The sequence below is a fragment of the Passer domesticus genome, chromosome 2 (assembly GCF_036417665.1).
Source record: "Passer domesticus isolate bPasDom1 chromosome 2, bPasDom1.hap1, whole genome shotgun sequence".
Taxonomy (NCBI): Eukaryota; Metazoa; Chordata; class Aves; order Passeriformes; family Passeridae; genus Passer; species Passer domesticus.
This window is the reverse complement of record NC_087475.1, coordinates 84,650,236-84,722,324: the sequence shown is the minus strand read 5'-3', so window position 1 is coordinate 84,722,324 and position 72,089 is coordinate 84,650,236. Positions and strand designations below refer to the sequence as shown.

General features: G+C 37.5%; 2 long non-coding RNA genes across 2 annotated transcripts; both read left to right on the top strand.

Annotated features, from left to right (window-relative positions):
• Positions 1-23,128: 23,128 nt before the first annotated feature.
• LOC135294447 (uncharacterized) lies at positions 23,129-50,135 on the top strand. The gene is made up of 3 exons (XR_010356553.1): positions 23,129-23,255; positions 49,423-49,490; positions 49,622-50,135. It is a non-coding gene; the product is annotated as an uncharacterized LOC135294447 (long non-coding RNA).
• A 768-nt stretch (positions 50,136-50,903) lies between these two features.
• Positions 50,904-67,580, top strand: LOC135294448 (uncharacterized). Its single transcript, XR_010356554.1, has 3 exons — positions 50,904-51,336; positions 58,180-58,283; positions 67,521-67,580. It is a non-coding gene; the product is annotated as an uncharacterized LOC135294448 (long non-coding RNA).
• The last annotated feature ends 4,509 nt before the right edge of the window (positions 67,581-72,089 follow it).

The following is a 72,089-nucleotide window of genomic DNA, read 5'->3' as shown; positions in this document are numbered from 1 at the left end:
TTGACTTCTGGAAGACCCATGCTCCTTCTTATGTGGCAGCTGGATAGCAGATAAGAAGTCACAGAGTATCTGTGGGGTAACTGACGCCTGTGTTTAGACAACTGAGTCCTACTCTGGATTTCCCCTTTGGGAAGCTGGATTGCTCTTAAATTTCAGCTGATTGCATTTACAGGTAGGAGTCTGATTACTGAGTTGAATGACACCTCTGAGGTGTTTGCTGGAGTGGAATCAGCAGCTCTCAAAGTCAAAGAGCAAGCTAAGGAAAAAACCTCCCTTGATTTTCTTCTCCTTATGTTTCTTTCCACCTTCAGCAGGACAAGAGTATCCATTTAACAAATTCAAATTTCCAGAGTTACAAGCAAAGCTATATAATCAGTTCAGGAGAATTATTTCATCACAATTACATGCTGTGCAGCCATTTGTGAAAGTGTAAAGTCAGCTTAAAGGAGGGAAATTGATATGTCACCATCTATTGATAGAGGTTCTAATAGAAAGCAAAGGACAAAAGTCAGATTTATGTAAATGCTACTGTTATCATTCCTGTTAAAAAGTGAAACTGGCACAGCTCTATTTCTTTGTACAGGACAAAATACTCACATCGCATATGCAATAGAAAGAAATCCAGTTTAGGAATGACAAAAAAATTACAATTTCAGAAAGAATATATGTGGATTATTCAATTAATGCAATTTAGAAATTGACAGAACAATATATAAAACTGATAATTTCTAGGTATCTCAGTCAATCAAAGCAATTACATTCCAGATTATCCTTTTTGTTAATTTCTTCACTGATGCAATGATTTGCACTTTGTGATTTTCCCAAGTGATTTTCACTTTGTCTCTCTGGGTTCCTTTGACTTCTTTTGTCACCTTGAAGAGCATATTTCTTTCTAAGTAGTCCAGTGAAGCCAAGAGGAATGAATTGCAATGTTAATGGTACACACAACATAACTTTGTCTATAATAAATGTGTATGCCATTAGTGTGCAATTCCTTTTAGCACAGGACCCTGGAAACATTTTTTTCAGAGAAGTGAAATTCACTCCAGTATGGAACAGCAGGAAAAGGTGCAAAAGTCACGTCAGTTACTACTTCATGACACTCACTTTCTCTGTTAGTCTTGCATACCAAGCAAATATTCTTTTCTATTTGAAGCATGAGAGGCATGAACAACAGCTATTAAAACTTCAGCACATTTGTCTGTTAATTTAATGTAAAGCTGCCTTGAGGAAAATGGGTATTCTAGCTCTCTTCTACCCAATCTTATGGCAAGAAAAACTATAATGTTATTCTAAGCAGATGTTTGCCTAAATCATTCTTTAAATGATGCAGATTTTGCTACTTTTATTGACATTCCTTAGCTGGTCTACCATAAATGTTTTCCTAATGCCCAACTGAAATCGCTCTTGCTGAATATTAAGCTTGTTCTTGTCTTGGATGACAGAATAGGGAATACAGTTATTAAACATGAAAATGTCATTACAAAGCTTGAAGGAACTGTAAATGGTTTGGAACCCAGAGAACAATTTACTAATTTCTATTTTGCATTTTATCTAAAAATGGTTGTTATGTCTGCCTGCAGTCGCTCTTTTCCTGAATTGTATTCCACATATTTCCATATTTCTTCATTTTTAAAATGTCTGATCATGCTCTGTACTCCTGCGAGATGGCACACATCTTTCTTGAGGCTGAAGTGCCTCAAGCTCCAAGTTCAAGAGCTTAGTATTATCGAGTAGAGAACAAGAAATAATTATGTATGTCTAAATATAGGTATACTCTTAATGCAATGCATAAATTATTTCAAATTCAGATACACTGTAGGAGAAGATACCTTTCTCCAAAACTGCTGTCTAAACAGTGGTCCGCTTCTTTATTCTGTTCCATTAAAAATATCTACCTAAAAATTTACAATTCTCTTATAAAACAAATAAATTTATTGTCTTTTATGTTATCCACATTGTAAGAAAAAACCTGAAGTGAAAAAAAAAGTCCCTCAGAAACCAGATGACATTCTAGCCCAGTATTTTCAACCACTTTTACCCATTTCCCTTAGTAGTTAAATCTCTGCCTTGTTGCTCTACCTCACTGCTCTGAATAGTTCATATTCATTCTATCTATAAGTCTTGATTTTCCATTGCTGCTTGATCTGACAGTCATTATCTGCTTGCAGTCCATCAGCAGCTGACACAGAGGATGACAAAACTCTTCAATAAAATCCAAAAAGTAATTCTTTCATGTGCAGGCAATAAATATTCTTGACAGCTATTAGATTTATTTGGATCAAGGAATAAAATAAAAAGCCAGTTTCAAATATTTTTAACTACTGTAATTAACACTTGCCCTTCACATAAATCTGATATAGACATACTGGTTATAAGCTGGAATTTATACAAGCTGAGTAATATAACTCATAATCACTAAAAATGAGATTTATAAAAGTTTTTCACAACTGCTGTTGAATATCTGGCATTCATTTTTTCAGGAGCATTTCAAGTGTCCTTTTAAAAGCTAAGCAAAGGTTGTCTTGATATGTCCATTTAATTAGAAGCTGAAAAATGTGATCCTTATGCTGTTGTCAGGAGCATACTGCATGCAGGGATTGAAATTCATTTGATTGGCTCCTCAATGTGTAGCTGCACTTCAAGCAACAATTCTGGAGCACAGATAATTGGTGCCCTGCAGACTTCCCCACTGAAAATCAATTGAATTTCCATTATGTTTCAATTGTCTTGCAGTGGGAAACCTACAGGGTTTCATTGGCTGGTGTTTTTTTTATTATTACCTTCCACACTAGAGAATAAAAGTTTTTAATGCTTTTTCCTACATAAACTACTAGCAACACAAGAAAGTTATCAATTCAAACAATCTGCTCTGCATGAAACTCCCTTCCCAAAAGGGCAAGTAATCTTCTGTGTTGTACTGATTTTCTCATACTTCCAAGCCTTGCCTCAGTCACCATGGTCTGCAGATATTTCTGCAATGTATTCTTCACATAGTACTTCATGTGGAAATTAAAAGGACATGTGCAAGCTGTAGATTGAGATGTGGAAATGCAAACTGAGCTCTGGGTGAGAGCCCAAACAAGAAGCCATGAACTGCTAACCTTTGGTATAATAAAGGACAAATAGATGGGTGCCAGCCAGGGGAAGGAACGCTGAGAGACACAGCAGGAGCAGAGCAGGGAACTGCTGATCTTTTGGATAACAACAGAGATGAAGATACGTGACTCCAGCAAGGTGGATGAGCAATGGAAAGGGAGGGCAGGAACAGAGGACTGAGGAGGAAGAGTGAAAGTGGGTAGACAGTGAGGGGAACCTTTGTTGGGGGCCCCTCCTTGGGGCCACCAGCTTGAGCTGTTTCTGTGTTACTGCATTGTGAATAAATGGCTTTTGGAATAAGATATCAGAGACCCTGCCATGGGAAATCCAGGGCTGAGCCAGTCAGGAAACTAGTGTGAATGTGAGTGGGGTTGTGAGTGTGAGTGTGAGTGGGGGTGTGAGTGGAGGTATGGGGGGAGTCAAGCAGGGACCCATCAGGTCACTGGAGCCACTGCTGTGAGGGGGCTTCAGTCCCAGCAGTGACAGTCCCTGGAGCTGGCAGTGCCACTGCCACAGCCTGTCAGTGGTCAGACCAGGAAGTTTCCTTAACAAAACAGAATGCAGGCCAGACTGAAGGAAGGGCTTGTTGTCACCACTTTGTATTTTATTTACAGCAACTGCTTTCACCTTATTAGGTTGCAAAAGACATGACATCCGTATAGACTTCCCACTCTTCTTCAACTCAAAATGGCCAGCACTGAAGAAAATTCTTATAGTCATCCAAAGAAAGTTGGATGAATGTACTTCTGTGTAATCGAACACAGCTTTACCAAGAAAAAGTACCTATCCATGGTCTTTCTTATTTTACTGACAGCCTTCAGAAACAAAGCAGAGTGATATTTAACTGTCTGGTCAGAACAAACATAGATGGCATTTGGGAAATAAAGGAGTAAAGGAAAAACTAGCGCTTTATTAGATCAAATCAATTGAAGGAGAATGTTCCTAAAATGGAGGACTGTGTTATTAACAGCAGTCTCCCATGCCTTATTCTGATATTGTTATGTGACTTCAGAAAAGTCAGGGGAAAGGCAAGCATTATTTTAAGCCTCTATCAGGTTGTTACAAGAATAAAAGATTTCTTGAGTGAGAAAAAATGGTGAATGATCTTAAAATCAAAGTTCCAGCAAGTGGTCTATCAACATTTTACTGTATAAAGGTACATCATTTGTGGCTCTGAAAACTTAACATTTTCAAATTATATTTTGAATGCATTCTTCCTCTGTAATGCTGAAGAGTTAGATCAAACACTTGCTTCCATGAACTTCTTATGTGTGCCAAATTCCTAATTTAATTCACAAAGTATAACCAATGACTTACTAATGGATGTTACATTAATATAGCTATAGAAACAACATTACATTAATTAAAACTTTGTAAACGCTGTAATTAAGATATTCAGTGACAGCTGCCTTTCCTGTCCCTTAGCTTCACCCAGAATCTCTCAGCACTACTTATTTTGGAATCAGCAGCTGCATGGATGCAGGAAAAGCCATCTGTTGGTATTTTTTAAATGTTAACTGAGAGGTTCCAAACAATTGCTTCTAATACTTAAAAAAAAAAAAAATTATTTATTTTAAAATTGTGTCTGACTTTGGCAGGAATTATGTCATTAGCTCTTAAAAAGGAATGCGTCTATGATGTCCTGTCTGACTCTACCAACACAGATTCAGAACAATACCTTTGCCTTACCTGCATAGGTAAAGCACTTCAAGGTTTTACCCCAGCCATATTTGAAAAGCTGTATTATCCAGAGGGATACTATCATCTACAAAATGTCTACAAAGTCATTCTTTGGATACTTGTTCTTGTTCACTATCAAATCAAGTGATTTTTTTCTCCTCACATTTGGAATTTCAATGGTTGCAACAGAGATCATTTTGATATCAGTCTATGTGACCCTTCTTTCTCTTCTGTAACCTTAGTATCTGCTAAACCAGGCTGCCCTTCACATATAGAAAATTCAGAAAGATACCAAAACTCCTCCATATTAAACTATTTGCTTTCATATTCTAATTTCTTACTTATGTCAATGGACTCTGGATCTTGCTTGTCAGCACAGCCAATTTACCCCCTCTTCCCCTAATCTAGCATTCCTACTCTGTTAATTTAATCTCACAATATGAAGCCATTTCCTTGTGAATAACATTTCTCCCTCTTTGATGTTTACATCCTCCAAACAATCTGTTGCTGTTATCAGACCTGAAGGAATAATGAATTCAGTGAATTACACATTTTTTCCCTATGTCAGCAAGCAGATGGTATAATTCTCAAACTCATTCATCATTTGAAATTATATTGGAAGAGCTTTCAGTTTGCCTGCGTGGGAGCTAGAGGAGTGACAGACATGCTGCACATCCACATTACCAGCTAAGTTAACTCCATGGTTTACTCCCGTGTCCCAGTTCCCCAGTCACCAACACTACAAAAACATTCATTTTCTCCTAAAATCTTTGGTAGCATAAACTTACTCTACCCTAAGAAGAAACAGCATAACACCGTGATAGTTTATTTCAAGAACAATTTGCAGCAGTCAACAAGAATAAAGTAGCATCAGGTCTGATTTCCTAGACCCACTACAAAAGCAGGTTTTGTCTGCAAACATTTTTAAGTAGTTTGAAGTCCCATCCCAACCTTTCAAACATCTACTCTCTACTATGTAAAAACCACAATGTTCTGATGGTCTGAAACTCAGTTGTGTTATTGTTTTAGATACTGCAATTAAAAAACAATGCCAAAAATTGTAATTTTAGTCTAGGGCCATAGGGAACTCATGAAGAAATCTTCCGAGAAGGTTCATAGTTGAGTTGTACAAGGCATATATGGCAACACTACTGCTAAATTTAAACAGCATGAACAGAGTGGACACAATAGCTCTACAACACTTCACCATGTGCAAAAGCATTTAATATTGTAGATGTAGCCAGTAAGCCTGGAACATAAGAATTTTACACTCTTCCAAGGAAATGTTCTGTTTAATTCAATGGTGTAGTACCTCAGGTGAAACAAGAGCAACTTACCTGCTTTTCCACTGACAGACACAGGTTGGGGAAGAACGGGGAGAGTATGTAGAGATGTATGTGATATTTTAGAGTTTTACTATTACAGAAGCAGAAGTACTCTACTTTCTGAGGTGACTTCTCATTCAAAGTTATGCACAGGACAAAAGATACAATGGAGCTTTTAAAGAATTTCATTAATAAAATATAAATATAAAATAAAATATAAATAAAGCATAAATAAATCACTATGAAATATAGCAGTTACTTCGCATGTCTAAGCATATCTGAAATTGCTTGTAAATCTGATGCAATAATGTTTATAGTAACCTATCATTTCTAGTAGTCTGGGGCAGTCTAAGACAAGATTTTTTTTTTTTCAGAGCTGAATAGATAGAATGAAACCCATGAATTGTGTAGCAGAGGTTTTCCCTAAAAAGCCTGGAGAGATTAGTTCATCACAGAACAGGACATGAATAAGCCAGTCACAGAGTAAGGAAACACTTAAACTTTTGTTATAAAAAAAATATACCTCAAATCCAAAGTCAATTTGAGAGATGCATTATTTGGGACTAACCATCCTGAATCCTTTCCCCAAATAGGGTATCTAAGCTCTTTTCCTTGGACAAGCAGAGAAAGATTTCATTCATTTATTTGAAACTGCTCTTTATGCTCTATTTCATTGTTTAGAACAAGTCCTTTTCAAGTGCAAAACCAAATTATTTTATTTCACTGAGGAGTTTGATCCTATTTCTCAAGCAGCTAACTGCCTAGTTTCATACCAGGTAGGAGATCAACATTGCATCAATATTTCCTTCTCCAGTGACTTTTTAGTACTAAATACAAAAACTTTCATTAAAGAACTACATTGAGGTATAAACAATTATACAGGCTTGCAGAATTATGTTAATTCTCTCAAGCTTAGTGAACTAAGCTCCTATAAATCATGGAGGCTGACACTGCTTCTCTCACACGTGCACTTATGGTGAGACTAATCTTACTTCTATACCTGAGCTGGCTATACATAATTAAGGGCAATTTTTAAACAAAGTTTTCAGATGTTGTAATTAAGGGTCAGTAGAGGACCTATGAAGACATAGTTCTGCTCATAAGCAAATTGACTGAATTCTTCTGCATTCCATTAACATAGAATGTATCCATAACATTGTGATTCAGCTACATAGCAATGCAAAAGTGTTTTCATTTTTTCAGTGACTTCTTTGAAAGTTAGAGATTTCAAAATTATTTTAAAATAAATTTAGGAAGAAATTCTGTAATCTCTGGTAGGTATGTTATATTAGCAGAGTTACAAATACTGATAAATGTGTCTTCATCAAATTACTTGACTTTGGATTAAAACTACAAAATTAATAAATTAAAAAATATAAACAATCTCAAGTAAAATTTATGTCAAGTAGTCAGCATTGTTTCCATCTAAACAAGCTATCAAATGAAGATAAAAAACACACCACAATCATTATGAACCTCCATTTATATCTCATTTATTTATGCTTAAAAATGGAGTCTTTAACCATGAATAAATTGTTTTTAAACTTTCATTTTTGAGAATTTCTTCCCTCTTAGATTGTAAATATCTGAAAAAGAAAAAAATTCATTAATAAAAAATGGGAGTTTTCTTGTCAATAATAGAAAGAAGAGAGAAAATTAAAGAGAAAATTAAGTACTCAATGAATTAAGGACTTCAGAAAAGTCTCGGCATAAATGTGAACCCACTAATATTTCCACTAGCACAATCAGAGTATTAGATGTCCACTTGTTTGAATATTTTGTTGCTGTAGTCTGGAACTTTAAAAACATTTGTAGCAGTAGAATAATTGTAGAAAATGTCTTTCTACACTTCTACTAAAACCTTCTAAGGAGGTCTTGCACACTCCCTACATGAGTAGGGAACATTTTCATGAGAAGGTTTTTCAGGCTTTATATTTTCACACATATTAATGACACTTTCAGAGGACTAAAAATCCTCACCCCATTTCATTGCAGAAACTGATATATATGGAAGTAAACCTGAAGATAATTTTCACTTCGAATTCTCTCCATCTTTCTTCCTCAAAGGAAACTTGAGGACGTCAGAACTGATGAAAGAGATTAAATGGGTTTAGTCTTACTTTGCAGAGCAACTGTTAGAGATTCCAGATTGTACTGTTGATATTAAACACATTCTAATGAAAAAAGAAGGTGACAGAATCCTGTCCTTGAGGGATTAATAGATAATTTGAGAATAATTATCCTTCCTATTCACAAGGTTGAAGGAAAAAAAAGCACCTTTTAATCAAATAAGGAGAGCTTGATTAGATATTTGACAGTGTTCTCTATTGGTTTAGGCTAGATAGTGCCACAAAGAATCTGTAATAGTATAAGATTGCAAAGTAAAACATACCCAAGATCAATATAACCCAGAATTCTGATTTTTATTCTAGTCAGAAGCAGATAGTAATAAAAAGATTCAAGAAATTACAAACAGATAGATGTGGGCGGGGGGTGGGGAAGCAGTCACTGCACACAGCTGCACCCTGTTCCTGCAGCACAGCAGGTTCCATACTTTGAGATTCCATCTGACACTGGGGCACCCACAGTGAGTTTGAGGATGACAGTAAGCTGAGTAGTACAGTTGATAACAATAGAGGAAGGGATGCCATCCAGGAGGATCCTGACAGGCTTGAAGAGCAGATTGGTGCTGTGGGTACACTCAGTCCCATTGTTTGTGCTTTTGACGTAGCTCATAAACAGTATTTTTCTCTCTATACACCTTTAAGGAACTCCACTCCTTACCGGTATCCACTTGGGAACTGAGCATTGACTGTATCTATTAGGATGCAGACTTCTAGCAAATTCCTCAATCTTCTAACCATCCATCCACCAAACACACATTTCCAATTTAGTGGATGAAACGTGAGAGATCACTCCAAAAGACCTGTAGTAACCCGGGTGGATGACTTCTGTAGCTCTTCCCTTGTCCACAGACACAGTTACTACATTAGAAGGGCACTAAATTAGTGAGGAATAACCTGCCTTTGATGGAGCTGTGCTGGCTGTCTCCAGTCACCTCCTTGTCCTCCACATGGTTTGATGTAATTTCCAGGAGAATCTGTTCCATGATCTTACTGGGCACAGAGGTGAAGCTGACAGGTCAGTAGCTCCCAGGGTCCTTCTTTTTGTCTTTTTAGAAAATGTTTCCCTTTTTCTGCTCTATGGAGACTTTGCCTGACTGCCATGACTTTTGAAACATGATGGAAAGTAACTTGGCAGCAACATTCATCATTTCCCACATGAACCTGTGGTGCATCTCATTATGTACCCATTATGTACCATGGACTTGTTTATTGCTCAGGTTTCTCTGTTGATCTTAAACCTAATCTTCAATGGCCTGCAATAAACACCAACCTCAAGTTTTCATCTGCTGGTTTGGCAGCTAATTTTTACCTATAACTCCTGATGTGTTCATCCCTTGTTTTTAAAGACAATTCTGTGTAGTCGATCAATCTATTTTTTTTTTAATAAATAGCAACCCTTCTGGCCTCACCTCTGCCTTTCTTGCTTGTCCCTTCTAAATAGTTTATATCCACCAATATCACCACTCCAGTAGCCTAATTCATCCCACCACATACCAGTAATAGTGATTAGATCACATATTTCTAGCTGGAGAGTGGCTTTCAACTTCTATTTTTTCCCCATGCTGTGTGCATTGACCCAGAGGCACTTCAGCCAGGCAATTAAAAACTTTTTAGAGGAACATACCCTAATTATTTTGAGACTTTTCACAGGCATTTACCTGTTGATTTCTAAAACATAGACAGCCCTTAGTTCTTCTCTATTGCTCAAAATCCTATCCCCTTCTTGTAATTCTGGTTTAAATTTCTCTTTAAAAGTGAGGTCAGCCTTTTGTGAAAGACTCCCCAATCCACGCTATGGGTGAATCCCATCAGATCTCAACAGACCTGGCTTCTTAAAGGTAGATCCTTGATTGCTGTAGAAATCAAAATCTTGAGTATATGACCAGTGATACAGCCAGGTATTCATCTGTTGACCACCTTCTTCACAAATTTTCCCCTCTGACTGGGAGAATAGAGAACTGCCTGTGCTCCAGATTGTTTTAAGACTGCTCTGACAGACTTACCATATAATCTCTTTTCATTGCTCTAAATTGTTTCATCACAGTATCACTGAACCCTATGTGGAACAGTAAGAACAGGTGATAATCTGTAGGTTTCACCAGGCTTGGCAGCCTCTTGGTGTAACCCTGAATGCAAGCTCCTAGTAGGCTGCAAATTTCTCAGGAGAAATTGTCTGTATAACAAATGGGAGTTTAGTTGCCTCTCAGTAGGGAGTCTCCAATTACACTGATAATTTACATCCTTTTCTGGTGACACTCGTTCTAATGCAGGTGGGTGTTGGGATCAAATTGCATGGTTGATTTCTCGTGTGTCCTATTTGTTTCTTACATGCTCTTCATTCTTTATTCCCAGATCACTGTAATTGTTACATAGGGTCACTCCAGGAGAAAGATGAAGGTTCTTCTGTCTTAAGCAAAGACAAGGACCCAGTTCACTTCATCTCACAATTTACTTGCATCAGTCATCTTAAGGTTGAGTTTAAACTTCACTATTTTTTCAGATGTTCTTTAGTAATGTTTCATGAGATTTTTTTGTGAAACTAATGCTCCGAGAAAATGTTTAGTCTTTTTTGCATCAGCCTTTACAACAGAAACTGTTGCACTAGAAACTTTCATCAGCCCTACTTAATCTAGTTTAAATAATTGATATAGAAATGTTTTGTACAGCTGTGCTATATTGAATCAGACCCTAACTTGCTATGCATTTTTTTCACTCTGGAACCATAATTGGTGATATTTATAATGAAATCAGAAGACTTGCTTGATACATTCACTGGTTTTGTATTCATTGACTTCCTCTGTGTATTTCCATCCTTCTGAAACTTAGTCATAAATTAGAGGCACTGAGAAAAAAAACAGTGTACATTTTGATAATTTCTTGAAGTTTCTCAAGAAAAAACATTATGTGCATTTGGGTCAAAAGCTTTGGAGAAACTTCAGCTGGATTTGTCTCAGGTTAAAGAAAATCAAACTGTTTGAGTTTTCCACAGTAAATAAAAGATCCATCTGAATAGTAAAAATGTTGGCTAGTGTTACTGTTAACATTTCATTTAATGGAATGGTTAGCAAAATCCAAAGGATTTGAAGTTCAAAACTCTCACAGCTCCAGGCATCTCTAAATTCTATGAATATATAAATTGCACTTTAAGCTAGATACTTTTTCTTAAAGCAGGGAATTAATAGTAAATAGGGAGCCATGTAAGATGCAAGATGCACTAGAGGAGGAGAGGGAGCTGCTCTTGCTTGTTTTAATTCAAGGTAGTACTGCCTTGACTCTAAATCACTACCAACTTTTTTAAGCGGAAATATTATATACAGCTACTTCTCTTCCTCCTTTGACTGAAACTAAGATTAGGTAGTGCTCAAAAGACAAAGTGTTTGTCCAAAGAATTGGATCACCAACAAAATGTGGGAGAGGGAGCTCCATCTGTCATCTTGCTGTACAGCTTACAGAGCTCATTTCTCACCTTCAGACACTGCAACCTAGGAATGTTTAAATCTCTTGATCTTCATTTCTTTAGAGCTCAATTACCATCCCTAAAGATGTGTTAAGTCTGATCTTAAATATACATTGGAATAAATGCATAATGATTGTGAGGTCTTTGAACACTATGATAATAAGTTCCATAAAAATATGAAGTCTACAGAAGTACCTCTGCTATTTTTTCTCCTTACATTCTCCTGAACTTCATTGATAAATATTAATGCTATTTTAATACTTAAATATCTTCCACTGGGTGTTCATTACACTCTCTACATTGGCACCTAAGCTTCCCTCAAGAAATTGTAATAGATTTCTGAAAGCCTCCCTGGCACATCATCTCAGACCAAGCAAACTATCACTTATAACCCATCTTACTGATTCTTTCTTTGTTTTAGTAATACCCACAATATGCCATACAGAATACAAGTCATTATTATGTGGATCATTCAATTAGAGCTATGTAATTTTCTGAATGTTGTCTTATAAACACTGCATAGCTCAACAGGAAGAAGCAGAAAACCAGAATTATTTCTTCTATGCATTCACAATAAATTGATTACATATTCCTTAGAATTTATTAATAGTAAAGATTTCCAGCACTGTTCTGCCACTTGGCATTTCTTAGGATCTTCCAGTCTATGGAATGACCTGAAAAAATATTTATTTTCTTATCAATTGATTCATTTTTTTACAACTTTAAAAATTCTCGCCTCTATTTCATAAACATAATTAGAAATGCTAGACCCTGTTTTTGCAGTTTAATGTGTCTGTACATAAAAAACTTTTCAATCTTTGTGGATGAAAAATCTTTTATTTGTGTCCATATTATTAGAAAGATTTATTTATTATTATTTATTATTATTTATTATTTTTTATTTATTTATTTTCTATTTATTTATAGAAAGAAGTGTTTATTTCTTAATAATTAAGTAATAATGATAGCCCAGCTGTTCAAGGATCAGCCAAAATGTTCATGGAGCATTAATTTTACAATACAAAAACACCTACTGTAATTACTATTTCTTCTTGAACATTTCTAAATCTCTTTACTCATTCTAATACCTGTTAACACAGCAAGTCTAGTATAATTAAAAATAAGAGCTAAAGATTATATATATCAGAAATATATATAATTGCACATTTATATTTCATATATTACAATACAATCTATTCTGTAAACTGTGAAAGACTCCTGCACCATTTCTAGCCACCAGCCAGGCAACTTCCTGCATGTCTATACTATATCCATAGAGATGAATAGCACAGGAACAACTTGGGCTTCACCTTTGTATACAAAATTATCTTTTCAATTCGAGCACCAGGACAGGATGTTTTGGAGACTATTTTTTGATTTCTAAGCTTGTTTCAGTCACTGTGTCAGCCACAGATGTTTTGGTCCAGATTATGCTAAACTGTGTGTTTACCATTAAAGAGTCTCAATAATTTTTCTTAGATTAGTTTATTAATGTAGACACACCAGAAGAATATTTTAATGTCTTCATAACTACTCTGTGAAATTGAAAACTTCAAGAAGATGAAACAGAATTGAAATTATTAATCAGTCTTAATAATTAGCTCAGAGCATATTTACAAACAAATTTCATCTCTGAATTGTTTAACTCCACTGGATTGTCTTAGAAAGGGCAGAAAACTTAATTCTAGAGCAGAAGGAACTACCCAGGAGACATACCTGTTGTGCATCATCAGTACTGGCTCTATGTGAAAGGCAGACAGCAAGGCATAGATGCTTTCTTCCCCAGCTTACTGACAGATACCTCACAGACCCACTTGTCTTAAGGCAAGACAGCACTCCTAATAAAATACACAAATATGTGAAAATTCAATGGCCTTGGAGATGTATTCAGTGATCTTGATAGTACAGAAAAAAAGGTAAAAGCACAGACTCAGGTCCAAGATAAGAAGCTATGATCACAGGAAATATGGCCAGGATTTGTTGAATTAATACAAAGTACAGGAAAAAAAAAAAGAAGGTAAAAGCATGGACTCAGGTCCAAGATAAGAAGCTGTGATCACAGGAAATAATGCCAGGATTTGTTGAATTATTACAAAGTGCAAGAAGCGCACTGGTACACAGTCTCAGACAATTAACAGCCATTAACAGACAATCTGGAAACAGAGGAAAATATTCCTGTACTGATAACTGGTCATCACATACTGGTTTTGAAGATCTCAGGAGTCAGCAGTGAATTGCAGCAAAATTATGCTGATTTGCATCAGATTAGTTTCTGCAATGAATTCACTACAGGGAGTGGACAACAAACAGAGTCACATAGTTTGGAGATTTTTGTGCCCCCACACCTGCTTGTATTACCTGATATCCAGTAGAGCTGCTAAATAAAATCTGCTTAGCTGAACCAATAATAAGATTTGTTAATACAATTTTTATTTGATTCACTAAAGTGTGTAACTTTCTAATTGAATTAGGAATTTCAGCAAAATATGCTGAAGTAAAAACATCTCTGATTAGAAATTGGTGGGTTTAAATTTTCAGCTAAAGTAAAAACACAGCAGTGTCTGGAAGGTGAGGACTGACATTTTCCAACTCATGGTCAAAATGATAGAACTTTTCACAAAAACACTGCAGTGCCGTCATCAGTGGTAACCTTAATGAAGCTAAAGAATCAGACAAACTTCATGCTAACAAGATGGTGAAGGATCTAGAGGGGAAGGCATATGAGGAACTGCTGAGGGCCGGAGATCGAGAACTCATTGTCTGCAGCTTCTTCACAAGGCTAGGCAGAGAAACAGACACCAATCTCTTGTCTCTGGTGACCACTGACAGGACCCAAGGGAATGGCCTGAAATTGTGTCAGGGACGTTTAGGTTGGATATTGTGAAAAGGTTCTTCACCCAGATGGTGGGCACTGGAACAGGTTGCTGTCAGAAGTGGTCACAACACAAAGCCTGGCAGAGTTTTAGAAGGAACTCTCTCAAATAGTTCAATTTGGACAATTATGTCAGACACATGATGTGACTGTTGTAGTTCTGTGCAGGCCAGGAGCTGAATGTTGGTGATTCTTGTGAGGCCTTCCAACTCTGTATAGTCTGTCTATGATCCTTTGAACATCTGATACTACATGTAATACAGAGAAAAACATGATACTGCAGACAATACATATACACATCATCTAGAGATTTCCTCTGTTCTGCTGGGAAGGAATTCATTATATCCATATGCACTTAAATAATGCACTGTCATAAGAGTGGCATAGGCTTTGACACAGCCATTCCAATCTGGTTGGCTTGTCCCATATCACACATTACTTTTGCTGCAAATGATCTGAAGGAAACCAATACATGCAGCACTGAGCTGAGGCAGGACTAATCATTATCAAAAGGTTTTAAGTGCAGCTGAAAGCAGAGATCATTGGATATCTTATGTGGAAACAGCTCAGAGGATATACCCGAATTAAAGTCTGGATCTTCAGGCTTGAGAATGTTTTTTTTCTTTTATTGCTACTTGTACAAAATGTCATTTAAAGGAGATACAAACAGAAATCAATGTTGATAAAGAATATACAAGTGAATGCGAGCTTGAACAAAATACACATAATCCTAGAGTAGAGCTGAGTGCATCCAGAGAATTATGTGACTAACTGAGCCTGCTCAAAGACAGAATCATACGTATCTGTTTATCTAGACACACTGGTGACAGATGCCTGAATAAACACAGAAGAACAGAGGCTGGGATTCCATTAGTAGCTCATTTGGACTCTAGAACTAAAGCAGCCTGGCCTGTTGCAGTTCTGCACATCAGAGAATTTAAAAATATAAATTTTCTATCTTGCAGAAGGGCCAAGGAAAAAAATCAGAGAGCAGGTGGATTGAAAATATGAAATCATCTGATGTTTGTCGCTGTCCTCAGAACAGGGAGTAAAATACTCGGATTTAGCTTTCCGGGCAGATTTGTCATGAAGGATGGTAATCCATGGTTTCTAGCACCTCTGGTATCATAAATTTGCACATAGTATAATGTGTAACAGCTGTCAGGGTGCTCACCACTCAGCCTTCCTCTCCTCACTACAGAGACATTCTTCCCATGCATTCCAAAATGCTGAAATTACATCTATTCTTAGGTCTCATTCTGAGAACTGTAATTAGTTTATTTTCTAATACATTAATATAGCATAAGGAAGGAGTTATTTCTTTACATCTGAATATAGCCATATAGAGCCATTTCTGTGTGGATTTCATTTATTTATGTGACTCTTATGGGCTAAACAGTCTCAATTCAGGATGTTATTCTCTTAATTGAATTATTTTTTGCAAAATATTTAATTATTGATTCTGGTATTGAGGAAAAGAAAACACAAGCATTTAAAGAAATATTTAAAACATTTTTCTTCCTCAAACTCAGCTTAAGCCAAATTCTTATCCTTCCAAAGTCTCAACTTCCCTTAATAGAGGTATTAAATTAGTAACAAGAAGAAAAGTACATGAACATCACATTCAGTTCAAGAAAGGAATTGTTCACACTTCAGCAGATTGAGCTGATCTTACTTCAAACAGATGATGTTGTTCTGTAAACCAAAATGGAAGAAAACTTATTGAATGCAGGCTGAAAGCCCACCACAGAAAAGGTAAAATGACCACAGAATTATATCTACTTGAAACAGTTTAACCAAATAATTGTACTCCATCACTTTTAAAAGTCTGAAAATGAACTTTTTTACAATGTCTAATGAATATACTAATAGAGTAGAGGGGAACACAATAGGGAAAGTTAGATTTCTCCAGGATTAATAATCTGGAGCAAAATATTTATTATCCATGTTTACCAGTTAATCTATTCAAGATGTTATTGAATGGGTGTGTGAAAGAACAAAGAGCAAATAAGTCACTAAAAACAGTCACTAGTGGACAAAAGTTTAAATTAACAAAATTCAATAAAACACCTTCTCTTCCTCCAGTGCTTTTATAAAGGCAAAGTTCCACATAAGTACAGTGATAGATCCACAAATTATATTAAAGATAGTTGGAGTCTCCATATACTCTGTAAGAACATTTTAAAACACTTGAACTTTAGAAGATGAAGTGTCTTTTCTATACTTCTAGTGAGAAAAACATTATTTTTAACATTTTATTTTAACTCTATCTGAAAGCAATAAGCAAGAAAGAAAAGTAATTCAAGGAATTACTTTAAGATCAAATACAAAATTAAAAACACTTTAATGGTCAAATCAAATTCTTCTGTAAATAACATAACTAGGAGCAGAGCAGAAAGAGAAGAGATAGAACAACACCAAAGGAATCTTTCAAGATTTGACATAAATAAGTGATATATTTCACAGAACTTCCATCTAATGTCACAATCCCCAAGTTTTTATTTTCTGACTGCCCTTAGAAGATAAAAATGTTTTTGTTTCTTTGTTTTTACAGTCTTCTGCACAGCCCAAGTCCATTCAGGACAAGATATGAGTTCAATTTTATATGCACTTTCTTCCCTCTATACTAGCACATCCAAAATAATGCAGCAAGCTTTTCATGGTTTTCAGATGACAGAGATATATCTGATCAAGAATCCATTCTTAACTGGCTGCTTTTTCAGCAGACAACCCCTATCCATGGCTACATCTTCATACCTGCTTTCTCTACAGTGGGACACCTAATTCTGTAGCTATTCACTTTTCACGTGTATGTTGGCTTTTTCAGATCTGTGCTTACAATAAAAAGAAAAGAGATTTGATGCATTTCCTTGAGCTTAAAAGCTCAACATTCTAGTATTCCAACTCGGAGTGTCTCAGTAAATTGTGCCTACTTTCGTCTCAATGGTGTATGTTATATCAATGATATAGCTGAGTTAAATTAATGCGCTGCCATGATTTCCATCATTAGCTTTGTCCATTAATTTGGTTTGTTGACAAAATAAATACTCTGGCTAAGAAACATAGTACAAAGCCCTTTTTAAAAGATACCTTTTTCTTAACTCGGTGGTGCATTGCTTTATTGACTAAAATGTGTTACATTCCAGAGCCTCAATGTTTTCTGCAGGACACGAAGTTCTGGCAAACAGAAAGAGCAAATTACTTTCATGTTCTGAATTTTTCTTACACGTAGTGACTTTTTTGTTCTTTAGAATGTCCTTCTTAATAAATATTTTGCTTTTCATTTTACCCCAAATAACCCCAGAAAAGTGAAATCAGGTTCAATGGATTAATGAATTGAACCTCGCACAATTCCATATTTTTTTGGTTTTCCTTTTGAGATTATCAGGTTTTGCTATATCTATAAGTAGATATTACTATCTTCACTGGTGTAATAATTTCATGTTTCTATTTTCTGATGGTAATAAGAAATTTAAAGACACAGGAAAGACTTTGGTTGTTTTGAGTGGAACATAATGTTGTGTCTCAAAGAAAAGAAACAGAAAATCAGAATATTATAATACAAATGTTCTGAGAAGTGAGATGTTTAAATATCTTTTAATAAAGACAAGATTGAATTGGAGTTTTTGAAACCTGTACAAGAATCCAAATCAGTTTTTGTTATTCAAAATTCTTCATAACTAGTTTTTTGAATTTTAGTCCTGGATAAAAATATTCAGTGACCTCTTTACTTTCAAAATATCTGAAATGTTAGTTTGATAAATGCACTACCCAGTTATTTAAAAATCAGTCACTTCATTTATTGTGCTCACCATAAGAATATCTAAGCAATTAATTCTAAAATAGAGTATCCTTGGGATGTATAATACATTGCTATATTAAAATATAAAAGTAACAAGTAATAAATGAAATACTTAAACTGATAAATTAACTTTTAGAATCAAAAGAGTAACTGTCTTTGAAATTTTATTTGTGTTATAAACTCAAACTACATTTTATTACTAATAAATTTTCATAGTCTATGGCTTATCTATGGAACAATAAAATTGTGCAGGGGAAACTCTTTCTGAAAGTTACTATGGGTAATAAATACCACTTGTCTAAGAACAATTGACTATAGCTAGCTAAGAGGAAAGACAACTCCACTGAAGGAGAGTGGAGATAGAGAAAATCAAGACTGAAAGAACAGCTGAGTTTTCAATTACACCAGAGGATCAGAATCCCAAGTGGACTGAGTATTGTTAATTGGAAAGACTCTGCAAAAGAGAGGCTGGAAAGTTTTGTGGCCTAGAAGTCATGATCTATAATGAAAGATAAAAGAAGCTCTCTTGACAAGAAATGTGTAAGAAATTGTCTTTTTAAGGCCTGCATTTGTCATACAGGAGAGCTCTCTTTGATTGCAAATACCTCTTTAATCTAGAAGATAAAAGGTCCACATGAACCCAGAGGCTGAAAGGCAGAAAACCTCGGACTACAAAGAAGATGAAATTTTTAAGTAATAAGTGGAATTAACTAATTAAAATTTAAAAACAAACACAAAAACAAAGGCAAAACAAAGCCTTATCATGAGCCATAAATGATTTTATATAATTTGAAAACTTTCAAAAAACAGGTTATGCCTCAGAAGTTTCATGCAAGAATCGTGTGAGATTCTTCCTTTTGCCTCTAAATGCTTCAGACATTAATCTATCTTAGGGGTTCTTTGGTTTTAATTTTTCAGCAATACTACAATTCCCTCATAAAATCCTCTTGTAAAAAGACATACTTGAGTGGTTTAATTTTTTAGGAATTAAATCTTAATTATACTATCTACTGGCAAATGTAGAATGAAAATATTTTTTAAGATAATTCACAAAAAGAGATTTAAGATCCTTTACACAAGAAGTCTCTGTGTTAATACAAATTTTAAATGTTGACCAAATGTTGACCATTATGGAAATGGAAGTGGAAACCAAACCACTCTTACCTATATCAGCCAGAACAACTCCTGTATTGAAAACTATATTTAAATGCTAAAATATGTATGAAGGCCTCATTTTTTTTTTTTACAGATATCCAGAATTCTGCGGCAGAACTGAACACAAAAGATCTAACTTGTAGTGGTTTTACGAAGTCATCAACTGCAAAACAGGATGCATGGACATGGGTGTTTGGAAAACTGACCCAAAGGATCAGCAGTGGAAAACTGAGAAATCCAGGTTTAGTGTAAATTTTCCTCATCCTGAGTCCTTGAGTACTGAAGTTGGAGTACTTGGTCAACACTGCTAATAAAAAGAACCAAGACTCTGAAAGCAAAGCTTCATTAATTTCTACACATAAATATGGACTGAAGTCTCTCTCTCTTTGTGCCTAATATATATATGTGTGTGTGGAAGGTGCTAACAGTGGGCCTGTTAGCTAAAGGAGCGAGAAGAAGCTGAGAAGAAAGAAGAAGCTGATAAGGAGCTCTCTCCAAGGCTGTAACCAAGGAGACCAAGAGAACTGAGGAACTGAAAAAAAATGAGAACTTCGCAGCTGCAAAAAGTATTTTTAGAAAGTTAGTTAAGTCACTGTAACTTTTCACCAATGGTGTTATGTTGATTTATTGTGTCCAATAGTTAGGGTAGAAGAAGCATAAACAATTAGAAAGTGTATAAAAGGTCAGCCATGTTCAATAATAAAGAGTTGCCATCTGAGACTGCTTGTAGTCTCTGCTTTGTGTCGTGACCGCCTCGACAGTGACATATATGCATGCTTTAAAAAGGAATAAATTGATTTTCTCCTTTTTGTCTCATTTATGAAATAGATATGCCTATACTTATCTACAGAAAAGCATGCACTTCTGGCTTTGAAATATTTAGCACTCTTTAGAATATTCTACACATGTATGAAAGAGTCAATTCCCTTTTAAAATTACCATTTCAGAGATATTATATCATTACAAAAAAAAAAAAAAAAGTCACTTTAATGCCACCATAAGGTCTTTGCAGAATATTTCTTGCTCTTGCCCTGATCTACTAATATCAATTATACATAAAAGTGACCAGGTACACATCCAATACCACCTATTAACATCTCTTTCTTCCACAAGATGAATATTGCCACCTTATAATTCTTATGCCAATATACACTTTATTTTAATTGTTCTAAACATATATTACAATGTCTAAATCACAGGCCAGAATGTACTTTGATTCGATATTTCTCTGAATGATAATGTCTGTAATAAGCAGTAATGTCTAATACATTACTCATGCTGAGTAAAATTTGATTGCATCCTTAAAACCTGTGTAAAGCTATACATTGGTGTTGTTTGTCATTACACATCTGCACCCAACTTCATTTTAAGCACATTGTTTAGCATAGAACAGAGAATTTGTCACAAGGGAAAACCACAGGCACCAACAATGATCCACTTGTTTAGATTTTTTTAAAGGACTACATTTGGTAGTGAGATTACCTTGATGGCAACAAGAGAGAACCAGAACTCAAGAGAGTTCTTAAACTAAAGAAGCCTTTAAGTTGATGTCCTAGGGAAACCTCATGATGGTTGCATTTCCAATTATCAGTTCTGTTTATGCTGGATATTGACTTCTGCACCTTTAAAGCCAGATCTGAAAGTGAAGGGGGAAAGAAGGAAAAGTGGTGGAATCTTTTTCCTGGCTGTATTCAAAAACAGAGAGATAAGCAGTGTCCTCAGAGTTCTCTGCTCTGCAGAGAGAAGGGGAGATTTCCCTTGCTGTTTTCACTGGTTTTTCTCTCATTAGCTGAGCCAGAAGGTTTTTTTAGAACTGCTCAGCCATTGTTTGGTCCAGGAACACCAGGACTATTGTCTGGGGGCACCCCAAGCTGCACTGCAGCTGGGACACCCAGAGCGACTGAGAGAAAGCCAAGGGCACATCCACAAAAAGGATTGTCTCCAATCCACAGAAGGACTTTCTGAATTTTCCATCTCTTCAGAACAATGAGAGGTTTTATTGTTTAATATTATCAATTTTTTATGTTTGTGAGTACTTTGCTTGTTAAATAAACAGTTTTTTCCACTTCTCTTGAAGGAGATTTTCCTCCCTAACCAGTGGGGGTAGGGGGAGCTTGAATTTGCTTTCTAGGGGGACTTCTTCAGAGATTTCCACCCTAAATTTGCCCTAAACCAGTTAAACTTGTATGAAACCTGTTCAGTGAAATAAATTCTCCTCTGTGTGCAGAGGAGAACCTAGGAAAGTGCAGAAGAAAAACTGAAAAGGTGTAGGTCTCTATAATCAGGCAAGGTTAACTGCAGCTGCAAATGTTTCATGATGTCTTCAGTAATACAGTGGTCCAGATGAGAACAGTTCTCACAGACACCAGGGATCTTCTTTACCCTGACTTCGTAAAGATCTAGACAAGGTTCACAGATCAATATTCATCAAAGAGTTACAAGCCTCAAGGTGCTCAGTACTGCAGTGCTTGAGATGTTTTGGAATTTGGATCCACTTCCTTCCTTCCTTCCTTCCTTCCTTCCTTCCTTCCTTCCTTCCTTCCTTCCTTCCTTCCTTCCTTCCTTCCTTCCTTCCTTCCTTCCTTCCTTCCTTCCTTCCTTCCTTCCTTCCTTCCGCCACTTCCTTCCTTCCTTCCTTCCTTCCTTCCTTCCTTCCTTCCTTCCTTCCTTCCTTCCTTCCTTCCTTCCTTCCTTCCTTCCTTCCTTCCTTCCTTCCTTCCTTCCTTCCTTCCTTCCTTCCTTCCTTCCTTCCTTCCGCCACTTCCTTCCGCCACTTCCTTCCGCCACTTCCTTCCGCCACTTCCTTCCGCCACTTCCTTCCGCCACTTCCTTCCGCCACTTCCTTCCGCCACTTCCTTCCGCCACTTCCTTCCGCCACTTCCTTCCTTCCGCCACTTCCTTCCTTCCGCCACTTCCTTCCTTCCTTCCTTCCTTCCTTCCGCCACTTCCTTCCTTCCTTCCGCCACTTCCTTCCTTCCTTCCTTCCTTCCGCCACTTCCTTCCTTCCTTCCTTCCTTCCTTCCTTCCTTCCTTCCTTCCTTCCTTCCTTCCTTCCTTCCGCCACTTCCTTCCTTCCTTCCTTCCTTCCTTCCGCCACTTCCTTCCTTCCTTCCTTCCTTCCTTCCTTCCGCCACTTCCTTCCGCCACTTCCTTCCGCCACTTCCTTCCTTCCTTCCTTCCTTCCTTCCTTCCTTCCTTCCTTCCTTCCTTCCTTCCTTCCTTCCTTCCTTCCTTCCTTCCTTCCTTCCTTCCTTCCTTCCTTCCTTCCTTCCTTCCTTCCGCCACTTCCTTCCTTCCGCCACTTCCTTCCTTCCGCCACTTCCTTCCTTCCTTCCTTCCTTCCTTCCTTCCTTCCTTCCGCCACTTCCTTCCTTCCGCCACTTCCTTCCTTCCGCCACTTCCTTCCTTCCTTCCGCCACTTCCTTCCTTCCTTCCTTCCTTCCTTCCTTCCTTCCTTCCTTCCTTCCTTCCTTCCTTCCTTCCTTCCTTCCGCCACTTCCGCCACTTCCGCCACTTCCGCCACTTCCGCCACTTCCGCCACTTCCGCCACTTCCGCCACTTCCTTCCTTCCACCACTTCCGCCACTTCCACCACTTCCGCCACTTCCTTCCGCCACTTCCTTCCTTCTGCCACTTCCTTCCACCACTTCCTTCTGCCACTTCTTTCACCACTTCCTTCCCTCCCCATGAAGAATTGCCCACTGTAGGAACTACACTGTAAGGGGAAGTTCCTATTCAGGGTAAGTAACTATTTAGAAAATTGTATATTTGATGTTGCTGCGTTTAATTTTTCATACCAGTAAACAGCCCTCCCCAGCTTTCAGGCTTGACGTCTTAGTGGTGACATCAGTTCCAGACAGAATACCCTAATATACACAAAAATATGCACCATTGCCCTGTCATGACATGAGTCAGCAGCTAGTAGTATGCTAATATAATATTAGCATTGATTTTCTAAGCTATTCCAGTACAATACATTTATAATACACACAACTATTGTCAGCATATGCCAAATCGGCAACATTGCACCAATTTGATCAAGAAAAATGGACAAAGTTATAAAATTAATAGAATATGCAACAGCAATATACTTAGGCTCTTTAGAATTCAGTTAAATGATCTCACAGCATCTTTCTGTGACCATACCACAGATCTCAGCCACCTAATTCTTAATAGCTTTTCTATTCTTACAGTAATTGTTTAGCTGATGCATGCATTCACATACCACTGCAAATATAAGACAAAGAATTTCCACATTCTGGAATTAGTTTTTTCAGCAAAGTTGACTTGAACTTAAAAGCATTGGCTGAGAGATCTTTCTTGGTAGACACCTAGGATTTTTCTGAAATATTGTCTTTTACTACTGTGGTGGGTTGACTGTAACTGGCTGCCAGCTGCCCACCAAGCCACTCTATGCCTTGCCCTCCTGAACAGGACAGAGGAAGAAAATACAACAAAAAGCTCCTGAATTGAGGCAAGGACAGGATGATCAGTTCCTGTCAAGGGCAAAACAGGTCAAGTTGGTGAATTAATTTAATGTATTGGCAATTAATAAGAGAGAAGGTAATAAGAAACAAGGAAAAATCTAAAAACACCTTCATCCTTCCTCTTCCTTCTTCTCAGGCCCAACACCACTCTCAAATTCTCTGCTTCCACCCCCCAGGCAGTCTAAGGTGATGGGGAATGGGATTTGTAGCACTTCACAAAGCTTCATGTCTGCCTCTCCTTCTTCAAGCTCTTCCTCAGCTCCAGGATACAGTCCTTCACAAAATCCTCCCACATGGATCTTTCCCAGGGACTGCAGTTCTTCACATAGTGCTCCACTGCAGTTCCCTTCCGTGGAATGTGTTTCTTCTGGAAAAGACTCTTTCCATTTGGGTCCCTCACAGTTCCTCACAGGAGTGTACTCCAGGGACGTCCACAGAGTGTCGTTTCCTGCAGGGCACTTCCACCTGCTCTGGCATGGGGTGATCCACAGGCTGGAGCACAGATATCTGCTCCATGGCATGGTCTTCTCCACAAACTGCAGGGAAATCTTTGCACCTCCTTTCCCTTCTTCTTCATTGACCATGGTGTCTGCAGAGTTCCTTCTATGAAATATTAGAGATCAATCACATACAAGGTGATTCTAGATGCTGTCTTCCTGCTTACCAACAGTACTATCTGTTATTGCCTATCCAACAAACTCCTAGTTTTGGGGATGCTCAGAATGTCTTCAAATGATCACACAATTCAGTTATTTTTCATCTATGTGAAAAATAATATTAAAAAACATCAAACAAACACAATCCCCATTCCCTGATATTTTAACCATGTCTTCTAGTATTGTGTACAATGAAATGTACATTATTCCTAATTTCATAAATCTCAGGACTACGGATTTCCAGAGTACTTTTCTTTTTCAGCAGAAGCTGGTTTTCACCTATATTTTCTTGACTATGCTTTTATTTGGTCTATTTTGTCATTTTGGTTGATGTGATCAAAAAAACATGACACAGGATTAATGACACAGTCATTGATGATAGAGAGTTGATGAATTTATTGAGCTCTTGCTACTATAACACAATTCAAAATTTTAAAAAAAATTACTAATATTGACTTAGAGATAATTGTAAGATAAGTAGACTTATTCTTAATTTTCCCATGTGCATTGAGATACTTCCCAGAGCAGAGGAAGGATCCTATGGTATGGTACCTGTTTCTAGGAGTATCTTTTTGTCTAGTGACTCTTTTATGCAAAACACATTTAAATAAGAATGCAGAAAGCTGCCTTGCATCTGAGGAAGGGAGGCTTCAAGATAAATTTCCTTTTAAACTACTAAGTTCAGGTGTCTGGACAATATACTGGATATTGTTAATAACTCCCTGACATAATTAATCCTCTCCACACTCTGTATATAAAGGTCAAACAATCCAGGAGACAACTCCAATTTTTTTCAGCTAAAGATAATAGGAATTATAATACCTACATCTACCTGTGTTTTCTTCCCCAAAGCCACATAAGAATAGGCAGAACAACTCAGATGCAGAGTATCTTGGAGAACTAAACATGAGGCTATATGGGAATATGTAAAAAGCAGTGCAAAATGCATCTCTGATCAGGTAGCACAGAACTCTACAGCCCGGCACTTTTGAACATTTGCCGATTTAGCAATTTATGAAGTTAAACCCTACAGTGGAATTCATTAATTTCTATAATGTAAATTATTTCCTCAGAAGTGTATTTCCCATAAGTGAGATGGTTTTGCTGTGGCCATGAATAAATCAAAAATGAAGTAATCTTTATAGGCAGTGCTAAAAAAAACCCTGACTCGGGGGAAATCTGAACGTAAATAACACAGAAAAGTTTACAGAAAAAACACCACACAAACTCATTAAAAATACATTCATATTATGGGGAAAAAAAAGGACTATGTGGAAAAAAAAGTCTGCCTAAGCTTAGCATTGCAGAGCTGACATTCATTGTATTGATCAAAACCCTGTTTTGTCAGGGAAATGTTTGATAATATAATTTTGACATAAATTCAGTAACCAAGAGGACAAAGAGAAATCTTTAAGGTCTAACATGCAGTTTTGAGGCTTTAATCAAGAAAAGAATGATGACCAACACTTTCTTGAGTGAGTGATGATTTAAAGAATATTTTTCCCTGTGGACCTATCAAGAGGTGCCTTGAAGGGAATCACTAGAGGAAGAAAAATGGTCAGCATTTTCTGAAAGCTCTCTCTTAAGGGTGCTACAAAAGTGGCAAATCAAGACACCTCAGCTCACTTTTTAAAGTCTATCTGCTCATTCTGTACCTATAGGTATTCTTATTTGTACATTTTTATAGACGGAGACAAGTAGATTCTACTGGTACTCCTTTGCCTTAAATTAGCTTTCAATTACCAAGTTTCCTTTCTTTGGGAAAAAAAAAAAAAGCAGATAGAAATCTTTGATCTTACTTGGAGATATGTAACAACACTATTCCTGTTAATTACATGCCAAGAAGCTCTGTATTTGTGATGACTCTCATAAACTCCTTCTTCGGGCTTCTGTGGTCACTTCACACATGACACAGTTCAAAGACTTTAGGTATTGTGTTTGTGCTCAGGAGACTTGACTGGACAAAGAGCAGTACATGCCTTCATAACACTTCATTATTTGTAGCTCTCACACAAACTGTGGTCTTATTTCTTCTTTTAGTCAAAAAATGCAATAACTAGGATTAAACATTTTGGAGCAGAGTTCATCGGGTGGTGACCATCAATATCTTCCTTCATTAGCCAAAGTCATACTATATATATACTTCTTTATGTGTCCTCAGAGATGTTTTTTCAGGGTAAATAGTATACTCTTGCAGTTTGTACAATGGTGGAACCTCACTATCTGATGTTATAGATTTTTACTGTCTAAATAAAGACAAATGCAATAGTGTGTGGAGCAAGACTGACAGTGGTCTCTTATTAAGACAGCCTAGCATTTTTCTTTAGAATAACCTGTTTCTCATGGTTATAACTGCCTTACATTTGTCAAAGTCAAATTTTCTTGTATTTCTTATAGCTTGATTTCTTCTGCATGCAGGTGTATTTTGTAGAGTTGCAGAATTCTTTGGGACTTGCTCAGGCATCTGACTCTACCTACCAATGACTGAATTCTGCACCACTTGTGTCCCCACACAATGGCTAACTAAGCTAAGGAGCACTTGTCTTATAATGGCTTCCCATTAGTCCTCTCCCCTGCCTTTACACAGTCTAGGTGCACGATGCTCTCTTAATGAACTGTAATATTTCAAGTGTGCCTTATCCATTCCTGTGCACTGAATAAAGGAGGAATCTTTAGGGAAAAAATATCATTGTTGTACAAGAATGAATAGAGAAAAGAAGGCAAAATTAATTGGCCAAGCAACCTTATTCAATATCCTAACATCTGAGGGCTTGATGTGTCAATCTCAGTACTATTTTTGCAGACGTTATATTCAACCTATTTTATATATATCTGGTTTTGATTCAATAGTGCCTGAAGCCACAAACTAAAGTGAGATGGAGGTCAATCAATTTTATATATTTCATCTAAATTATGTCACACCATTTTTCAAAAAAAGAGGATGAATTCTAGATGTGATTATGTTTCCACATTATATTTATCTTTGTTACACTGAAAGCAAAATAATATAATTCAGGAAAGATTTTTACATTATGTGTGGCTGTGAAAAAGTTCAGTTCATTTATGTTTTGTGTTAATTACAAAATTATATATAGTCATATTACTATAATTAGTGGTATTCTGGCATCAAACTTTTCAGTTATCACTCCATTTTTGCAGTAATAATGCCTATAAGTGTGGTTTCTAATAGGCATATGTAAAGAAACTATAAAGGTTCTGGGAGAAAAATCAATGAAATAAATATTTACAGAGGATTAAGGTCTGTAAATTATGTATCTCCTAAAGAACATAACTTTCATGTCAAGCATCCTATTGATTTTCTTAGGCTCTTTAACACTTCTTCCTTTCTGCTGAAAATATTCTCATGAGAAATAGAATATTGCTAAGTTTCAGAGATAACTGACCCTTCAGACTACAGCCTTCTTTGGCTCTCAATGGCAATCAAAGATAACTTGGAAACATGCAGAAAAAGTGGTACTAGCAATACATGTACTATTCTGAGTACTTCAAGAGTGTTCAGTCTTACTGATCCTCCTATCCAAGTACCAAAATTTTTGCATAACCAGTAGTCATAAGATATATGGTACATGCTTTGGAGAAGGTGAGAAAGAAAGTTGTGAAAAACACATATGCAAAAACCTCCCAAAGTGTCTCACCATTATATCACAGAATAAATTTAAAATGGGGATACTTCTGGGACACAAAGAGCTCTTAAAATGTCAACTTTCCAAATTATCCCACTAGATATAATAAATATAATGTAACATAATATAATATAATTCATATCATATCATATCATTAATATAATATAATTAATCTAATATACTATTAATATATATCAGCTTCCAGGGGTCATGTCCTCAAATATGGCCAATAGCAGACACTTACAGATGAGTAAGAATAAAGTGTGCATTGTATTTTTTTAAAATTCCCCTCACCTGCCTGTAAACTTCTTCAACCAAATTTAATTTGCACATACTTTGTAACATTCAAAGGACTTCTCTTTCATGAGCTTGTGCAGTTTTTCTTAGCATCAACATAAATTTTTATCAGTCATTATATCCCTGGCAAACATTGATGAAAGACTCTGGAAAAGAGAGCATGGGAAGATTTGTCGTCTAGAAGTCTTTATCCATAGAGAAAGATAAGAGCATTTGTACAGTTTGCACATAAAGCCACCTCTCTACATGTGTTGAACCTGGTTCACTAAGTTCATTGAATTTTCCCTTTTGTTAGAAGAAAGAATGAACAGTCAATTTGTACCTATATTATTTTCACTGGGGGCTTTTTGTCATTCATGAGCTATGCTTCTCTATCACACCCTCCTCTTCAGTTATTTCTGTTCCCAGATGAATCTTGGATAATTTCATTGCTTTTTATACATAAGTCATCCCATAGGTCTCAACATCCTCACTCAAAATCTTATACAATCTTCTATGTCCAAGTAGATTCCACAGAACTGCCAAATAATGTAACCTGTCATGGGAAACCCATGACATGTGGTTACCGAGGTCTACCTCGAGGCACATCCTGCTACCCTTCCAGTATGCTCTCTTTAGTCATGAACTAAAAATGGTGTTAACATGATCCAAGCTTAGTACACTAGCAATAAATCAACCCTCAATGTGTTCTAACATCGGATATAGCAATGCCAAAAAAATACTGCAACAAACTTTGAAAGAAGGGTTTTCTCTCTTCACTACAGCCTCCTTTCCCTTTGGAGTCTCAATGATACCCTATAGGTCTGCTTCCTATGTAATGCTAGCCTGAGAAGCATTTGGAAAAGTCAGCTAAAACACTTGGAATAGAGCCTTGGACTGTATAAATCTGGTACCTGGGTTTGCTCATTTTCAATTACTGTGAAATTTCCTTGTCTGACCTTGTATCAAAGAGGACATGTCTGGTAAGTCCACAGGCCATGAGTGAGAGGTCTAAGCTCTTTACAGTCAATTGATACAGCTACTTGTTTCCAAAGGAGGAGTCATAGCATCTAGTCCAGGAGTAATAATATCTACAAGGTCTACACAACACAGTTTTGCAAGGTGCCAAAATCCATGTATGGGCAATTTGTACTTCCATTTGCACCTTCATTTCTGACAGTGAGACTCCAGAAATTAATAAATAAATGCGTATCATCAGTGATATCTAAGCATATCTCTGATATTTGTTTTAAGTTTGACTTCCTTAATGAGTGTTTTGAGCTGCCAGGAAGTCAGACAGCCACACCAACACAGTGCTAAGTCCAACCTAAAGCCCTGCTAAGAATTGTTATCCTATTTACTACCATTTTGTAGCTTCCATTTCAGAAAAGGTTTGGTTTAAGACAGAGTTAAGTCACACCTGCTTGCCAAAGACAACATCAGCCATCCCTAAATTTCTTTCTCAATCTAAAAACAGCAGCAGAAAATTCACCCCAGACCAATTCACCAGAAGCTAATTTATATATCATTAGAAAAGTTGAAAGCTGATTTATATTGTTTGTATACCAAAGTGAAGAAAAATTGGATAACAAGTCTTAAGTATTTTGTGCAAATTCATATTTGGAGCTTTACTTCTTATTCTGTACTGAAACCAGAATTGGAACTCTTCTTGTCCCCTGCTGCTATGCACAGCTCATGGGCTCTATGAGTATCAAGGTTGATATGAGCTGCTTTTTATTTCTTCTAATAAAAGGAGAACATCTAACTTCATTGGTCACATGAAGATCCACAGGAAAGGTAGAAATCAGTTCTTTAAATTCAGATATACCGGTGAAATTATGAGCCCAGTAGGGGGGTAAACTGAACACCAACACTATTGCATACCCATGACTTCCCCATAGAATATAAACCACTCCTGGTCAAATTCAGAGAGTCACAGAATCATAGAATGACTGGGAAGGGACCTTAAAGATCATCAAGTTCCTATTCCCCTCCCTTTCACTAGACCATTCCAGTCCCCTAAGAGATTTTAGCACACCTTCAACCATTAAGTCCACACATGCTCAGGACCTCCAAAAATGTCATCTGTTTATCTGTAACAGGGAACTGACATTTGTGTTTCCATTTCTGATAAAACATTGGTCTAGTCAATGTGTCATTCTCCAGGTCTGGATCCATAAAAAGATCTTTTTGTTGTCTTAACTAAAACAAACTGCAACACATGGGAGAGGATGAAGTCCCCTCCTTTGTGAGAGCAGCCTGTCCCTAGATCGAGTTTACAGATACCCCTTAGTCAATGAATCTGCATATGACTGAAATTTAATGGAGCTGTGAACATGAACCAAAGAAACAATAAAATCTTCTTTCCAGTTAGGCTCACGGCAAAAATGTGTTCCTGATCAGGTTCAGAAGCTAATTAATAGCAGAATATATTTAAATGCAGTAAGTTGCTGTACACGCTTTGGAATTCAATGAAACCTAATAAGCAAAATCAGGCTCTTTTATGTAAACTAATCACTTATGGTTAAGCTCGCTGTGTAACACCTTCACTGCATTGTACCACAGACATTAAATTGCTCCTTTTAGTGTAGGCAATATTTCTAATCTCTCACATACCATAAATCTTATTTTCTTCTCATTCTGCCAGTTGTATTTTAAACAATTGTACTGAAGTGTGCACCACAATTCACATGCCATGTATCACCTCCTATCAACAGCTGTTTCCTACTTTCCAGTTTTGGTTTCATATTTATGTATCTTGTCAGCTGGGAAAACAAATACTTTGAAATCTCTTCCATACTAAGAGGAGAAGATTATATTGGATAACACTGTCAGTAGTCTCTTGGGATTTTTGACATGATTTTTATTGACCAACACCAGCACAGTTGTTAATGATTTTGATAACTAATATTAGATCATGTTTCTGAGGTCTAAGGAAATATCTTTACACATTATTACACAATGTTTACTTTGAAGTATTGCAATCACTGCTAAGGGCAGGCTGTTACATACTGAATTGTTTTTATTGGTTTATGATAGAATGTTCGTGTTTCTTATTTGTGTTTCCCTGTTGATTAAAATTCTGTATAGTTTGATATTGACCTGAACAACATTCAGAAAATTAATTAGACTCACAGAAAAGAATTTCCATTTAAGGACTTAGCAGGCTTTAGGGATCACTAAGGAAAAAAGTAAAAAACCACCTCATAGTTGTTCAGATTTATATTTCAAAAGGCTGCAATTCCCTGTGACATGCATGGAAAAATGACTAAGCTCTCAAAACTAGGGAGCAGCCATGCTCATAGTACAGTTATGGAGGAGAAGCCAAGAATTCACTTTTTGAACTAATGCTCCCCTAACAATAAAAAACGCTCTCCTTGATGCAAGGAGGCAGTACCTTAGTAGTTAATGCCTTAGGGAGGTTTCACTATTTTTGTGTGTTTTGTAAATGTGCTATAAGGCATCAGCAAGATCATGAGGCAGAAAGGTAGATTGTTTTATTATGTCTGCTGAGTAATCTCATCATAGAAGGCTATCAGCTTGATCAAGTATTTCCCCTTCATAATTCAAACCACCTTCTTGTCTTTAATATGCTTGGAACCAGTTATCAGTTCATTCTGCTCTTATTTTAATGGTGCATTTTTCTCACACAGTCCCACTCTACAGAAAAATACCCATGCCAGAATCAGTAGCTGTTTGCTAAAACCTGATCTAGATATACAGGAAGATCCAGTTTTGTACAGCATTTCATCATAACACACTTTGATTTGGTTTGAGTTTTCCAGGGAGTTGGGGGTTGAGCAAGCAACAGAAAAGGAAAAATATAGAGATCTAATCAGATAAATTACCAGCTAACTGGCACCCACATTTTCAGTGTCCATCTTTTGCCTTACTTGCCAGTTACTTTCTGCTTTTCAGTTTAATCATCTAGTAGAATAGGAGTTAAAACTATGGCATTTAGTAACAAACAGTTCTATGGGGATCCACAAGTAAAATTCTCATCTTGTTCGCCAGAAAAGGAGTTGCATGAGAAGCATCTGGCCATCCTTTTTCTACTAGTTTCTGTCTCACGGAAATCAGGATTGTAAACAGGTAGATCCATGAAAATGATTGTGACTTAATTTGGATCTAAATGCTATCTTCTCTTCACAATCAGTCTTTAAAGAATATGAATTCTTGATATAAAAAGGTAGCTTGCACCTAACTGGGGATAAATTTTATAATCCCACATTTCCACTGAAGTTCAGAATGCTCTGTAGCTCAAAATTTGTGTTACTTTTAAGTCTCATCTTGTACCTGATTTAGTAAAATGTCTGCCAGATTGGTGAATTTAATAACCTGATAGTTCTTTAACACCTCTTTTGGACAAAGATGAAAAACTGGTCCAAACAACTGTAGATTAGAAGCACCAGACAATGTATTACTGTAGTTGAAATCGTGTTTCTTTGAAGTTTGAATTCTTCTTTTTTGACTGTATATCAAACACTAATTTATTGTTTATAAGTTTGCTATTAAAACTGTATTTTCAGTCATGAAAATAATGAGTGATAAAACACTCATGCTATTCTTCTGAAAGAACATTTATTAAAAATTCAACATGTGACATCACTGATGGAATTTCCTGCCCTTGCCAATCCTCCTATTGTTTAAGTCCAAAAATAACCAAATTTCTGCCTGATATTATATGAATAGTCAATGATATTTTTTCTTTCATTTATGTAAAAAGAAGTCAAATCTTTATTTAAATGTTTAAAGTGATGATGAATGGAGAACCTCTTGTGGTAACACCTTCCCATTATTATTTACTGCCTTTTTTTTTTTTTTTTTTGGCCACTGTGAATGTTTGCAACTCTAGTTTCTGGTCATTGGAATTGAGAAGCTACTCAAGTTATTGAGAAGCTACTCGAGTTATTTCTAACTGCATCAATAGCAATAAAATCATAGGATACACTGAGTTGGACATGATCCAAGAGAAACACTGAGTCCAAACTCTGACTCTACCCAGTGCAATCTAGGACTTAAACTGTTTATCTAAGAGCATTATCCAAATGCTTCTTGAACACTGACCAGCCAAGACCAGCTCCTCGAGAAGCTTCTTACAGTGCTTGACTACTCTCTCAGTGAAGAACTTTTTCCTAGTATCCAATCTGAAAACCCCTGATGCAGCTTGATACCATTTTCATGCGCCTTATCAGTGTTCACCAGAGTCATCAGCACCTTCCTCTCTATTCCCTCTCAAGAGAGAGCTGTAGAAACCAATAAGCCCAGTTTGTCATCAACTGATTCTGAAGACAGAATTAATGTAATTCTGGCATATTGCAGTCATATCTGGCATATCGTAGTCATATCTGGCATGTCGCAGTAGGAAAAAAAAAGTGAGCCTTGGCGAGGTTTTCTTATAACCTCCCTTTACCAAGATTATAATTTCAGCAAAATTTTTCCAGTCTTTTTTTGCAAGTGGGTTTTTATATAACTTAAAGTTTCAACAGCATTTATACTTTGTTTAATATTTATTAAAAACATTTGCAGGGAGCTATATTCTTTGAAAGCAGTTTACAATCAATGTATTAGAAAAAGGGAAAATTAACACTTTTTAAATAATTGCCAAATTAATCTTCTCCATAATTTTGCCAGGTGCGAGAAGCCCTTACAGGATGCTTTGCACAAGTATAAATTTTCTTTGTTGTTCAACACTTGAATTCTTTTTTTTCTGATACTTTTTTATGATTAAAAATTGCATATCACCTTCCAGTATTAGTCTCATATATGTCTTTATTTTGTTTGTGTGGCAAGGTTTTGGTAGTGCAGGAGGCTGCAGGAGTAGCACACAAGAAGGCAGCAGGGACTGCCCCTATGTAGAATTGAGCCTGTTCTAGCAGGCTCCAACATGTACCTGCTTCTGGCCAAAAAAAGCAGGAGCCATCAGTCAAGCTGGCTCTTCCTCTGCTGTAATGTTTTGAATAAAATGTGAGAAATGCTGTGCAACAACTAAGAGAGATATGGACTGAAAAAAAAAATGAAAAAAAAAGAGCCCTGTGGACACCAGTCAGTGGAGAAGGAAGTTCTCCAGGCACCCGAGAGATTTCCCTGTAGCAAAAATATAGGGAAACAGGTTTCTTGCCCTACAGCCCGTGAAGGAAGAGGCAGGAGCAGATGTCCACACTACAGCACATGGGGGACCCCATGCCAACAAAGGTGATATGCACTGAAGGAAGCTGCAGACTGTGGAGAGCCCACAATGAGGCAGGCTTCTAGACACATCCGTGGGCCCATGGAAAGAAGCCTCCTGTAGAGCAAGAGTCAGACTTTAGTCAGAAAATTGATTCAGAGGACAATGAAAATGTGAATTTCAGCTGATTTTCAGAGAGACCAAGTAAATGGAATTTTCTGTATTTCCATTTGTATTTAATGCCTCTTTCATTATGCTGACTACAGGTGAGAAAATTCTAGGTTGACTTCCTGTACTGTCTGTCTCTTGTCAGGTATTTATATACACTGATTAGATCTCCCCTGAGCCCTCCCCATACTAAATAATGCCAGCTCAATCAAGTTCCTTTCGTGTGGCAGATGTTCCAGCCCCCAAACCATTTTATAGACAACAGTTTCTGGCTCAGTGCTGAAGCAGACAGGAGCCTATGTGCAGCTACATCTCTGGTCCAGCCAGAGCTGTTGGTTCTTTTCAGAGCTACTTCTGTGCTGTTTCTCTTACCATTAACAGAGGTAGTTCTGAAAACAGTGCTGAATACATGAGGAGATGTTTGGCTGTCTGTAGAATGGTTTTCTAGCTGCACTGGAAGGGAGGCCGCACACAAATTGAGTGGGTGCTTGGGCGGGAGGCACAGAACCCTGGACAGGGTGGTGGCGGGGATCACGACGACAGATCATGATTCATGATCCAGGCTGGAAGCAGGAGTCTCAGGCAGGAATGCAGGGCCTAAGTAGACAAGAACACAGGAGGCAGGACAGGCAACAGGATAGGGCAGGGCACAGGCTACACGTGAGGCTTGGAGGTCAGCTGGTGTCCTGCCAAGCGCCCAGCCAGAGGAGGGTGAGTAAGCAAGGGTGAGCCAGGGCCAGTGAGGGCACAAGAGTCAAAAAGCAGACTGGAGCCAGGGCAAAAAGGACAAAACCAGGCTAAAGCCAGGGCAAGAAGCAAAAGGAAAACAGACATGATCCCAGAGCTTATGACACAGTTACTTTTATACCTCCTGGCTCTTTCCAAGGTCTGCCTGCTGACAGGAGGCCACTGGCCCAGTCCAATAATCCACTGCAGTTCATTGGGGAGTCCTTTTTCCATCTGAGTGGAGAACCTCTCTGGAAGGTACCATGTCCTTGGTGGTCTCCTGCTGACTGCCTGTCCCATGTGAGATATGGAATGGTTGCCAGCCAAACAAGGCAATCGTTGCCAAGCCCCGAAACAAGGCCCTCTCCTGGCTTCTCCCAGTTGCCTCCTGCACGCGGCACATGTGTAGCCCCTCCCCCACATCCCTCTGATAAACAGTGCAGACACAAAAATCAAAATTAAATTGGTTCCTCACAGTAACATTTAAAACCCAGTTTAGGGAGCCCCTGAACTTCGAACACAAAGCTCAAAAGTCTATGCGTGCTCAAGAAATGTTAGTGTCTTTGGGAACTCACCTGGATACCCTTTTCCCACAATCTGAGTTTCAGTAATTAAATTGTCAAAGCTTTCTGAAAAAGTTTCTTTGAAGGAGTCTCAAATTTTATATCAGAATCCATCTTTCCTTCCAAAAGTCCTGAGGGGAAAAAAAAAAAAAAGCTAGCCAAAATTATTAGCTGCTTTCAAAAATCTGACTCTCATTTCATTCCCTAGGTTCTTAGTTATGCTGACAAACTCAGGAAAGCCTTAAAAACCCCACACATCAAAACAAAATAATTAAATTTATTGTTAATTGAATTCTTCCTTAGCAGAGAACCAGAGAATCAGAGGCTAATATCCCACATACATCTTACTTTGGCTTCATGCTGCCATTCTGTACAAGATAAATTTCATCCATCAATGAAATGTTATCAATGACTCTTATTCTTAATAATCACATCAGGGCTTTTCAAAATTAAACATATGAGCCAAAAAATAAGAATACGGATGACACCTTGCTTGCAATACTGAGCATGATAGAATATTTTGCTGTCTTATTGGAGGACTCAGAGGATCTTGGTCATTAAAAGACAATAATGGGAATGTCTCCCAAAGAGCTTATTTTGATACTGAAATTATTGAAAAACTACTGAAAGACTATTAAATTCAGCTAAGAGGGCCATAATCCAGGAATTCTCTTCCTAAATAGCCAACCTTGAGCATTCCATCAAGTCAAAGACCTTAGAATGCTTTATCCCTCCCTGTAGATACACTAATACTATAAACATTGACATTACTAAAAGAAAAATGAAAAACAGAGATCCACAAAAGCATAAAACATCTTTAGTAGATCTAGCAGTGGTGTATACTTTCATCCTCTTCCTAGGGGATTGTTTCACAGGTTATTCATCAAGGATACCCTTATCACACACATGTTCAGCCAGTGAGCTTAGTTCTCTCTTTTTCATTTAACATCCCTGCTCTCATTCACAAAGGAGGTACTTGCTTATTTTCCTGGAATTTACTACTACCCAGTCCAGCAACATCTGCTACACTGAAAATTACTTCTTACAGGCTTCTAATAGTAAGGATAAAAAAGCTGAGATTCCATCACAGTGTAACCCAGATGTCCCATCCCACTATAAAAGGGGAGTTGGGGAGGATTCTTTTTGATGGATTTCTCAGACAAAAATAAAGTGTGAGCACAGCAATATTATATTGGAGAACTGTTTATTGATAAAGAAAGATAAGTGTTCCTACTGAAGGATGATAGAAAAGGGAGTAGAAGGTGAAGAAGAGAGCTTTCTCTCCCTTGAGCTGCTGCCTGATGAAGCCTCCCCAAGGACAGGGGTCTCAGCAAGTGTACAACTCCCAGTGTAGTTTTTCACCTCGTGTATAAGATATGTTGAGGCATAAATAAAAATCAGATTGGTCCCTCTCACCAGAAAAGACTGAGTTCCTCTAGCAGGAATCATTTTCACAGCTTACAGATAAATGATATTTTTAAAATTACTCTTGGGTTCAGAGTCTTTTTAGAAAATTCCTTTTCATTACATTGTCTTCAAAAATGCTCATATGGAAGTAGGAATTTTGCTTGTACCTTTTCTAATCAAATAATATGAACGCTTCCTGACCTCTTCAGGTCATGGTTAATTTGTTATCACTGTGAATGCAGACAGTGTTGCCTTTCTTCTGCACACTCCTGAGATTTACCACATGAGGTATTTTTAAGTATAAATCCCTTAACATCTGCCTTAATTTAGTAGATAAGATCATTAACAGCCATTATATCTAATCAACATCTAATCCTCGTAGAAGGGACTCATTAGCAGGATGAAATGGGAGCAGTAGCCCACTAATGATAAATGTTTATTTTCTCTGAATAAATTTCCACTAGGGAAGAGCTAGCAAGACTCTAACAACCTCTTCCAGAACAGTGTTGCACTGCATATTGAAAGATCACCCTCAAGCAGTAAGTCATTAAGAATGTGCTGCTTGTTTTACATCTATAAACAAAAAACAGACTCCTTTCAAAATAGTGAAAAGGGACTTTCAGACAGCTTACATGCAGGTATAAAAATTTCTCTTGAGTCCTGTGTGCAGTTTTGGGCATGACAATCTAAGGATATAAAGTTATAAGAGAATGTCCAGAGGAGGGCTACAAAGATGGTGATGGGTCTAGAAACCACATGAGGACTAGCTGAGGTCCCTTGTCTTGTTCAGCCTCAAGAGAGGGGAGGTTTAAGATAAATATTCCAAAATGGTCTTCACCCAGAAGGTGGTTGGGCATTGGAACAGGTTCACTTGTTCTCTCATTTCACTTTGTTCTCTCATTTTATTTCCTTTCATGAAATGAAGAATTTCCTTTCATGAAAGGAAATTAAATCTTATGAATTTTATGAGGGTCAATTGGGCAAGGTTTGGTCCATTTTCCTGTATTCAGGTCATCCCATTACCTTTTTAAGGTTTTCACTTCCGTGAGGCTTTTTTTTCCCTCAACATTTGAATTCGTCAATCACTTCTCCTCTCTTTTCATTTGACTTTCTTCCCTGATTTCAAGATTTCAATAAATATAATTTTGTGACTTTTGGCCCTTTTCACCACACCTCATTTCATCCCTATCCTTTTGCTTGTAGTCACTTCATCTGCAAGTTTTTTATTTTTTCAGTTGCATTGTTTTGGTCATATCTCCTTTCCAGAATGGTTGTTACACATTTTTTTCTGATTCCAAGATTTCATTTCCTTTTATCAAAGGAAGGTCTTCATTTCATGGAAGGAAATGAAATCTTGTGAATTCAATAAGGATCAATTTGCCAAGGTTTGGTCATTTTTACTTTATTTCATGGCATCACATCATATAGTTTTCTCTTCATTTTGTAGTCAATTTCTTTTTTAAGCATCTCATTTTCTTAATTTATAATCCTGTCTCTTCTTTTCCCTTTTTTCCCTTATTTGACATTTCAATGAATATTGTTTTTGAAGGCTTTGGTCTTTTCATTCCACCTCATTTCTTCTCAGTGCATTTCATTTTATTCACTTCATTTCCAAATTTCCCTTTTTTTCCTCTTGCATTTGATTTCATCATATTTTCTTTCTACTGTTTTTTCCTTTTGTTCTCTGATTTTTAATTCTTTCTTTTCATGATATGTAATTATTTCTTTTCATTAAATGGATTTAAATTCTGCTCGTTTTTTCAGTTTTAGGAGGGAAGAAGAAGGAGATTAAATTTAAGTAAATATTTTCTCTGCAGAAAAATCCTACATGACCAAGTTTTTCTGAAGTAATTGTTCTTTATGAAACAGAGTTTTCCAAAGGAGTGCTAGGTTATGCCTTTAGCTCTCAAATCAAATCATTGAGCAACCTCCTGGCAACCTTCTTTTTCTTTAAGAGGGCCTATAGGGGAGTCAGAGAGAGACTCTTTGTAAGAATCTGTAGTGATAAATCAAGGAGTAATGTGTTGTTCAAACTGAAAGAGTAGGAGCTGTGGACAGCAATGAGGTCTACTCTCAGTTCTCCGCTTTCCCAGACTGAACAGAAATATTAACCTCAGCCACTCTTCTTGTGGCTTCCCCTCAAGGCCCTTCACCATTTTTCTGGACCTCCTTTGGATGCTCTCTAATATTTTAATATCTTCTTATATGTTTAATAGCATGAATAAACCACACCAGTTTGTCAGCTGGGCTCAGTTTCAGAGACAAGTCCTGTGCAAATATAATTTATTAATATAAAACTTAGCTACTAAGAATGCATAAAAGAAGATGGTAAATGAACTGACAGATTATTCAGATGCATTTCTTCAACTAAAATGACCATAGGTCATCCACCATGGTTTTCTCTTTCTACAAAGAACAAGAAGCATGGAAACCTGTGCTCCCTACATTCAGAACTGAGAGAGGACACCTGTGTCCTATGCTATCACATCTAGCACTACTAGAAGGCTCAGCTGAGACCATTGTACAATTCAGGATTTGGGAGCCATCTTCCCACACATCTGGAGGGAAATTGCTCATTTGGGACTTTCAAGAAGCTGCAGGCCTGCCTAAGAAGCATCTCTGAGGCTGAACAGCTGCAAGTTGGCTGCCTGGTGCTAAAATAACCAGTATATTTTTCTATAGGACCTCATGTGGTTAGCATATTTGAAATGTGCATATCAGCTCAATCCATGAAACTGTCATTCACAGCCTTGATGCTACAATATTTAACATTTTTTGGGCAGGAGTAAACTACATTCTGCTGTGCGGTTTGCACTCACCATGATTTATGGTATGTGATGATTAATTACTGCAAAACAGGCAGTCCTCCAGTTTACATCCCACAGTCCCACTTCCCACCAGAACAGATCCATGTTGCTATTCTGGCTAGGTGTGCTCAAATGATCAGATTCTGTGCTCTGATGAATAGGTCAACTGCTTCAGGACACCTTGCACAAAAAAAACTCCAAATAAAACTCCTTACATTTCCAGCACAGAAATCCAAAATCCAGACTGACTGTGGAAAGGGACCACAGCCTGTTCTGACCCCTAAACTGTGCCTGAGAGCTGCTTGAGAGAGATGACTCTCAGCAAAGTCATGCCAGGCAAACAGGACATGTGGATGTCATGCAAACCTTGTGCACTCCCAATGCTGCTGCATTCATATAGGTGCAACCTCTTAATGCTTCAGTAGACATTTGGTCAACCCTATTCACTGGCTATCCACCCCTTCAGATGAAAAATGTACACACACACATACATATATATGCACACGCACACTTTATTGTGTATAGTTTAATCTCCCCCCCACCACAGGTAATTGAATACCTAAAAAGAGTCAGAACATGTTTACCTCATTTCAAGGTTCCTATAAGTGATAACTATACCTGGCAGAAGGGCACACCTCTTATTAATGACATCACTTTCTTCATGCCAGTGGGTAATTCCTATTGTACTTAGACTGCATACCACCAGCGGATTGCCAATGCCATTTTCATGTTCCACAAATTATCAAGGCAGAATTCTCAGAATTTATATATTTCATCTCTTGGAAACATGTTAAATACACTGCTTAGTGAAGATTGGTACATCCAGGGCTTTCTGTAAGCACTGCAAACAAGAAAACATGGAGATATTAATAATGGTGTGGTTAGAAAGCAAGCCAGTACACCACCCATTTATAATGTGGGCAAGATAGAGTTTATTCACACATAACTTACACCAGACCAGAAATAAATCATACCCTAAAATTTTTATCTACATTTTATTAAAATTGATAACTGTACTGCTATTATCAAAGAAAACACCAAGTTTTATAATGAAGCAAGGACATTTTTCAGCTTGCTGCATTAACATCAGGGCCAAAATTACACAGAGGACTTGCACCACATCTGTTTCAGAGCATGACACTGTATATCCAGGAAAACTCCCTTGCCCAAAGGGTGCCTTGGCCTCCTTCTATATGTGTACATCGGCACACTGGCATTAGCACCCCTCCATACACATGGCCCTGCCAAGTATGAGACCACAGCCACAGCATGGCTGAGTAGTTCTTCTTCCATCTCAAAACCCCACACGTCAGAAGCAAAGGAACATCACACTGCAGTTCTGGGTAACCTATAAGCCATGGAGATACACCTTGACGTCTGAATCACAGCTGTGGAGAAAGGATGCAGGGAGTATCAGCAGTACAAAAACCATGAGCTGATCAGCTGGAAGTAGAGAAAGAGTAATGGTAGAGAATTCAGGAGAGTCAGAAGGTCTGCATATATGCCCCCAAACTACACTGATACAGGCTGTACTCATAATGTATATGGAACCATCATCAATTCCCTGTAAGTTAAAAAATAATATTAGTATCACATAGTAAGAAATTACCTACTGATAACCATGATTTCTAAGGAAATCTTTCTGAGATACAGCCCTTATGTAATTTATATAAACCTATGATGTTCCCTTCAGGTCAGAATATTATGCTTAGTTTTAATTTAAATTTAATTTAACCTGTAATCTAAACTAGTTTATAATATTTTTTTTGTTGTTTGTTTGCAATTTTATTTTTTCTATTGTCTTGCTTCTGGAGAGACATGGGACTCTTAAATTTCTCATTTTGTGATACATCTGAGGATCTCTTAAATAAACCATTTTTTCATTATATTAAAAATGTTACATTTTAATCAGATTTTCAATCTCAAGAAATGTACTAGAACATTTTTGATCCTGGAAGAATCTCCTAACTCTTACTGAGACAGTAAATTTTACTTCCAAGCAGATTTAAGTAACACATTGTTGTCCTATGCTCTGTTCTTCTGCCTTTGATTTAAACCTTCAATGGAAAGAATATACAAATTACAGAACCCTAATTAAAGAAATTTATCTCTTAACATGGTCATTTTCTATTCTAATTAAAAAGAAAAGTTTTTATTAAGTAAGAGTAAGTGATTTGAGGCAGTAGCCCCTTTTTATCACAGTACAAACCTGCAATTGCTGACATAACTCTTGACCACTCTACAAAATTGTACTTCTAGTAAAGGTGCAATAATTGAAGGCTGACATTTTTAAACCTAAATCATTAGATGCTTTCTTTACTAGCATTTTACTGGACTGCTTTTAATTCCACAAAGTTCATGTATGATAGTGAAGTCTCAACAAATTTCACCCTGAATGGACAGAGGTGCTGTCAAGTCTTATCATCTTTAGAATGAAGGCAGAAGATCCTGGCACAATTCACTTGTAATTAAATTTTACTCTCCATTGAGCATTCTGCTGAAGTTCATAGCTGCTGGCCACAGAGAAGAGCCTAAGGCTGTGGTGCTACCCCTGATATGTCTAGTGGCCTTTCCACATTTCTGTAACTATCCTTGTATCTTATCACCTCATCAAAGCACCAAGCTCCTAACACCCTGAGGAAAAAACAGGCATGCTGTGTGTTAGCCCTGGATCTAGCTAAATGGTGAATCTTTCTACATCCAGGATTTAATTGCTTTAAATTATGGATGATGACAGAAACCAAGAGAACAAGCATACAGTATTAAAGATTTACACAGCTCCCCCAACTTCTATAAACAGATGTTCAAATACTGTATTTGTTATACTTTTTAAAACTAAAGAAATATACATCCTGTTTAAAGAGGGAAACTGTAAGCATACTGCTTTTTAGATAGAATCTTTGTTTTAAAACAAATAGCAATTTATGCAGCTTATGACAGTATCACTTTTTCATATAGGAAGGAGGGGGCCATTAAACATTTGCAAAGCCTTCTTAATCAATAACCCCTAACTTTCTCTGCTCTGATACCTGTGGTACTAAATTAGATGGTTTTGACTCTTACATTGTTATTAATGTTTTTACCATTACAATGTCTTGTGCACACCTGTTTTAACTCCATATTTAGGATGCATTTTCATCACGGCAGAAAAATTTGAAGGTACAAATTTTGTGCAGATTCTTTCTCAAAGTGACACCAGATTTTCAGGGCAATTACAAGTGACAAGTCACCATGAAGAACTGTTCCCCATGAGAAGTAAGCTGATGTGATCCTTACTCACGAACATAGAGGAGTATATGTAGGAATAAGGCACAGCTTGTAGGTCACAATGAGATTGAAAGAACCTCTGGAGATCATCAGGATCAGCTAGAGCAGGTTGATGAGGACTGTGCCAGTCAAGTTTTGAATACCTCCACTGGCTGAGACTCCACAACCTTCCTGGATAGCCTGTTCCAGTGTCTGACCACATGCACTCGAAAAACTTTTACCCCTAAGCTTAAATGATATTTCCTGTATTTCAGTTTGTGTGCATCGTCTCTTGTCCTGTCATTGGACAGATTCCTGACTAGTCTGTGCTTGCATCAGACTTACCCATGGGAGGAAAGGGAAATCAAATCCAATGCAATTGCTCACCAGCTACTGTCTGAGGCCAGGAACAGATCCCCCAGATCTGGGTTTGTAAAAGTAAATCACACTGGAAAAGACCACGGAAAAGAAGGTATTGCATGTCACAAGGTCGTCTGACCAATTCAGCAGGTGTGCCACATTTTCTGGGGTTTCCTTGTGCTACTGCTATGCCTGGAGTAGCCCTTCATGTGCCTTGCCAGATTAAATTGACTTTCCTAAATCCGTCTCTGGACATTGAAAAATTCTCTCTGCATATCCTGCAGCACTTGTCCCTGCCTGCACCTCTTGTACACCTTCTTTTTATGCACCAGTTTTGCCAGGAGTTCCTTGTTCATCAGAGGAGGTCTGGCCACCTTCACATGACCTCCTACTAAAACAGATCAGCAAGTCTTGAACTTGGAGTAGGTGATCATTGAAAATTAACTGACTCTGATCTTCCTCTCCTCTCTTCACTAGGGCAGTAGCCCAATAATAGTCTTCCAAGCAATTCTCTGAACAGTCCAAAATCTGTTCTTCTGAAGTCTAGGGTTGTGATCCTGTCAAACTTCACCATTCCAGGCTCACAGTGGCCAAATTTGTTCTCAGCCTCCACATCCCAACCAGTTCTTCCTTGTCTGTAAACACAGAAATCTTTTGAGATAAAAGCACAGCAAATGAACAAACTAATCTCCTACAGAGGGAGACAATAGCTCCAAGTTGAGTTTAAAGTAATATTCTGTGTGAATCTCACACAGAGAATCTACAATGTCATATACATGTAGATATAATGCTGGCTTGGATTCTAGTATAAGGATAAATTGTTATTTCCAACAAAAAAATATAACAGGATAGAGTTTACTGAAATATAAACCATAGTGCTTCTGGCATGCCTTCTGGACTTGATAACCCTGTTACACTGCTAAGTAACTAGGAAAATGCTATGAAATCATCTAGGAGGAAAGTACCCTTCCAATTTTTTTTTCTCCTCACTTTAATTTGAGCAGCTTGTCCAAGATTTTGGGCAAGGAGATAGGAAAAATCTCAAAATCTAATTTCAGGTCTATTTCCATGTCCAGTGAATGGAATAATTAATAATGCAGAAGCAGATTTTAGACCAAAGTTTAGAGTTTTGAGAAATATCTTCTACAATCTGAACTTGACATAACATTTTTGTTCACAGAAAACTGCTTCACTATAACATCACTTTCAAACAGCTGAAGTAAATTTCCCTTTTTCGTAGCAAAAATTTTTAAGTTATTAGTCTTCAAAACATAACAAGTTCTGATGTTGTAAAAGAGTATTCATTGTAAGCAAAAGAAAACGTTTCCCACAGATAAAACTAAAAATACCTTTAAGAGAGAGATTTTTCTCAGCTGACATTAAAAACATGATCATCTTGGCATAAGAGTAAAGAAACATATATGGATTAGTTATATGTTCCAAGATCACCATGATCAGCTTGTTCGACAGAAGTAAACACTGGTCTCACTTGACAGCTTTCCCCCTGTTGATGGTGGCTTTATTTATTGTCACAATTGAAGATTCTCATCAGAGCAGTACACACGGTAACAGGCTTGCATATTTTCCTATGAGAAAGGAAAAAGTGCAGACTGGCAAAGTGTTAGCAAAGATAGGTTATGACTGCTTGGACTTTTAATCTATTAAAATATAAAGAGTATATTGGTAAAAACAAACATTGGAAAGTTTGCAAGTTTGTAAATCTTATCTACTGCTTTGTTCTTATTGTTCTCATGCCTATTGTGTGCCTTTCTTCACATGCTTTATAACAAGTAAGCACGTTAGCCTCTTCTTAAGGCCCTGAAGAAGTTGAGTGGGATCTTGATCTGGGAACATCAGAGAAAATAATATAACATTTCACCATTTTGATTACAAGTAGGGAAAGAACAGAACCCCAGTTCAGCTGCTCTTCAGTACTTTCTTTCAAAAAAAATTGTGGAAAGGAGAATCTTATGCAAGAAGAAAAATACCTTCTGTGACTATAAAACCCTAGATAACTTTGATGTTTGAGAAATAAAAGCTGACATAAAATTCTTTTCTAGGTTTCTACAGTTGTCTGAACAAAATCTTTGACTCACCCCTTCATAGTGATGTAGAACATGAACGGACATCATATTATGTAGCACACTTATAATGCATGAGAACCTTATATTTTAAAGCAATTCCAGGTGCTTAGATAAGAAAAACTGTCTAGAAGTAGCTGCTCTTATTTTTATTGTTGTTATTACTATTTATATTTTGATGGTTATCCAAATCATTTTGTATAATAACAATTAACCTTGGTTTTTTTAGATCAAAACAGAAGGATAAAAATAAGGCCAAGACAGAAAATAAAGGTCAGATGACCATAATGTTGATACATTCACATGCTTTAGTCAGTCAAAACCTCTGATCACAATCGTTCACCTGTTTTCCCTGTATTTAGTGGCATCTCCATTAAGTATGAGAAGATGTGAGTACTGAGGAAAGATCTTCTGGATAAAATGGCTTTTCTACACAAGTCAAGTCTAAGAATACTTTAAAATGTTTAGCACCAGGTGCCTTTACTCCTCACCTCTGGCACAGCCACATTTTTCTGTGGCTGTCTTTTTATTTTTGCCATCAGAGCACATCATTAATCATTGTTAAAAGTCTGCAACTTATCCAATGCAGTAGAGCTGTGGCCTTGGGGCATGACATAAATATCTATCAACAAGATGCTTTTGCATCACAAGATTGACATTGTACTGTGTTCAAGTCTTATGAAGAAGCCTCTGGTTTTGGAATTAGAAGAATTTGTCCATCTCATTGAATGCACAAGATCAAGGGAATACAGTTTCAATTTGCAAGTAAGCAGGTATGTGCACCATAAAACATGTAATATTGGTCACAGGAAAAAACAAGCTAACAGAAAAAAAGCTTTTTTGGTGGAAAATCTACTTTGTTTTTCACACTGGTGATATATCACTATAGGCCCATAAAAACACAAGCTTTTTGCCCCATAGCTTCCTACTACCTGGTTCCAAATGCTTGAAATGAAAACACTATTCTCCATGGATATGTAGCTAATTAAAACAAACAAACAAACAAATCCAGGGGAGAAAAAGAAAAAGAAAACAGAAGATACACTCCACAACAAGTTTTATTCCGCTTAAATCCTCCCAGAGGTTGAGTATTCCTAATTTCCATTGATGTCAATGGTACTCAAAGGGAACTCAATTTTTGCAACCAAGCAGTCCATGACAAACCACCAACAGCACCTCTGACAGTATGTGTACTGGCACTGCCTCCAAAGAGAACATTAATACTGACAGACAGAGCCAGCAATTGGCCTGTGCACCTCCAAATATTCTTTTTGGCTTTATCAATCAGCATCTTTCTATATGATTAAGTCCTTTTCCAGGACATGGTTCTGGAAGTCATATTGCCCAACTAATTATTGAAGGGGCTTCAGACACAAAATTGGTTAGGCTTAGAATTATGCCACAGAGCTGATGATCTCTCCTTAAAGTGATCAAAAATGTACATTCATCACACACCATCTACAGTTCAAAATTTGTGTCATAAGCAAGGCTCTTCCCAGAGAAACAGCATTAGTCCAAAAATCTCTCACTAAGCAGACACCAAGGGAGAATGCACAAACAAAAATTATATGATGACTGTTTAAGATCAATAATGGAGATTTTCTTTCATCTGAAAAATATTTATATTATTAGGATAATCCATCTGCATTCTCCAAATAGAGTCCTTTTAAAATGTCGCTAGAAAGCTGAGATGGATTCTTCCATCCCAAAATAACCCAGGAATACATTCAATACATTGATGTCCTAGTTTTGTCCAAGACGAGGTTAATTTTTTACAGATATTAACTGCAGAGCTACAGAGTTGGTCTGTCTTTGTCCCAAGATTTTGTGATTTGCACAAAGTGAAATAACCCCAGTAGGCAAACCTGGAAGAGCAGCTAGGATGACACACAGGGTTTGTGTCTCTTGCTTGCCAGTAGGAGATCCAGCTTTAGACACAGTCAATGCTGCTTTAAATCTATTTCATGGAAGTACTGCTTAAATCATCAAGGTCTTATGACTTCACAAGGAGAAAAAGGATGTTTCTAAACAAGGTTAGGTAAGACAAACACACCAACTCACATATAGATAAATCTTCTGTAGACAAAGCAGGCTCTAATTTTAACATGAATTACCTGGTCACGATGACCAGGACTTTGTGGAAATCTGCAGTTTGCCTTTGGTTTTTAACTTATTAAACTACAACATTTTCCATTAGGTCTAGGAGAACAGAGGAAATAACAATTTTCTTTCCCTACTAAAGATCAAGTCATTTGAAAAGATGACCTTTTAAAAATTTAGGGCAAATGTGGGTGTTTTCAACTGCCTACACTTCTTGCACATTAAACTGTCTTGTTAAATGCAGTATTTCTTCTTAATAGTCTTAGTCGACTGTTTAAAAGAAGTTTACTTTCTTCACTTTCATTTGGAGTATACAGACTGTGTATTGAAGAATACTATTTCTGGAATATTTTGTTATTGCAGATAGTTGATTTCATAAAGAAATTGTCACATTTGAAACCATAAACCAGTGTAGAGTTTTGTTTGTCACTGTTGCTAAATATAACTTAGCTCTCCAAAGATAAAATAGAGATTCATTAAGCTGCTGCATGCTTTTATCCATTCTCATATTCCTGAAAGATTTCTCATTTATTACAAAGAAAACATGGCTAATTGTTAATTAGAAAGTGCATATGAAGGTGATTAAATTTAATTAACTCAAACAAATACAATTCAAACCTTTAATATAAAGATTTAGTTGATCTCTTTTTTCTTTTGATTTTTCTCTATGGAAGAAAGTTCTACGTTTGAAAAAGTTCTATTTAATGCCCCTGTTACCCTGCACAATTTGACCCTTTTTAATAAATTCCTTCAAAACAGACAAAAAGAAAATGTAAAAAGAATCTCACAACGTTTAAAGATCTATGAAGTCTGTACTTCAAACTTTGCTGGAAAACTTTAATTGAAAGAGTTTTCCATCAGAAAATGCCCTTTCAATAACAGCGCCTATTTTGTCCCTGATAGAGTTAAGGTTCTTCATAGTAGCTACTACGGGTCTGTGTTTTGGAATTACGTCCAGAACCAGCATTGATAACACAGGGATGGGTTTCTTACTGCTGAGCAGTGCTCACACAGAGCCAAGGCCTTTTGAGTTCCTCACCCCACCCCGCCAGCGAAGGGGCTGTGCGTGCACAAGGAGCTGGGAAGGAACACAGCCAAAACAACTGACCCCAGCTGACCTGAGGGTTGTTACAGACCATGAGGTGTCACATTCAACAGAAAAAGTGCAGGAAGAAGGAATAGGAGCTTGTTCAAAATGATGGCATTTGCCTTCCTAGGTCACTGTTATGCACTATGGAGCCCTGTTGTCCTGGAGATGTTGAACATCTGCTTGTCCATGGAAGTGGTGAGTTAATTCCTTGCCTTGTTCTGATTGTTTGTGTAGCTTTAGTTTTCCCTATTAAACTTTCTTTATCTCAACCTATGCATTTTCCCACTTTTGCCCTTCCAAATCTTTCCCCCATCCCACCACGAGAGAATGAAGAAGTGATTGTGTGGGCATGGGCTGTAGGCTGAGATTAAACCATGCAAACAAGAGAAGTATGAAACAAGAAAACAGGTCAGTATTTATGAAAAAAATAAACTTTCGTTCCAATAAAAAGCTGGAAATTTACTTTTCATAAAAAGTGTTCTTTTTCAAATTGATTTTTCTTTGTATTAGCTTTGTTACTGTCGTGGTTTGGCCCAGAAATGTGTTTCTGGAAAGGTCTAAGTCGGGCTAATCAGTGGCCAAATTCAAAATTGGCATGTGATGTGGCCACTGAGGATCTGGATAGGCCTCTGAGAACACACGGGGGTTAAAAGCAGGAGATTCCCAGAGAACTTCCTCTTTGGGAATCCAGCGTTGGTGAGTAGGTCTGGCCTCTCCCCTGCCCAGCTGCGTCTGGGTGGGGGAGGGGGAGGCCATGACGGGGAGGAGGCCGGGAGCCCCAGAAGGTGCAGAGGTGGAGGAGAACATGCAGGGGTTGATGAGAATTGAGATGTCTGGGCAGCCCCCCCGAGAGAGAGACAGAGGAGCAGCCCCCCCGGAGAGAGAGACAGAAATTGTGCTGGCAGCTCAGCCGGCCAGAAGCGGGGGATGCGGCAGAGAGGTGCCTGGCAGCTGTGGGAGTCCTGGACAGGCAGAAGATAAGATTTTAACCCCTTTGTAGACTAATAGAAACCTTGCAAATACTGAATCCTCCTGAATCAGGATGAGGTGAGAGAGAGATGAGAGATGGGCAAGCGTGAGGAAAGCTGGAAGAGGAGAGAAGAATCCTGAGTGGAAGAGATAATGGAGTGGCCTTGGGCTGGACTCTTTCTTGTATAGCCATGGACAGACCCGTGTTTTTTCCCTATGACCCAGAGACTGTATTTAGGGGGAGGCAACACCTGGGAGTCAAGAGTGAAGCAGCAGCGTGAACAGAGACAACTGAGGAGGGTGTGAGATGCCCTCTGTCTCCATGGAGAGGAAGATCTCTGTTCATGAGGCCCCTCGGCCCCAGGGGGTGAAATCTGGGGGGGGACTGGTGTCCCAAAGTTGAGAGACTGCTGTTTCTGGAAGTGGGTGGAACATCTTTAAACGGGGAGCCCTAAAAGCAGTCCTGGCCCGTGTCCAGTGGTGAGAGCACTGGACATGGGGGGGAGAAGTCACGAGGGCCGATGTTCTCTGGGTGGGGCCACGGGTGACATGGAAGTACAGGAGGTTTTAATTGTGCTTCCGGGGGAGGCCTATGAGGCAAAGGGGGACTCCTCTCTCCCTGATGGATTTGAGGTTGATAATTTGAGGGGTGGTGAATCTGTGGAGAAAAGGGAGGGGGAGGAGGAAGGTATCTGGAAGGTGTTCATTCTTAGCTTGGTATGTGTTCCTTTCTAGATTTGTAATAAATAAAGTGTTGTGTTTTTCCCTCCATCCCCGAATGGGAGCCTGCTTTGTTCTGTTCCTGGGTCACATCTCACAGCAACCATTTTGGAAATATACCCTTCATGGGGGCCCTGGCATTGTGCCAGGGCCAAACCATGACAGTTACATACATTATGCTCTGACTCAGCAACAGTCATATTACACTGAGTCTGTCAGGTCAAGTTGGCATCACTTCCAGTCTCTGTTCCTGTTGACTTCTGTATATTCAGGAACACAAGGGACCAGGATGGAAGAAAAAGTAGAGTAGATAACAGGATCCTACTATTTGTGATTTAAAGCTACATTTCTGGTAAATTTAGTTTGTAATGTGTAGATACAACCTAGCTAATAGAATCGAAAATTAAGAAAAATTGCCTTACGAAATAAGGGCTCAGCATACACATTTATAATTAGAGCAAATTTTTGCTTAAATAAACTTCTATGAAATCTGAAATGAAGCAACAAAAGTATATTAATTTGCCATAAAAATGAAAGTGCGTGAAAGATTTCAGATTGATAGATGCAATGAAAATTTTGTCTCACAATTTTTATATAAAAATTACCAATTCTTCTTGGCAAACCTCAGCTGATACTCTAGAAGTCATAGAATTTCTCTGCAGTATAGTTTCTGAAAAATAATTACATTGGAAAGATTTACTGGAAAGTCTCTTAAGCTCTTTCACGTTTCTTTCTCATGTAAATTTCTGCTGGCAAAACTTATGTTGTATCAGATTTGCCTGTATCGATCACTTCATAATTCCATAATTAGATTTTCAGCTAAAATTTGGAAATAAATATTGTGCTTACAATGTGTTTGGATTGGTGCTACAACCCAAATATATCAAATGACTATGTGTTTCATCATCTATATATCTATTTTAATAAGCCTGTTGTAATAATTATCAAAATAAATGCAAAGTTAAGACTCTGAAAAGGTCTCAAGATTTAGTATATGTGAAGAAGTCTCACAAGGATGTGTGTTGTATTGCAGCGCATGCTGGGGAAGAAAAACAATGTGTATCATTTCAAATAGCCTTTGAGAAAAGCATCAATCCTAGAAGCAGTTCTGAGATCTGCAGGGTATGTTTATAATGTACCCAGAAGAACAAATTTTTTCCAGGCCATCTGCAGAGAAAGGAAAAAACCTTACTCATGTGCCAAAACCAATAAATATCAGGCAGAAAAGAAAGAACAGCACAAGATAAAATTTGGATTGGACCTTTCAGCATTTTCTGTAGAGAGGAGGAGGCTAAAAATCCCAATATTATGCCTTGTAAACTCTACTAAATGTCCATATTCAGATTGTTTGCTTGAAAAAGAAACTAGATGTTATTTGCAGGTTTGATGACAGAACTCCGCTCTTGCAGCACAAGTCAGCAAAAGAGGACTCAGTTACTCTTGGATATGCACTCATACAGCCTCACCATCCTACAAGCAGAAAAACTAGAACAGGAAGTTGAGTCTTTTAGGGAGCTTATCATCCCCTTTGAAGACCTGATCAATGCCTTCAGAGTGAGAGACTGTCCTTTCCATTTAGCTGAAACACCTTATATTTGTAATTTTAGCCCTACTATGAATTATATTGTGTTTGTGTCAAGATATCAGCTACAAAATTGGAAAGAATGATAAAGCATGCAATGAAGCTCTCTTCTCATGGTCTCAAAAAAAACCAAAACCAAACCTTGCAAACCTTCATAATTTATACTAATATCCAGAATTTAACTGCACAAAGAAGCATATTCCCTATTCAGCATTTTTCATGTCTAAAAAAGCTATGCAGCATTGATACCCTAATAAGTAGTGTGACTTTGAACACTATAATACACAACATCTGTGTCCACTCCCAATGTGACCAATGAGAACTAATTTTCCATAGCCAGGATAAATTATCGTCTTCAAGGATGAAAACATCTGTCTCCATGATGTATAAACACGTCATCCCTTTGGCCTAAGAGAGGATTCATCTAAGCAAGGGAGCAGAAAAAGGGGCATTACAGCAAAGTAACCCCTTGTGGGAAACCAGCTGTTAGCTATTTATCTTGGTGTGGCCAAGGAGCCTTTATCCAAGATACAGCTGTTCCTTCCTTTCCTCATTATTAGCTGCCTCATACACACCTGCCTCAAGCAGATGAGTGTGATTGTTAAATGCTTTTCTCAGTATTTAAAGTTTTACACCTGGTCCTTATACTCTCTTGTTGTCACAGGTAGTAGTTTAAAGATGTTATCAATTTATCTTTGTGGTAAAAAAGAGACGGGCTTATTTTTGCTTTCATAGAGATTAATGAATAAAATATTTCTTGTTTTGTAAGGTACTACAAATCCAGGCAAGATACCTATTTTCTTTCACCCAACTATGAATTCTTAATGCAACTGTAACATTTTATGACCTCAAAATTTTTAATAGAACTGAAATTTCCCAAAGGAAATATGTACTCCTAAGTATATGTCACGTGTTTTTTTCTCTGTATGTAAGGCTCATACAAACATTTTGTGGCAAATTACACTAACTACAATGACATTTTTCTGTTCAGCTGAGAGCATTGGGTTCTAGCAGCACAAAGTCACACAAGGGTATGTTTTCTATTCACCCATATGCAACTGTATATTTAAAGTCTTCACATTTGCTTTCTTTCCTACCCTTCCTAAGTCCACACCCCTCTGCACTGCATGCTCATACACTTCAGCAAGATTATTTACAGGAGCACTGGAGGGCACCACACCAAAACAGAAGTGTCTTTTCCAGATGTTGTACAAACACGCAGGAAAAAATTACAAACTATACAGATAAAACTTCAGAGCAAAGAACAGGCAGAGCTGAGAATAGATCACAGGTGTCCCACATCCTCATTCAGTGCCCTTTTTGCTCATAAATGATTAATTCACAGTTGTCCTAACATTTATATCTGAAGCCACCAAAACATGTTTGGAAATGTTTGCCTAGCAGATTCAGCTTCCGAATGGCACAACACACACTGATCCATTTTGCTGAGGTTTAGACTTTGTCTCCTCCCCTGGTCAGCATCCACGAAGCATCTGAAATTCCATCCAACAAACATAAAAGTTGATGAGTAAATTGAGAGTAAGCACCCAGGTAGTCAGAATTCGTTCAATGCAAAATCTTCTTTCAGCTTAAGAAGCAGATGAGTAAAAGCAGTTCCTGCTGGCAGCCGAGGTCTTCACTGGCTGCATGCCAGATACATGCATGTCTAATGCCTTCACAGGTGGGGCTGCCTGTAGCCATGGGCACCCCAGGGCAATGCAGACTACATGAGCATGGCCTTGCACGGTGTCCTTGTAGGTTTTGATGGGAGCACAGTCAGTCTGTCTTCCTCCATTTGCTCTCAAAGCAGCAGCTGTGAAAATCCAGGACAGTTTCACTCCTGACACCATTCTTTGCTGACGGACTCCATCCTGCTTGAAATCCTAAAACCTGCAAAAAATTCCCTGTCTCTCACTAAATTCATCAGTAGTTGATTTCTTTTCCACTCAGGAAAGGCAAGGGATGATAATTGCAAAACATTCCAGTAGATAAGCAGGGCAAATAAAGTAGTCTGGTAATTCATCTAACCAACTTCTTGGAATTAAAAGGGCTTTCTTGTAGATTGAGAATAAATTAATCATTAATCTATAAACCAAAAAGCACTGGTAAACTCCAAGAGAATAATGACTGCATGACAGGAAGCAGAGCATATCATATGCAAGGATGTATTTTCTCATTAAGCACTACACATAAATATGCAACCTTCTTTTCTGAAGGACGTGAAGGATAGGCTGTAGGTGGAAAACACTAAAAAGGAACAAACAAAAATCTGTTATTATTCAACCACCTACATTCTTTCTTATAAAAATAGATGCATGCAGACAGAGAAACTAAACAAAAATGGGGGCAGGGTCATATGCACAATATATTCACAAATATTTTAAAATGGGATGTTTGGCCATTTGGGAGATGAAGATTGTTTGAATTTCTTCATTTAATTGGGAAAGGATTTCAGCAGCAATTCAATTATTTAATACAATTTGCATTCATTTTTTTCTCCAAGAGCAGAAGGGCGAAGGAAGAGAAATTACCCTTTTCTTCCCTCTAATGCTTGTCCTCCCCATAGTCACCTTGATGCAGTGCAACAAGGCTCCTGCGGCTGCCTGTGCTCTTTGGCCACACACTAATATAACTTTTGCCTGTTTTATTATAAGCTCTGGTTATCAGCTGCATGTTGATTCTTAGTACTGTCCCTGTTGCAACACACTTTTTCTTACAAACTTATAAATGATCTCATCAGGAAAGACTGCCTTCTGTGCTGAATTCCTTTCTATTCTCTATTCAAACAAACCCTGTACTCCCTCCTAATGTATTAACTGTGAAGGACTGCGTGGTTGGCTACTTGCAATCTAAAGATGGTGTCATTTCAGAATCTGATGTAAGGTTGAGTGACAATCAGTCAATGAGGTCAGTGCCTCTAGGGTCTTGCTCATCTCTCTAGAGTTACAGCAGCGAAGTAGGTTGCAGCCAGTGGCCATGAAATCATTTGTTGTTCTACCTCTCTTTCTTGTAAAAATGAAAATCACTCTGCACTGTAGCAGGGGGGGAAAAAAAAAAACAACCAACAACACCAAACAAAAATATTACTTATTTTAAAAGAGCTGGGCAGGTCTTCTGGAAAATAAAATGGCCCTATTATGTACCTCATTGTATAGGTACAATGAGGTACCTAATACGGCCATTTTTTCTTCTTGCTGCTAATGTAAACTAAAAGCCTTATAGAGTGTTTGGTTTCCCAGGGTGACCATCTGTTGGAGTCCTAGAGACCAATACATATTATTTCAATACACCTCTCCACCTTCATTTTCTCTAGGTTGCCTTAACATAAAAAGTACCTTTTTAAGATAGAAATTGTTACTGTCGTGATAAACTTAAACCCAGCTCTTTTTTTTGTTTTGTTGTTTTGGTTTTTTTTTGTTGTTGTTGTTGGGGTTTTTTTTGTTTTTGTCTTCTTCATAAGTTTTGAAGCATAATAAACTCAAACCAGTATGTTTCCTCAATTTTCTCTATTTTTTTGGACTTCTTCCTGTTGTAGCCACCTGTAGCCTCAATCACATCTGCCTGGTTTGTATGCTATCTTCAGCATTTTAGCTTCAGTGTTTTGGGGTTTTTTTACATTTGAGATTTTTAAAAAGTGTTACATGAAAATTATAGAGAACCAACATCACAGTGAACATACACCTTCTTTGTTTGCTACATATTCCTTCTTCTTTCCCATATATCCACTCATGACCATGCACAGTTGGCATCCTTATGCTCTGCTAATGCATTTGCATTTAAACCCCTACTTTACTTATGCAATACTTTAATTTTGTATAAGCTATTTTAGTCATCCCTCTGCTTTTTCTCTCTTTAATTCTTGATTCTTAGTATGCCAGATCACATCTTAACCCTCTTCTAGGATTTAAGCCACTCCCTGTTAAACTTCTGGAAGCCAGACTAATTCCCTAATGACCAAGTAAGAACCAGAAATATTATTCCCTATTAACCAAAGGCCCATTTTTATTCAGCACTATTTAGAAATGGAAGGGGGAAAAAAAGCCGTGGTCAGAGTATTTCCCTGGTCTCTGAGCTCTTTTAACAGAATAAGTGCTGACTGCACTCACTAGATCAACAAGGTTGCACTAAAAGCCATGGAAGTATTGTGAAGAGGTTGGAAAAAAAATCCTAGACCTGTCTTTTCAGGCAGCATGATCAAGTGTTTGGTTTCAATCTCATAGAACCAGTCATGTTCTGAAATCAATAGGCACTGTTTTCCATCTCGTGGATGTTTTTCTTTTGTGTTTATTTATGATCAAATGGGCATTTTTTTTCATTTTAAGTGTACATTTGGAATTTCATATCTATAATGTGTTAGATATGTTGCACCACAGAGAAACTGACTATTTACAAGAACAGTCAGACAGTCTAGAAGTTTTCTTCCATTGTTTTGAATAATTTGTTGGGTTTTTTCCTCTTTTTGCATAGACATGTGTTACAAGCATAGAGTTAGATCCCTAAAAAACATATCTGCTAAGACTAAGCAAATATGAAAGTGCAAATTCTACATATTCAAGTTGCTTCTAGAGTTCTGTGTTCCTTTGTTTCAGAAAAATTGCAGAAAGAGCCAAAGAACCCAACAAAATTATGAAAAAAAATACAAATCTTATTTTAATTTGCACCCATCACTCCTGACATCAGTAGACACAGTTCACTTACCATGTCCCTTAGAAACTAGTCATGATATGCAAGTCTGGATAAGTCAAGCAAAATCTTGTATGAAGGATGCTTCAAGTGCATCAAAAGTAGGGATGGCAGGAATAAAAATGGTGGCAGGTGGAGAACATGGAGGTGACATGTCGCTACAGGACACAAGACAACACGACGCAGACATGCTGTTGCTCTCAGACAGGGAAAAGAGAGAGTTTATTTTTTGACTCCTACATTTATAGATTTCCAAAGGTGACAGAGGATTGGAAGGTGAAAGTGCCACCTCTCCAGGGACACTGGACAAACCAACAGTCCATCAAATTTTTCCTCCTCCATAAAAGAATGCAAACAATAAGTTGTTTACAGAAAAGTGTGTGAGAAAGTTTCATACAAGAATGCAAACATCAGAAGGCTTTAGAAAGTCTTAAAAAATCAGGGCGACAGTGACATAAGGAGATGAATATATGACACCTTGGAAGGTCCTTAACGCCCTTCACAGAAAGGATGGCTGTCCCACAAAATACATCTATGATCATTATTGTACCAAAGGAACACAATATCTTGTTCACCTTGCACTCTTCCATGTCAATGCAGCTGAGTGGCCAGAAGAACTGAGATGTTCTTCCCACCACAGGCTGGATTTGCTTCCCAGCACCTGGAAAATTTTGTTCTGGGTATAGTTTAAAAACCCTTTCAAGTCAATACTTCAGTTAACTATGTATATTTCGTTTCACACTTCTCACTGTTATACACAGCAGAAAATTTAAAAGATCATGTTGCTCATGTTTGATTTAATTAGTGCTTGGGGAATTAGGTCTGGCAGGTTACATGGCTGCTTGCAGGGTGGAAATTCTCAATTAGCAATATGCAGATGAATGCACAAAAGCCATGTTTCCTCATTTTCACCTTTGACCCTTTGCTCAGTTTCAGGGGTTAAAGCAGACCAGTTATAATTTTTGCCAGAACAGGATTAATAGCTTGAGTTCACACATCCAGCATGGGGTTGCTTTTGTCATCACAGAACAACAGTAAGTACAAACCACTTAGGTGCTGTCATTTTTAGCAGTTCATGTGTTTTAAGTATTTGTAAAGTTGGGGGTTTTCTAATGGATCATTGCATTTCCCCATTTTAGTAAATTCATTTTGTTGTTTCATTCTGCAAGAGCCACCATTCACTACCAAGACAAGGGGTTCTCTTTGAAATCAAAGTTTGTCTTTCAATTCTGCAAAACTAGAATACACTTCTGTGCTGATCATCTTGCAGGTCATAGAGAAAGTCTTATTTTTTACTTCATTTCTGTTTGTATTCTTTCCTGTATACTATTTTTATAGCCTCCCTTTAATATTGGTAGGAAACCCAAAGAGAGTCACATGGCCTGCTTCTATGTAACCACTGATAGAACACTGCTGGATTTAATGGTTGCTGTATGGGTATCAGGAATTGTTGTGTGCATCCTGTGTGAAAAAATATATTCAGCAATAAATAGTTGGAAAGCTGAGTAGTAATCAGCTTCTCAAGGTTTCTCTGAAAAACAAAATTCCATTGGGGAAACCAGACTGGTTTTGCTGTTTTGCATTTTTTTAATCTGGTGTTTATTATTGCACAGTCTTTTTCTATGATCTTGTTGCTAGGGTCATTCACAGTACAAACATTATTTCCACTTAAATGACACAAAGCCTTTTAGTATATTGGAGGTAAGAGGGAACATTCTTCTCCTTTCTCTATAAACATAGAAGCTACCTCAGCAATAGAAGGGATGAGATTACAACTGATTAATTTCTGTATTATAGAAATAGCAAGACTATTTTAAATACCCAATAAAATTGTGGTCAAATTTTAATGTAGGTGGTATTTCAAGAAACACTATTTTTGCCCATATTGGTAGGTAATTGTTATCCAAGAACATTAGAATTATAAAATTAATTGATAATAAATAGGAAAGAAAGAATAAAAAATATTATCCTTGCCTGAGTGACTAGAAAGTAATGACTTCTTTTTTTAACAAAAAGAAATGTTTTTCTTTGATGAGCAATAAGAAAAGAAGCTGATGAGAAATGTTTTTCTTCTGTGATTCATTTTTTAAATAAGTTTCTTAAAGAAGTTTCCTGCTGTTTCAAAATAATGCAGAACATCATATTAAATAATTACTAATAAAAATATATTAGCTGTTTCTGCAACTACAGTATAAGTAGTTGTTTGCAAAGAAACACTATAAAGAAGCATGGTTAGATTACTGCAAAGGCTCAAAACAAACCAAAGTTTTTGTACTTACAGCCTGCACATTCTGCAGGTTTCATATGTCCGTTTCATATATACACTAAAGGAGAGAGATGTAAAGTTGGGAAAAATTAGGTGAAGATAAAAATGAAAAAACTATATCAATACCTTTGTGCATATAATAATAATTGCAAAATTTTGGTTCTCTTAGAATTTGGCACAAGCATTTGATTCAACTTCAGAACTATTCTCACTTTTCCATTTAACAGGCATACATTACACACATTTCAATTAGATTATATTTTTCAGAGGAGGAAAATAAAATAGCTGACATTCACATCTGAGATTACATGCCACAGTCAGGATTCACCTGAGATTCATAGCCAAAGAAGACATTTGTCTGCATCTGTCCATATACTAAATATTTCCTCACAATGAAATAAATACTGTCAGAGAGTATAACCAAAAGAGCAAATGGAGCAGCCTGCAGGAAAAAAAGATCAGACTCAAGTGTTTTTAAAATTGGATGTTTGAGGTTAAGCACTGAAGAAATACCCATTTAGGCTGTGGGAAATGAGTTCTTTAGGTTACAGATGACTGAGTGCTCATGGACCAGTGGCACAGCTATCAAGCGAGTTTTACAGATGCAGGATGACCTGAGGCCAGAACACTCAAAATCCCTGAGCCCTGAAGCGGGGCGAGGTTAAACACTGAATTAGGGGCACTGTTTCATTCTTTGCACCACATTCCTGGCCTGTCAGCCTGGCCGATTCATTCCAGATAAAGACAATACCTCCACATATTCTTCACACTTCTGAAGTTTTATTGAAATATGCTGGTACTTCTGCTTTGTGTCTCCTAAACTCCAGCCATGACCTGACGGTTTTCTTGGAGCTCCACTTTTCTTCTGCAAGCCAAAATTACAGAATCACAGAATGGTTAAGGTTGGAAGGGACCACTGGAGGTGATCTAATCCCTGCTCAAGAAGGGTTTCTTAGAGCACATTACTCAGGATTTTTTCCAGTCAGCTTTTGAGTATTTCCAGGTAAGAAGATGCACAACATCTTTGGGCAACCTGTTCCTGTCATCCTCAGTGTACAAGTTATTCCTCATATTCAGGTGGAACTTCCTGTCCATCAGTTTCTGCTCATTGCCTCTTGTCCTATTGCTCAGCCAAGAGCCTGTCTCCATCCTCTTAACAAAGGCAGCAGGATAGGGTCCTAATTGCCTTATTCTTCACAAAAGAAATAATGTTTCAATCTCAGAAGTAAGAAAATATCCTTCCAAACTTTACAGAGCGGGAGTATTTTTTACAACCTCCTTATCAGGAGTCATTTGATTTTAATTTATGAGTGGATGCATTTATGTCAAGTCATGCAAAGTCTGTTCTTCTTATTTGAATTTCATTTTCTGTCACTTTAATGATTGTGGAATCTTGTAAAATTTTACAGGAGTTGTCATTTTTCTGATACAGCATAAAAATCTCGGCATGATATAACAAGGACGTATCTTTGCTTTTAGACTAAAATAAGTATTCAGAGTTGCTATTCATCTTCCTCACTGCTGTCTAATTACTTTGATTAGGTCTAGTGTGTGGTTTCATTGATCATTATAAAATGTGATATGTTTTTATAACACAGATGTCTTCCCAATCCTTTTTTTCAAAACTAAATTCTGTACATTTAGCACCCAACTGATGGTCTTTTATTTCTTTCAATGAATGATTTTCCATCAAGAGTGTCATTGATTTGTGTGAATGCACACTGACCAGAGAGAGTAAGAGGATTCTTACATACTAATAATTTTATAAAGTGATTCCTTGCTTAAATAGCAAGCGGGCACATTCAGATATTCTAAATGTGGTGCTATGGTCCTCAGTACCTCCACTGAGTTGTAGCCCTTTGATGGAAAAATATTCAACTCAAGTATTTGTGTCAGAACATACCCTTGACACCTAAAAGGGCTCCAAAATGCATCCATCCCTGCATTAATGTATGAGGAATGTGGGACTAGACAAAGAAACCCAGCCTAGACCAGGAACATTTTCCTGCCAGTTGCTCACAGGACAGATTGCCCTGAAACCAAAAAGAAGGAAGGATGTTTTGAGCTATCATCAGCCTTCAGACCTTCTTCAGTTCCAGAAGGAAAACACAAACAAAAGAGCAGTTCTCCAGGTTCCATGGAGTAGAAAGTTTGAATGGACTATCAGCATATGTGAGGTATCATCAGGCTGTACTGACAGGTGTGTCTTGTACTGCAGCCACAATCTTACCATGTAAAGCAACTGCTTCTTGAGACAGTTGGAATACTCTCCAGAAAAGCAGCCAATTGCTCTGAGAAAATGTGTGCCAAGTACCATCCTCAAAACAGGCTGGGAATTTGATACCTACAAGAGAAAATCCTGTACAGAGACTTTATGAAATCTCTGTTCTTTGAGCTCATACCTTGAAACAGAGCTGTTTACAGACATGTGCATCTTATAAATAAATAATCAGCAAATCATGTCCCTGTGTGCATTTTCCAGATGTTTTTCAGAGGAAATGGCTTGTAGTTACATTTGGAATTTATGATGGAGTTTATATAAGGCCCATCATGGGCAAAAAGCAGCAGCTACACTTCCCTTTTCATCTGTTTTAGTGACTAGCCCATAACTGGACAGCCCAATCCATTACTTCACAGCACCTACCTCCACCTTCCTGCAACTTGATCTTCCCAGGGCTTTCTCTCTGTACTAAGGTTCTGGCCCAGTGCTACAGTATGCCATTTTCCTTAATCTGTTTAATGAAGTAAAATAGATCACACTTTTGATGACTCCTGGAAGGATGAATAAAGGGAAATTCACCCATCAGATCAGAGAGGCACCAAGCATAAGTGGGTACAGGCTCAGGGAGTTGTCTCAAGCCTTCCACAGATATGGAGAAAGATTAGCAGCATCAGGCAGGCTAATGTACTTCAAGCACCACTTAGTTATAACCCATAAACATTACTGAACATGCTGAATGAGATCTGTTTCAGGAAGTAAATCATCCATTTCCCAGTTTTTGGTGTTTCTGAAGAACAGAAGAGTGGTAATGAAAGTTCCTATGCAGGAATGAACAGCTATTGAATAAAATACTCAGAAACCCTCCCTCCTCTTTCCATCAAATTATTCACATCAATGCAATTGCATGTTGCCCAAGCACCTTGTAAGTGAGGTAGGTCTTCTTTTAGAGAGAATTTTTTATACTGATAAAAAAATCTAAACCAAAACCCTCCTGATAGGAGCCTACGCATTTCATTTATATGTGTTTTACTGCTCAAATATTTAAGCTTTTTTAAAATTTAGGACAACAAGACTAAGCTGCAGAGCTTATGTGGGGAGCTACTTTCAACAGGTAACACAGAGATAATGGAAGACAAAAGATAGGATAAATAGCAAATGCCAGGCATGCTTTGCATTGATCAGTGGTGGTTATTTACTTAGATATTGTATCTCTATACTTTTTCTAAGCTGGATGTGACATCTTCTGTTTAATTTCTGGAGCTCTGGAGCAGGTCCAGAGTTTCAAATAGATCCCAAAATGCAAAATTTCTGCTTCCCAAATGAATTTATAACCAACCAGACAAACAAACCCAATGCTCAAGCTCTGCTACAGGCAGCAATGAAATATACTAAGTTCTTGGCTATGTTATGTAGACTATGACTCTATGGTGTGCTAGAAAGTACAAAGCAAATCCACTTATTGTCTGAGTCCTGAGCCTTTACATAGTCTTAATTTAAAATTAAATGTAAATTTAGACATGTGCCTAATTGTGCCAAGAAAAATAGCAAAATCAGCAGAAGGACTTGAAACAGAAATGATGGATGCAGTTATTCCCTCTGATATTGTACTTCTGTTTTTCTAAGCCTGCAAAATCCCCTGTGAATGGTATGCATTTTTCTACTGCTAAGAAATAAATATACAAAAAATAAATAAATATTTCGTCATCCTGTCTATTTTAGATAATCATATGCAGGTGATCAGGAGTCAGACACTTGTAGCCACATTAGGGTCTTCCAATTGTCCAAGCCTGTTGCAAGTTTAGGAAACACAGACTACCATGATTGCTGACTTTACACCAGTGCCTGGGAAAGGCAGGTGCCATTGATTGCCAACCAACAGGAATTCCCACACATGAGATATGATGCAATGGGAAATCCCACAATGGAACTGAGTGTCTAAGAATAGTACCACACTTCATATCTGCCTTGCTTCACACAGTGCCCTTAAAGCCATGCAAAATGCAACATAATGAGCCACAGTGTCTTTTTAAAACAAAACACAGTGGTTGTGCCCAACTTGTGTTAAGCAGGCCTTGGGAAGAAGTTGTCACAGCAGAGGGTGTCTTTTTCCTAATCCAGGTTGGATAAATGGCAGAGAGAAGTGTGAATATTGTGTAAAGGTTGTAAATGTCACAATTGGTTACTGCCTGGGCACCTGTACAGAGCAGGTGTCAGTGCTGTAAAAACTGTCCATCCTGCCAGGGGGAAGGGGGTGTGCACTGGAACCCACTGGGCTTCTTTGGGATACTTGTCTTGAGCTCAAATTGGGCAATAGCAGCAGTCAGAAAGGGTTGAACTATTCATCAAATCCAACTGAATGACAAATAAATTTCTTTTTAGCAAGACACAGGAAAGAAATAAAGTAGCAAAATGTGATGTAGGTGAGTACAAACAGTGAATCCAGCTCAGTTGACTCCAGTGCTGATCCCCTTGCTAACAGTGCTGTTTTCTAATGCAGAATTGAACCAGGGGGGCTTGGTGAAGGAAAATTTTAACTTTAGATGGGTATTATTATTATTCTTTACTTCTTCAAGACACACTTAAACCTTACAGTGACCAAAGATCTGTAAGTATCATGCTATATCATGCTATAAAACCCAAGATGCTGAACATTTAATTCTAAAGATCACAAACTGCTCATTATTCCAATTGGCTGGGTTGTCCAACCAATTCTCTGCATGAGAAATATATTTCTAAGTCTCAAATTCATTTAACTTCCAAATGATACATAATGTTCTTTTCTCAAATGTTTGTGCATTCATACTATGATACCAGATATACAAAACAGTTTAATACAGTAAGATTTGCTTTATTTTATGTATGGAAGAGACCAGAGGTCCATCAAGATCAATAACACTACAAACATATGCACTAAGAGAAATCCAGCACCTAAGTTTTCTTCAGAGTTACTTTTGGATTGTTTTCAGTAACAATGATGTCTAATAGGGGTTGTGCTAGTCTAATCTTCATTAGCCTTTTTGAATTTTTCAGATATTCATTTGGGTGAAACTTGACCAAGATGTAGTTCCTTTTCAGTATAGGGTGCATTTTTAGGAAGCTGGAAGGAAAATAATTTGTGAATAAGCCCTGGTTGCAAATCTGCTAGCAAGACAGTGAGCAGTTATTTTGTCTACATTTTGGATGCTTGATTGCATAGGGATCAAAACTTGGAATCATAGAATCATGGAATCTTCAAGATGGGAAAGACCTCTAAGAACATCAAGTCCAGCTATTGATTAATTAAGGTCTACATAGGACTGTGATCATGAATTTAAAGACAATTAATGGCTCAGAGGACGTGAGCTATTCTCAAACACTAAATTCACTGTATTTTCAGCCACTAGGTGCCACACTGTGCTTTGGGAAGTTCTCAGCAACATCCCTGGTAAACTAAAGAGACAACGTCCAGTTTTAAGCTATGTGGAAGCCTGGTTTTTTTTTTCCCTGTAGATACAGACATTCTGTATGATCTCTGTTATAGTTCACAATACCATGACATGTCCTGACAAGGATAATTAACTCTCAAAAGTTAAATTTTGCTTCTCAATTTCTGAACACTTAGTTCTGCAGCCTTCAAGCCGTGTTACTGGGGAGGAATAAAATGGAAGTGTAAAATATATGAGTGCTTGCAAAGCACAGCACTACTGAGTCAATACAACTGTTTTTCACCAAAGCAGCTGAAAGGGATATGTAAGAACACTAAAAGTTAAACCAACATTGTATTGATATATAAAAGAGCTGATAGTGCAAAGGGAATAGAAACCAATCAACAGACTAATTGTTATCAAGAAAAATACTAATAGCTTCTCATTATCACAACTGCAATATATCTATTAAAATGGACTGTATCCCTGTCTTCACCTGCTCATTAGGATGGTGCATGTCTTATAAACACTCAATTAGAAGAAAAACTGTTCTGAGTTTACTTCTGTGTATAACTCCTGAGAGCTGCTTACTGTTTCCAAAAAGGATATTCACTTTATAATAACATTCTGTTCATTTTCTGTTTACTTCCTTGAAGTAAAAAACAAAACAAAACTAAACTAAACTAAACAAACAAAAAAACATGGAAGAAAAAACCACAAGCAATTCACCTCCCCAAAACCTTCTTCACAATCCAGCTTTTACTTTGCATTCAGCTCAGCTGCTTCTGAGTTCATTCATTGCAACAGTATGATCACCCTCACCTCCTGTTCAAGAATGCTACCAAAGCAGAGCACACTGTTTATACTTACAGTCTCATTGAGTCTTTGTGTCTGATTGTGGCTTGACAGAGTATTGCCATTACCCTTTCCCTTCACAGTTTTTGCCATGAAGAATTAGATCATGGGTTTATCTATAGAAACAGGAGCAGACAAACCTTGACCTTGCAGATAGTCCTTATGCTTTTTGTTGTCTGCATGTGTAGTTCCAAAGTCCATGAGATTAAATACTCCGTATTGCTCAGAGTTTAATTTCCAGTGTTTTAACTCTTTAACTGCCTATACATTGTTTTTTTGCAACTGGCAAGACTGATGATTCTGGCCAGACTTCAAAGCTCTTTCTGAAAACAGCACACACTCTAAGATTAAGAAGGGAAGCACTGATTTCTCCCTGACACTCAACTCAAACATGTCTCTTGAACTGAATGACCACATGAATTACCCTGCTGTGAGAAATGTATGGACCTGATTTCAACAGAGACTCTACATGATACTTTAAGCTGTTATCTAGGAAATTTTAGCTTGGTCATACACAAATATTAGCTGTGGACATTGCTTCAGTCTTACTTGAACAGTGAGATATTTTCTGGTTATTCCTTGTATTTCAGGTCTTTATAATCCAACTCTCAACATCAACTAAAGGAAGTGGTTGCTTGAAGACCTTACTTTGGCAGTTAGTAATCTCACTGACTCTCTTATATAAACAAAGTTTTCCCTTTCAATATCCAGGAACAAGTGTTAATGAGCCTCCAAGTTTAATCTCACAAAATCCCGAGAGATCTTAGACTAGAGTACACCACATTCCAGCATGTTTGGCTTCACCTGTGTTTCTTGTTTCTGAGCATATCATGGCATATTAAAAGCCCTGGCAATCACCTTACAGGGGTAGAGCATTTAATATAAATCTTAATCCTCAGGAATTAAAATTTAAATACCAGAAAAAAAACCATGAGGTAGGTTTACAGATATGCAATGATATTTTTTCCAGTGTGACTTTTCTCTAGTAGCCTTCTGTAGAAATTAATGCACAACTAAGTATTTCCTTGGTCCCTTTTCTCTCTACCACATATTCAACAACAAAAGCTCTTCCAGACAAATGACATCCTTTCTGCTAAATTCCATATCATGGTCTTCCAACTTTCATACCAGCCACTTGTATCCCAGAAATCCATTATTCTAGCTCTTTCTACTACCGAGGCTCAGTAAATGTACAAACCCAGAAATGAGACTGTCTCTCTCATGACTTTGGGATTGTATATTAGGGTGTCTATTAAAAATAACCTCCAGTTTTCCTATTCATCGCCTAACACAACTGAATGTGAAATAAATGCACAAAAGTAACTTGTTTACTGGCATTTAACATCTGATCTCTGCACAAGACCATGGCTTGCATGCAAACCAGGTACATAAATGTCATAGATGTAAGAAGAGGTACTATAAATATTAGGACCTCAGCAGTGGTCAAGCAGTATGTATAGTCTTCTCCACTAACACCTGAGCAGACGAAGCAAGTTCTGAATTCTTTTCTTCTATCTACCTGCAGCATGAGAGGTTGTCACTCTTCAGACTCTTCAGACTCTTTAGACATACTGTGAAGAAGTGCTCCTAGGTAAGAGCTTTTTTTTTTTTTCAATTTTTGACAGTCCAGTCATTAAAACTTATATTTTCCTTATTAACAGATTTTTAGGATTAATGACGCATAAAAAATCATACTGACGTCTTTTTCATCACAGTGGTGGCACATTCTTGTCTCACTAGTCTGAGAGGTTTCAATGTATATAGTTCAGTAAGGCTGCACACACTCCAATTACCCAAACATGTTTGCTTAAATAGAATGGTCACATACTGCTTGTGTCCCAGCCATATGAGGACATCATAAAATACTGTCCAGAACACCAACAAGAGACCTTCCAATCTCTGGGAGGAACTATCCTGGTTCAGTGGAAATGGACTCCAACATACAAAAAGTTAACACAGTTCTCACCACAGGACAGAAAATCATTATCTTCACCCAATACTGATTCTCCAATAAGGCCTTTCTTTTCATCAACTCTTTTTCTGAGGTCTTTGCTTAAGGGACAGAAATGTCAGCCACATGACATGAAATCAGAAAAAACATAATCCATTTTATAAAGTTGCAGCAGTAAGGTTCCATTACTGGTCTGCAGCCTTCCTGTGAGCCCCTGCTGAAACTGCCAAACGAGTGTCCAAGGAGTTATCTGCCAGGTATCTTGGATGTTAAGATGCTTCATCAATTCTGAGTGCCTACAAACCTCTGCAGAGCACAGGAGAACTCATGAGCTGAAGTTTGGTCCTTCACTAAAAAGAGTGTACATATTTGGAAAGCCTTTCCACAAAGAATGATTTTGCTTATGGATATTGCTTATGACTATCAGCCCACAACACAGCTTCATGTCCAGACTTTGATACAGTCAGGCACCCTCAACACCGAGAAGGACTGAACCTTATTATTTCACACTTAACACAAGAGCTGTAGACAACTGAGGCCAACTTCAATTGAAAGAGTAGAGCAGCATCTGAAGAAAAAAAACCTTGAAAACATATCAGAATCCAAGAAATCCAAGATATCCAGATGTGTTATATTTATTCATAGCCATACCCAATTTACATTCAGTTCCAAGCTTGATATGATTTGGATTCAAACTAGGACTCAGAATTAAAGCCACAGATGGACGATTTTATAGCTTCTATACATAAATGCATTTCCCTTGGCACCTTTGGACCTTCGGTACTTCAGGCTTGCCTGAAAGAGGTGAAAGGCACAAATCTGCTAAAATTCCTAAAAGTATTCATGCTATTCCTGTCACTTCCGATTAGGTCTTTTCCTGCAAGTGGTTAGATAAGGTCCAGTTTTCTCTTTGGTAGTTTTTAATGCACACATGGAAGCACCAAGTCAATTGCTGAGGAAATTTGAGTTCAAGTGACATCTGTGTATAGATTAAGTTCAGGAACTGTACAAAGACATGTATCTCCTGTATTTCACAGTCTCAGGATATACAAACATTGCCAAAAAAGACCCCTTGATAAGTGAGATCAGGTAATGAGAACGTGCATTTGGCTGAAACTAAATCCCACTGAGAGGTTGGATACAGGTTAGCATCTACAGCAGCCTGTAAAATTAAACATACATACCTGAAAATCATCAGATTTTTTGACAGACCTGTAGGGCTGATGGATACCTGACTGATATTATTGGTGCTAAAGAACTGCCTCCACCTATTTTTATCAGATTTTTTTTTTACCTAGAGCATTCTGGAGGATACTACTGTGTGATGAGATAACCATTACTAATGCCCTAATTTTTTGTTGGTAGTACCCCACTGATGTGATATAACTGGACATGAAATTTTCTGAGGCCTGTATTTAAACATCCAGAACTAAGACCATCACAGATATTGCAACCATCAGTTCAGAAACAATGAACTTATCTTCAGTCCTATCTATACTTCATTTAGAAAAACCCAAAAATCTTTCAAAAGAAAATTATCACACCAGTTTTCATTTTTCTGCCACTCTAGAAGACTGTGGCTACAAACACTGCAGCAGAAAGCATGGTCACATCTTTGATGGATACTGATTGAAAAACACTGCAGAAGTTCAAAAAGTAGGATGACTTAAGTCATTAGGAGTGACCATCTTTGTATCAAGCCTGCAGAGTTCAGATATACAAATAAGAAGCAAAAATTTAAAGCATTCATTCTATCAATAGATTTAACTCTGCAAACACAATGATCAAACTTACTGAGACAATGAGACTTTAGCATTTGAACTTTAACCTTTATTCTCTGTTTTGATTTCTGTAGTTCTTTTATGACCTGAGAATGCTGAATACTTATGTAAGAACTGCCAGCTTATTAATACACATCAAAACATGTTTCTAAGTCATTTACTTTATTGATTTAAAGTTTACCAAAAAAGTAAATGGAACCTACATAGTGTGTATATATATATATTTATTGCAATTGTTCTGATTTCCTTCTGCTCAAGGCAAATTCACCACAATCAAAAGCTAGTAAACCTTGATCCAAAAGGCAGGACCATCACATAATGTGAAAGCAGGAAAATATGAGGCTGGGTAGCAGCACTCTCTTTAGTTAAAAGTATTTTTAATGTCTTCATCTTTCATGGTTGCCCAAAGCACCCTGTGAAATAAACCTTTAACTCTTACATTGTTTCTGTCTTAAGGGTAATGAGCCATATGTGAAGACATCTGCAATGCCTGAAGGGAATGATCATTAATTAGAGAGAAGACAGGACACTTTCTGATTGCTGATATGGGGTGGGGAGATGGGGGACAGCCTTTCAAAAAGTCACAGGAATTCAGAAAGAAAATTAGTCCTTTATTTGACATGAATCACTGTAGTTATCATACAATGTGAATACTGTAGTTCTGATTTTTATTTCTTGTATGTGCTGGGGAGAAAAATTGCTGCACTGTAGGAGCAAGACACCAGAGAGGAAACAGAGAGCCAAGAGAAGGGAATTCTGTGAAAAAGGCTAAGACAACAGCATATGTTGTTTATATAGAAATGTCTTTCTGGAAGGTCTGGAGGAAGATGCAAAAGCAGGGCACAGATTGTACGCTTAACCTCTTATTTTCCCTGCTCTAATTGTCCTTAGTTTACAAATTACTAGGTCAGGCACTCTCATCTTACAGATTTCTCTGGAAGCAGGTGAAGCCTTGGCATCTTCTCCTGGCTGAATATCCATTTTGAGTCACCTTCCTTAGACCTCTGCATGGCACCATGTGGTGTCAGGCACAGCATTGTGCAGGGACAGCCCTTTTTGCCTTCTCAAGGAAGCATATGAAGCTGGACTTGCAGCAGAGTGAGGGCTTTCTACGTGTGATTTCTTCACTGTTAGAAATCCCTGGCTTTTTCCTGGCTTGTAGAAAAAGAGCTGGAAGTGTTTTGCAACTTTAGGAGCAGAAGATACACATAGAGTAGAGAAAATAATTTATAGGGAGAAGTAGAAAAAATTATTCATGCCAGCCCAAGATAAAAGGAATGAATCATCACCTTGCTGATCTATTCCCATTGATCATAAAGGGAAATGAGACAGCTAGTTCAGAACAGATGCCTGACTTTTGGGCTCCTGAAGTCAGACAACTGTAATCCCTGTCAAGATTGAGAGATTAGTGGTTTAGGACTCCAAGTTCAACATGTGCTTGGAGGTAGCTTCAAGCAAGAAATCTCTCTTGTGCTCAGGTTTAATGGTCTTGGTCTCCATCTCTTGTTCTCTATCAAAAATACCTACTTGGCTGTTATATCTTCTGAGAAGGGTGTATTTGACAGGAAACTTATACTTTCTGTAGACTTGCAAGTACAATCTTCTTTATAACAGCTGCATATATAAATATCACTGATTTTACAGGATTTCTTCTCTGCTGCTCTGTCTGCATAGATCCATGGTTTATATTTCCTGAGTTATATGAAAACAAACAAATTAATTTCATGGCTATAGCATTTGCATTTTGAGAGTGTTAATTGTAAATCAGTAAATACCATATGCGAACCTATTGTGAGAAATCTCGGTATACAAGGTACAAACCATCAAATGCATCTGCAACAGACTCCTGTATCAAAGTACACGAATAAAAAGGGACAAACTGAACATAAATCATCTTGGATTAGCATGGCTCTGAGTATGAATTAATAAACTCTGTTTTTACACCTAAACGAGAACTACTTGATGTCTTGTCACTTTGTAACAGGGAGCACAAGTGCTCCAGTCATTCACTTCCAGCTAGACAGGCAACTGAAGCATATCTTTTCTCAGCTGAAACAAACTCTCAGGACAGACATTTACTCATTTTTTGCAGTGCAGCTTTGATTTTTTGGGCCATTATAGTCTTATTATCTACAGTTTCCTATTATTTCATTTCAGTGACCCAACAAATTATAATTAATTGATTTTCCATGAGGGAGTGAACATTTTGCAGAGAAGGAATTAAGAAAACTTGCTTCATGCTTTATATAAAAGAATAATTTTTTTTATAGGGAGTTCTAGCGCATCCAACACAGGAAGCACAACTTACACTTAATTCCTGGTTTTTAGATTCCTGTTTAAATGGAAGATGTGGGCTTCATGA